At 40.0% G+C, this 72,089-nt stretch overlaps 1 protein-coding gene across 1 annotated transcript; it reads right to left on the bottom strand.

Moving 5' to 3' along the window:
* Positions 1 to 27,354: 27,354 nt before the first annotated feature.
* gata5 (GATA binding protein 5) lies at positions 27,355 to 42,443 on the bottom strand. The gene is made up of 7 exons (XM_085393834.1): positions 42,087 to 42,443; positions 40,950 to 41,610; positions 38,008 to 38,177; positions 35,672 to 35,800; positions 35,372 to 35,456; positions 34,978 to 35,105; positions 27,355 to 28,991 (listed from the first exon to the last, which is right to left on the bottom strand). The coding sequence occupies exons 2-7, from the start codon at positions 41,467 to 41,469 to the stop codon at positions 28,872 to 28,874; spliced, it is 1,152 nt and encodes a 383-aa protein (XP_085249960.1). The 5' UTR covers positions 41,470 to 41,610; positions 42,087 to 42,443; the 3' UTR covers positions 27,355 to 28,871.
* Between the last annotated feature and the right edge of the window lie 29,646 nt (positions 42,444 to 72,089).

Genomic DNA, 72,089 nt, shown 5'->3' with positions numbered 1-72,089 from the left:
CCACACATGCAGGGCCTCGGAGTAGGGGTATGTCACCAGGGTGCAGAGGAGGCTACCCCCCCCTCTGTCCCCTTCTGGCTGCCTCTGCCTCAATTTTATCCCACAACTTAGACATTCACATTACTCACACTCTCATTACACATACATATAGGATCTTGGGGGTGGGCACGATACACGGAGTCCAAAGTACCATCAGGGTGTACACCCCACCCCTGGCATCGTTGCCCACCTCTCAATTTTAAATACACGTAGACATTGAGGGCTAGCAGGAGGGACCATGCGCTTACCTGCTGCTCTCTGGCAGGTAGCTCCAAGCCCTCCTGGGTTTTAAATGCACCTTAGAAGACACATGCATCAACACTACAATGAGCGGGTGGAGGGAGGTTCGGAGTCTTCTCTCACCCCCGTTCTCTGCGACCTGCTGGAGCGGGGGGGCTAGGAGGAGTTGGCCGTCCGACTGCGGTCTGGAGTGTGGAGCCTTCCTGCTGCTGCGGAGTCGGGGCGGTCTGCCTCCCCCCACCGCAGGGAAAAGGGAAACACCACCTGGGTCTGGGTGCAGTTCCCCCCTCCAGGGGCGGGGGCACCTAGACCCGGTTTGTAGAGTACGCTTGGGGAGTGTGATCGTGTGTACAACGTCTCTTTATGTCTGTCTCCACGTTGGTTGAGTGTGGAGTAAGTGCATATGAGAGCATGAGGGTGGGAATGGATGTTTGTATCTGTGTGTGCCTGTATGTCTGTGTCTATATGTCAGGTTGGGTGTCAGGCGCCACCTCTCTGGGGACATCTCAGGCCCTCCAAGGTTTGGAGGCCTATCTCCCCCTACCACCACTTCCCCTGCCAGTGGCGGACCCCCTCAGACATCGGTGCGTTGGTGGTTCTTTGTGTCCGGGGGTGGGCGTCCAGGTACACACCGGCTCACTCCTTGGCGGCCGCTTATCGGGGCCTGGAGCCTGGGGCTCGCTCGGGCCACTTCGGAGGTGGGGTGCCCCCGGCCTCTCGGCCTGGGGCTCGGTCACTCAGGCGCAGCTGGCTGCCGGCGGAGCTCACGGGCGCGTCACTGCAACTCCCCCTGGCTTCTGCTCCGCGGCTGCTGAGTGAGCCCTCATCTGGGACTCTCCTCAGCTCTTTCCGGGACAGTGGCGCAGCTGCCCCCCTGTTGGTCTTCCTTGGTCTCTTGTGTTCTGGGGGCCTCTGGATGTCTGGAGTTTTGATCTCCTCCACACCTGCTTCACGCCCTGGAGGACGGGGCTGTGGCACCCCCACACCCTCTAGCAGATTATTACATGAAGGAACCTTTTAAAAAAATAAAAAACAAGCGCGTCCATGCTCACAGGTGTACACACGGGTGATCACACCCACAAACTACACCCTTTTTGGCTCCTACCTCAAAGCACACTGTTCTGTTGATCTTATGTGCTGCACAATAATGTTTAACATTTAGTATTTACTGTCATATTCCCATATATCATTGTGATGTTGTTTATTCTATTACTCTTGTTCTCTTCTGCTTGCTTTCTTTTTTCTTTCTCAGCAGGTGATCCAGGTGATTGATATATGCATTTTTTTTTCTCTGCCCGTTCTGTTGGTTTTTGTCTTTTGCCCTTCTCCCCCGTCCCTCTTCTCAGCTGTTTCTCTTTCCCTCTTTCTTTCTCCCCTTCTTTCCCCCAGTCAAGTCTGTCCCGTATTCAGTAAGTGAAAATAAAATAAACAATAAAAGGTGAATCAAATGGACCATTACGGCAAGGCTGGGATGGTCAGTTTGGTAAAGTAAATCCGTTGGGCATCTTTCTTTGCCTTTAGACAACAATTCTGATGGCAAAAGAGCCAAATGGGACAGGCCAAAAAAAAAAAAAAAAAAAAAAAAAAAAAAAGGTATTAGGATGAAATTCTTCGGCCCACTGTCAGAGCCTACACTTGTGCAGTGGGTCCTGGGTTCCTCATGGTGTACGACAATACATCAATAATACCATTGACTGAGCTCATGCTCGCCTGACCCAAATCTAGTAGACCACTTCTGGGACATTATGCTTCGGTATATCCTTTGTTGCCAAGTCTGAAGGACCACCTGTCCAGGACTTCAGTGATGCCCTGATCCAGGTCTGGGAGGCGATCCTCCAGGACACCAGCTGTTGTCTCATTTCGATCATTCCCTTATGTTGTCAAGAAGGCATACAAGCTCACAAACTCCTGAGTATCATTTTGAATTGGTGCATTACATTGCTGCAGTCCAGTTTTGGCAAAATGCACTAAGCTGCTGTATAATTTTTTTTCACTTTGATTTTCAGGGTGTCTTAAATTGAGCCCTCTGTATGTTGATAATTTACTTGTCCATCAAATGATGTGGCACCTTTTTTTTTTTTTCTTTTTCTTTTTTGTGTCCCGTTTGGATCTTTAGCCATCAGAATTGTTGTCTTAAAGCCAAGAAAGATGCCAAGCGGATTTATTTTACCAAGTGGATCATCATGGCCTTGCCATATTGGTCCATTTGATTTACCTTTATTATAATTATGAATTTATTTTATTTTCAGTTGCTACAAACGGGACAGATGGCACCTTTTTGTTCCAAACACGCCCAGTCTATATCAGTATAGATTTTCAGCATGATTTTTTACCCAGTGAGATCTGATGTGTTTTCAAAGTGCTCCTCTAATGTTTTTGAGCAGTATTTATACATATGAAACATTTTAATATAAATGTTTGTTTTAATATAAAGAATAAAGAGTTGAGGGATGGCTCAAGACTTTTGCACACATATCCTATAGTGTAGGACATTTTCCTCCATTATACTTACAACGCAGATTTAAGTCATCACTAAAAATCAGCTGAAGTCCTTCTTTAAATGTTCAGTGGGTAATTGTTAAGGAAAGGCCCTGAAAGTCAGAAGAGATTAGTCAAAGCTTTAATGTTTTGACTGGTACTGGATATTAGGACTCCTTATCCTGCCTTGGCATTAATGCTGCTTCAGAAAGATGCACAGAGAATGTCCCTGAAATAGGGAGTGCTTCTTCTTCTTGGGAGGAACCATTTTGGTGCAGCAGCGAAACACTCCAGGACTAAAAGATTCCCACCACACAATGTTTTGCTGCCATAAACATGAACATGTCATGAACCATTAGCAGAAAGGATGAGCAGCTCAGTTATAAAGCTGAAAATTAAATTGTGTTGCTATAAGATGGCATGCTCAGTAATTCAAATGAATATTTTCAGACCCTGAGTTAAACAAAAGTCAGAGACTGTTGGGCAGTAAATCGTCCTCCATATCACACTGACATGAAAAATGTTTCAGTGTTTTTAGAATAAAGGGAATGAAATGCCAGAAGGATAGTCGGCTTTAAGCTCTATTTTCTTAAAAAAACAAAAAAGAGTGAATGGGTAGATGTCAATAGCCTTTCTGTTTGAGGCGATCCTATACTCAAAAACTAACTGGTTCAAGACATCAAAGTTCCAGAATTGATGATCTTCCTCTTCTCTGTAAGCCCACAGCACCATTGCAGACATTATCAGATAGCTGTGACATAAGGCTCTCTCTGCCAACGCTAAAACCCTCACAGTGGGACAAGTGAAGTAGGAATTAGCATTTTGTGTTTGCCAGACATGCAGCACTTTCACCAAGTTCAAAAGTGGAGGTGCTGGCTTATACGGTGCTGCACGTCAAACGTCAAACACTCACTGGCTGATTTAGTGGCTGAAAGGAAAATAGTAATTCCACGAGTCCAATATAAATGTGTGCGTGTTAAAGACAGAAAACGAGGGATGGATAATTGTAACAGAATGTGTGAAAGCGCATACAGAGAGCAAGTCTGTACAAATGTGTTTGTGTGATGTATTTGGGTCTGGATCCCTCTGGGCAGCGGGGCCTGCTGCCTGTCAGGGTGAGTGGCCTTATCTTCCCCAAACATTTACTTAACCCTTTGTCTTACAGGGCTCAGGACAATAAGCCAGGCATGAGGAATCCCAGCATGAACACACACACAAACACACCCACACACACACACGTCGAGTTGTCTCCATCCTGTCGTGTTGTGGTTATATAATATTTTAATCAATTGTCAAACACTAAATCTTATAGTATATATTTATCTTTAACAAGGTTCATGGTTACAATTTCTTTTCACAGACAGTTGACAGAACAAACCATTGAATAATCTAGAGGAAGGTCATACTGAAGTGGAACTGAAGCGCACATCTTTAACTAAATTTGATTTGAACATGATTCTTTCAATGGAACTCCTTCCTCAAAGTTTTCCTCTGCTCCAAAATAAATTCATGCACTATAAACAATGTCTCTCTGTGTAGCAAAACACTGGCACTGAATTTATTTGCTTGTTCAGTGAAATACTCCTTGCTGTCTGTGTTCGCTCAAGAGAGATCAATAAACAGCTGGTTAGTACACAACAAGTGATAAGTGAACATCCAAAAGCAGAAAATAAATAAATCTTGGAACTTAGTTACTTATTTTGATAGCATCACAAGAAGATTTGTGGCTAACTGTGATGGGTTTGGTTTAAAGAGTGAGAGGGACACATTCGGTAGAAGGTCTTGGTGGTCCTCACCAGGAAATCTTGTGCATCACACTTCATCTGCTGCATCCTGTTCATTAAAAAAAAAAAAATCATCCATGCTGAGTCAACATACACACACTTTCTTTTATGTTTCCCCAGCTCCAGGAGTCCAAGTACCAGCTGACAGTTCTGTCTGATATCAGGCTACTTCAATGTCTTTCGTTTGGGAAGTAACTTGTCTAAATGTGCACTCACTCACTTTGATGATAAATGTAATTTAATTTACAAACTCCTGGACATTATTAGCTCAGCAACAAAATTTCTGTTATGTTCAAATGTGTATGTACTTACATTGGTCCTCTAGAATATCCATTAAAAATCATGCACATTTAACTAATTTATTAGTTAGAAAAATAGCAAATCAGTCAAGAAACTCCCCCAAAAGACTGGCTCCCAACTTTTTTGAGAATTCCTGCTAGAAAAATATCACGCGTTCTTCTTCCCTTTCTTTCCATTCCATTGCTTCAAAGGAGAGGAATAGACAATCTGCTGCAGCTGACTGCGATAACTGCTGTGTGTAAATGTGTACGACAGGAATGCTTTCCACAAACCAGGGACTGGACTCTACCTCTGACTGCACAAAGCACTACATTGCTGCAGGTCTTCATGTGGATGATGAACCAACTCTCATAGGCTAAGGACTGGCTAGTAGGTGCCTACCTTCAAACCTCTCACCCCGGCCATGGTCCAGAGTGAGGCCTTTGTAATGGGCTCTACATGGTTGCCTATTGGCAGTGCAGTGGCAGATTATAAAAACAATGTCCACTGCACTCACATGCTGTTTTTTCTTCTTCTTAATCTCTGATGCCTTTTTCAGACTTCTCTCAGTAGTGGTGACTTCTGCTGCTGCTAACTTTCCAGTTCCAGCACAATCGTCATCCAGTCAGCATTCGCCTATACATAAACAAGCTATGTGCTGTTGGGCTTATGAGGGGCTGCACAAGACCACGTTGAAAAGGTTGGAACCCCCACTCTGTAGAGTGGCAAATACTGTCCAGTGTCAAATACCAATGCAAACAGATGACACCATCATAGCATAACAGAACCATAACTGTCTTCCAGAAAAAAGTGTAACTTCCCTCTGTGATTTTTCTTCTTGATAGGGATCTGTTAAATCACATTTATACACTTACTCATTGATAGTTTTAGGAGGAAATTCAGGAGAGGCTCTGATTAAACAGTAAAAGTCCTCTGCATTAAAAAGAGCTTTCAGAGGGGGTTGAGGCATCTCTCTGCCTCTGTTACCCGTTGCCCAGTTGAGTGGCAGAAAATGGTACCTGTCAATAGCAGATTTAGAAAATTCAGAAAAATATATGAAATATAAACACCTGACTCACTCCAGTCAAACATATGAACCAATACTGGTCATGTGTTACACAATTTGTCCAAAATAGCTATTTTAGTTCCATCTGTAAGTGTACAATATTACTTCACTTAATTGACTAAAATGTTACCTACATGTAGTTTTAAATTTTAATTTGGCTTTAGTTTATCATTGTAATAACCCATGTTTTCACTTAATATTTAATCTGGATGACTTGTGCCCATATATGCATAATGGACTGACTTGCATTTGAATTTATCCTTATAGTTAGAAATGTGACACCACTGTTATTGTTTACTGTTGATTCATGTTTCTGCTTAAGTCTTAAGGATTAGAAGACACCATCTGACACAACTGTTGCACAGAACTCTTGTTCTGGTCCATTTGACCAGAACTATTTATTTCTTCTTTGAGCCTCTTCTCCGGGCTGCTGTAAAGTTGGCCTGTTATCTGTATGTTTAGCTGATGAATGAAAAGAATGGTGCAATAAGCCTTTGTTTGTGTGTCAGCTGAGAGGAAGAGGAAGAGGAGGAGGTGGTGGTGATTATCTTTCTGCATGTGGTATAAAGAAGATGTATAAAAAATGTTCTGTGTATATCTATGAATGGGTCACATTTCTTTGTTGGTGGATGTGTTTAGTAGATTCTGTCCAAGGTGTATTTGAAGCAGAAGAAGAACTGACTGCAAACCTCTGCTGGTTTCTTTGTTTTTGTTTTATTCCCCTTCACCTCAGCAAGCTCACCGAGTGGATCATTATCATTGTTTCTTTTTCTGGCTGGCCTCAGGTACTGCAGCACAGCTGAGTAAAGAACCTGGAGTTTTGTGAGTGAAGTCCTAGCATTTTATTAGTGTGTTATGTTATCATTCATTAGCAGGCACATGTGTTGTTGTACAGTCTAAGTATGTGTTTGCTAACCACATTCATTAGCCTTATGCGATAGCTTATCAAGCCACCTTCTCTGGCTCCCATAAATTGAAGTTTCATAATACAGAGTCCAGAAAGCAATTGGTGACATCATGTTGTGCTCAACCATTTTTTATATATAGCCTGTGGCTTAAACACAAACAGAAGCTGGAAATCTTAAAAATAAGAAGGCACCAACAACTCAACTCTTTTGGGGTCAACCTGAAAGAAAGGCAGAAATGTGATAGGTAGAATCCCAATGTAGCTGTATTATTTCTCAAATATTGCCAATACAAACAAAGGAAGCAAATTGTAACCATAGTTTAAAAGATAAAAGATCTTTTTATGAAAGTTTGACCTTATTTGACCTGAAGAGGAGGTCAAAGGTCCAAATATGTATGACATTCCCCATATTCCTAAACAAACAATGTCAGTAAGAAACATAGTTTTAATAAATACCTCTGTATAGCATTATTATCACTTTGGCCTTCAGTTCCATCTATCTACCTTAAAGGAGAGGTCAGAGACCAAATGTGATACAATATTTCAAATCTTTATATGCTGAAAGCACACACCACTCTTATAAGAATCACAATTGTAAGGCCTTTTGTCAGTTTAGTTTTTTTTCACCAATAAATCGCGAAGCTGACTTTTAAAACCTTGATGGATATAAGCCAAATTTTAATGGACTGTTAACATGACCCTACTATACACTCCTGCAAAGTTTTTTAGAACTCATCCAAAACTTTTCCAGCTATCATCTTTGCAGGCAGAAAGAGTGACACGCAAACGCACAACCACTAACAAAAATATAACCTTCTCAGCAGAGGTAATAACTGTTACCCAGAGTTGCAAAAATCTGACCTGGGTCTGACAAGCCCTGAGATTTACTCATCATTACCAGAAACAACTCACTACAAGGACTGATCACCCATTAAACCATTTCTGTGAACTTTTGATCCCAAATGAAGGATGAGCAAACCGAGAAAAGCAGTAGGATCAAAAAAACAAAAGCAGGAACTACCACGTCATCTAATCAAACAAATCACGACAAAAACAAGTTAAAAAAAACACAGTATGTCACAAAAGAGAAGATTCTGGGTCAAATCTCTTGTTCATTTTCTTTCATATTAAACAGATATGACCCAAAACATTTAGAAATGATTGCACAACAAATCTGCAGAGCTAGTTTTTAGCATCTCCCTCTCTCTCCCTCCCTGAGTAACCCATCGGCTACACTTGGCTAAACCCACTGCAGACAGTCAGTCGTTGGTCTGTGCATTCTTTCCCTCCTGAAAATCAATGAAATAAATAGCGTGCATCTCGGTGCAGGAAACGGAGGGGAGGCTGCTCTGCGGGTTATCCAGAGTGCACATTCAGAAGCTCAGACAGAAACAGATGAGCCAGAAAGACTGATGAAGGTAGAGACTGAGAAGTTAGAGAGAGAGAGAGAGGAGAGAGACGGAGGAAACAAGGCAGCTGTCAAAAGGCGGGGGAGAGAGAAACAGATGAAGGTAAAAGGAATGGAGAAAGAGTGTCCAGGGGATCAAGTTAAAATGACAACAGGGACTTACTTAGTCCAAAATGTGCAGTGAGGAATTGGGGAAAATGAAGATTAAAACAAAAGGAAATCAACAAACACTGGAACAAGACAGATGTGAATTGAATGAGATGCACAGCAAGCAAATCGGAAGATGAAAACATCAACATGAGTGATCTACAAGGAGTCTCATACTCTGAGGTGAACAGAATTTGATTCTGGCAGCTGGCAGAACACAGAGCTGAGGGGAAGGGAGAGATAATAGAGAAGGATGAGAGAGAACCCGACATGCAGCAGTTTACGACAGTCATAATGATCATTATTTAGTGCAGCGCTTAGGTGCAGCGCAGTGGCAGAGGGGATGACTTCACCAAGTGGAGCTTCGTCAGAAGATCAAACACAGTGCATGTCGAAGCTGCTGGCAGCACACAGTGCTCAGCTTAACTCCACTGATGTATCTTCAAAGCACGAGAGGAGCAGAGAATACACATAAGGTAATACCTCAACCTTGTGTAGCCTGGAGCAGACAAAGGAAAGAGAAAAAAGTGATGAAGCAAGACAAGAGTTTGCAGCCATGTTTGCAACTCTGACAATGTGTCTGACTTCCACTTCTTCTGTTTGCACACGTTCATGTAGATTTACACAGTGTTCTTACTGGTGTACTAGGACACGTTCCCTTAAAGGTGCCTTTTTCCAAACAATAAATAGATGTTAACTATGTGGTGCACAACAGAAAACACGAGTGTGTAGGACACAGCAGGTTGAGATGAATGCTATCTGATGGTCACTGCTTGAAAATTCTCTATTGCTGCATGTTTGAAATAGAAATGCTGGCATCATAAAGTGGCTTTTGGTGCTGTGATCACCTTGATACTTATAAAAGGTATTTTACTCCAATTGAAACCTATAAAAATGCCAATTTTTTCAGTTGTTTTAAAACCATCTATCAAAAACACAATGAAAATTTCATTCTGGACGGACTTGGTAGCCCCTCTTATAAAACAAGGTCCAATATACATTTCATTCTGCAATGCTCCTATCAGTTTCCATCCCAGGCTTAAATTAAGTCCGAACCTCTTTTCTTGTTACCAACCTAGCTCTACTCAGTTTGTTGTATGTTAACCATGGATATGATGCTCTGTGTCTGTTACAAATACTTGGGACATAGTGAGACACTTCTTAGAGAGGCTGTGCTAGCTTGTTATTTGTCAAATAGCTCAACTGAAAACACTCCACAAAGGACCAACAACACATGAAACATTAGAGAGGTCCAGTGTGGTGATTCAAATTTGCTACAGTTTCCTGTGTGGTGTTTTTTAAAATCATAACATCAGCTGCCTCAACGTGCTTTATATTGTAAGGTAAAGACCCTACAATAATACAGAGAAAACAGAGAAAACCCCATACGACATATGACACCTATGAGCAAGTGCTTTGTCGCCAGTGGGAAGGAAAAACTCCCTTTTAAACAGGAAGAAACTTTCAGCAGAACCAGGCTCAGGGAGCAGCAGATGGTCAGGGAGTGACCATCTGCTGCGACCAATTGGGGGTGAGGGGAGGAAGACAGGACAAAGACACGCTTACAGAAATTACATTACAGAAATTATATTACAGACAGAAACAACTGCAGTAATAATAATACTGCCAACAACCAGTGTTGGGCAAGTTACTTTGAAAAAGTAATTAATTATAGTTACTAGTTACTTCTTCAAAAAAAGTAACTGTGTAAGTAACTAAGTTAAAAGATTCTAAAAGTAATTAATTACTTGAAAAGTAACTATTGCGTTACTTTGAAAAAGATGTTTAACCCTCTGTGGTCCAGGGTATAATTGGCAATTTTTAACTACGTTTGATATTTCCTCTACATTTCACTTTTAAAAACTATTTACTTTGCCTTGTTTGGTGTAATCCTTTTCAGCACAACCTCACGTGTCTGAATTTCCAGTTATGTTTCCATTTTAGCATACTGTATTAACATAATTGCTCTAAAATCAGACAAACAATATCAATAGAAAAACAACCACAAACATGTTTAATGAATTATATATTTCATAACTTTAAATGCAAATATAAATTGTCAATTTTAAAAGCATATGCATAAGTTTTGCAAACAACAAAGTTATTTGGAGCCATTTACCTTTTACCCTTTTTTGTAACCATTTCAAACTATTTGCATAACAATCAGGTTTTCTGCATTCAGTAAGATGTCACACAAATTATTTGTGCCACTTCAAAAATTTCTGTCCTCTATAAAGGAGAATATCACAAGCCTGATACCTGCAGGTCTGACAGCAGGTGCATGATTCCTGTTTTCTACCTGGAGACAACAGTCACCTCATTGTTCTGACACACAACACAAAACTATCCACAACACTGAATTAGTGAATTAGAATTCAACTTTATTGTCATTGCACATGCACAGGTACAGGGCAACGAAATGCAGTTTGCATCCATCCAGAAGTGCTTTACTGCATGCTAACTACACAAGACAACACATTAACTACACACTCCAAACACGCTAAACATCACAAACCTCTCAAATCTCAAAACTCGCTCTTTCTCTTTTTCTGCTGTCTCTCTCTCTCTCTCTCTCTCTCGGTCACTCCTAAAACTTTCACCTCTTCCTAAACAACCAAATGTCATGTTGCCATCTTATTTTTGATTGGTTGACATGGTGTATTTTCCCACCAACACGAAAGGGCTGTTTTTATTTATTTATTTATTTATTTTTTGGTCATATGCAGAGAGTGCTGCTAGCGCTGTCCTTAGATACTAAACGTGGCGAAAGTATTCAGGAAAAAACACGCGTATATACAGTGGGGCAAAAAAGTATTTAGTCAGCCACCGATTGTGCAAGTTCCCCCACCTAAAATGATGACAGAGGTCAGTAATTTGCACCAGAGGTACACTTCAACTGTGAGAGACAGAATGTGAAAAAAAAAATCCATGAATCCACATGGTAGGATTTGTAAAGAATTTATTCGTAAATCAGGGTGGAAAATAAGTATTTGGTCAATAACAAAAATACAACTCAATACTTCGTAACATAACCTTTGTTGGCAATAACAGAGGTCAAACGTTTACACGCGTATATACTGTATTGTTTATCATGACTCTGGTTTTACGTGGCCTATCAACACAAATTAAAAACTGGTATATGTCACCTTGTTGCTTTATCACCTTGAAGTGGTCATGTGATTGGCTTACCACGACTACTTTATTCTTCCTCAGTCAAACAGCAGCACTCGTGCGATTGTTTTGCCCCCCTGAGCTCCAGGTGTTGTGCCAGACAGTGATTACTGCCCGCGGGAGTGCGCCGAGCTGCTGAAAGCTGTAACGCCCAGACTACTTACAGCTACTTCCGTGCAACTGATATAAGATGCGATAAGTTGAAGACAGCTTCAACCATCTGCTTGTTGAAAAATAGTAACGCGACCGCACCGCATTTTCTTGTTCGTAATGTTAACGTAATGTTAATGTTTCTTGTGTCATTCTTAAAAAAAACTATTGCACTGTCACATAATTACCATTAACATAAAGTTTTAAGAAAAGGCTTAAAGTAAGTAAGTAATGCAAAAGTATGCAACAAGTAGTGTAAAAAATTTTTCAAGACATAATTAAATAATGTGCTGCATTACTTTCATGAAAATGTGCAATACATTGCTTTTTTTCTCCTCCCCGTCTTTAACTGGGGATCTTTCACATGTATGGTGAACAACTTAACCACTATTCATTTCGTGAATCACTTTTTCTCCTGTAAGTATTATATTTGTATAAGTCTCAAAGCCAGGCATTCTACATACAGCTTTAGAATAACCTTATCTTTTTTTTTTAAGTTCCATTAGAATCTTTTTGTTTTCAATTTTTTTCCTTTTATAAAGGTGTGGAAAATTAAAGTAGTTATGTTAGCTTCCAAGGCCGAAAACAGCCACAGTGGAGCGTGCTATCAGGAGAAAACCCCCCACAAAACCAGTCCTGGAGATCAGGCAGAACTCCATCTCTGATGAGTCAGTGACCTGCAGGCCAAACAAGAGGTGATAGAATGTGTGTGAGACTGCATCCATGAGTGTCAGCATGTGTGTGTGTGTGTGTGAGAGAGAGTATTTGTTAAAAATTCCAGCAGACCCTTGGAGCCTCTTTGCTGGCCATCTGTGACGCCACCCTGCCATCGACTTCGAGGTGGTGCTCTGAGAACGCTTGTTATGCCCACTCTACAGGTTTGTACCTGGCACCCATCACTCTGCACCTCTCTCTCTGTCTCCCACTCTCTCTCTTTACACTTTACCCTTTCTTTTAAGCTCATCATTGTTGTACCCGTATCTATTTTAAATACCCATTTTTCTATCTTTCAATCCTCTGGTTCAACCCCCAGATTTTACTGTCAATATCTAATATTAACAGTATAATTCTATAAATAAATAAATAAATAAATGAAATAAGCTGAGATCAAAGATACATGAAGAAAAGGACATGAAAGAATTGAAGAAAGTCTAAAGTAGGATAGTCATAGCATTTTTTTTAATGTGATAAATAAAATAAAATAAATCTTTAAAGAGACATGACATAAATGTATGGTCTAAATTTTACTTTTTGGCATAGTGGTGGGTGTAATCCCATCATTAAATTGTCATCAATTTAAACTTGAATTGTCTAGATTCTAAAAAAAAATTATTTATCTTTTACAGTAAGTTTTTCACTTAAAAGGCAGTTAGCCACATCATAAACCACTTACCTAATATTATTCATTATTCTTTCATATGACCAAAAGATCTTTGACCTTTTTGCTCATGGACACAGGACCTTTGGGATCATTCTTTGGTATCTAGGGTGGGACGTTTGCAGTGAATACCATGTCCTGTTGCATACAGTAGACAATCAGTATAATTGGGATCTGGGGTGTTTGGAGGTTGGGCCAACACCTTAGGCTGTGTTGTATTCCTTGAGCCATTCCCGTGACTTTGTGAAGACACAGCTGTCATAGACAGCAACTGCCCGAAAAGTGGAATGCTCAGTCTGAAGCAATGTTTAGGTGGGTAATATAAATATAAATGTGTGTGTGTCTACTCAGTGGATAAAATGCGATTTTTATGTTGGCCCTGAGAGCTCAAGACACCGCAACTTACAACAAAGTAAAGCTACATGATAGAAACACACTAAAAACTGATGGTCAGTTGTGAAACTCATCAGTGAACTTCACAGTAACTCTAACCTACATGGATTTTATTATTACATACACAAATGCTATCGTTTATTTTGACTCACTTTTGGAAGCTGACAAATCTTACCTTATCTTTTAGGAATATTTGATTGAAAACAAAAGAAATTGGTTTGTTTTTAGAAATGTAAATCTCCATTACTATGAGCAGTGAAATAACTAGATGAGTTTATCTTTACTATCTCAGATGAATTTGAGGTCAAAAGTAAGAATGGATGATATAGTCTCAAAATTATAAGATGATATTCCAAGAATATTTGTGACAATGTTTTTTTTGACGACATAGAAGAAAAATACTGAGCAGAATTTTATCAATGCTTGCAGCTGGGAGGCAGCAGCATTTGTAAGTATAAGTAAATTCCATCCATCATTGATGACACATTACTTCATTAGAAGTGTGACTGTTATGAAACAAGGTGCCAGCAGAGGCAGCATTATAGAGCAGTAGCAGTGACACAGCATAATGAAGTAGAAGTAGAAAATAGCCTGCACTGTGTTTTCCCTGCCCAAGGCTATTAAAAGTTTAAAACATAACAATTTAGCTTAACAATAAGTAAAGGAGCTGCACAATAGCATCACAAACTAAAACTGAAATATATTTTCTACCTGGGATGTTCTATTTTTGCTCCACCTTATCAGACAGTTGTGTAAAGTGGTTATATGGTTCTTTACCACCAAGTAACCGCATCAGTAACTTCCATCCTTTAGCATCATGTGGAGCACACCTAGCAAGTTCCCCAGTGACACTCAGAATCATTTAACTGCTCCAGCTGCTAGCTTCTCCTCCTTTGTAACCTGTTGCATGGTCTGAATCTGAGCACTTGGTGTATCTATATGATACAGCACCTCCCTTGGTGAAAGCATAGAAATGACCTCAGTATTTTCTCATTTCCTTTCTTCTTTTTCTTCCTTTAATAAATGAAAGACATTTGTGGTCCTTTTTCATATTGCTTTTCCTTTCTGAATTTTCCTCATCAGTTCTCCAGTCTCCACATCTATCTCCCCACTTCTCTGACTTCATACATCTGTTCCTTTCACCAAGAGTAATCTTCAAACCTATTTCTCAAGACTCCCCTCTCGCTCCTTTTTTATTGCTCCCTCTGTTCATAGATCTCCTCCTGCTTTCAGCTCTTCTCTTCCATTCCATCCCACCTCCCTTGACTCCCCTGTTAACTCAGCCCCCCACCCCCACGTGTTTGTCCCTCATCTGAGAGGTGATGGAGAGAGGAGAGAGGAAAGTGGGAGGAGGGCAGCAGGGATTGTGTAAGCCTGGACTTGACCTCTGCTTTCTGGGCTCCAAGTAGTCTCCTCTCCACCATGGGCTTATGACAGATGGAGAGCCAGCTAGGCACACACACACATACACAAACAGGGAAAGTGATTTCTCTTTACCCTACTGCACTCCCAAGGGTAAAATACCGATAGCAACCATCCTCATCAAGTTTTAAAAACATATAACTTCAGTCTTGCAGGGGTAAAAAAAAAAAAAAGCATAATCATGCCTGCGCTTACATGTCTGTAAATGCAGACATGTAAGCACATGCATATTTTCTGTACAACTTCTATACAACTATATATCTTGAATTTTGTGTATATGGGATATTTATAAATACAGTTACTTGTATTTATTAGAACTATTTTGTTATATTTTGCAACTTTGTAATATAGTGTATTATTTAGTTTAGTTTAGTTAGTTACTGTTCTTACTGTCTTGGAGCAGCTGTTACTATGTAATTTCCCCTGGGATTAATAAAGTACTCTGATTGTGTATGTATTATTGTAGGGCCTACCTTACAATATAAAGCCCCTTGAGGCGACTGTTGTTGTTATTTGGTGCTGTATAAATAAAATTGAATTGATTCTGATTTATTATTCCTCCTCAGCACATGTCTAAACCATTTCAACCTTGTCTTTCTATCTTTGAAGATCTTAACATCTTCAGCACTTCCATTTCCAATTTGGCCTCCTGCCTTTTTCTTACTGACACCATCTCCAAACAATCATATCAGATCACATGACTTTGTAAATATTCCCTTTCACTATAGCCACAAATTACCCTGGCATTTGGCTCCACCCATTTTACCCTGCCTCCACTCTCTCTCCGCTTTCCAATACCCCCGGGTATTTAAACTCATCTACCCTTACCATCTCATCACTGTTACACCTGTATCCCTCTCATACTCACATATTCTGTATTCCTTTACTGACTCTCTTAGCTTTTTTCTCCAGAACATACTTCCACCTCTCCAGGCTCTCTTTCATCTACCCCTTACTCTCACTAGAGATCACAATGCCATTGGCAAATATCATAATCCATGAAGACTCCTGCCTGACCCCATCTGTCAACATGTCCATTACCATTGCAAATAAGAGGAGGCTCAGAGCTGATCCCTAAAGCATTCACAGTCTCACCTTAAACCCATCTGTACTCCTATCATACACCTAATCACTGTGCTGCTGTCTCCATACATGTCCTGAACTACCCTCAAATAATTCTCTGCCACTCCTGACTTCCTTGTGCAGTACCAAAGTTCCTTTCTTGGCACCCTATTAGATGCTTTCTCTAGATCCACAAAGATATTCCTTTCACCTTCTCAGCAAACTTTTTTCATTCATTTCCATTTCCATACTTACTCTATACACTATACTGTCTGAGGCAGAAAGGCAGATACGTGGAAGTGAACCCAAAAGCAGAGTGGTCCAGAGATCCAGAATGAAGTGGCGGACAGGAGGGCAGGCAGGTGAGTCGGATGGGCCAAAGCATGTAGCCTGAGTGGATAAGTGATGATTATGCAGCCTAAACAGGTGGCATTGTAGCACTCTGTGTGAACATGCATCTGGTGTTCATGTAGGGATTTTTGACACAAAGACAAAAATGTTCAAGAAGTATCTCAACACATTGTTCACAAGTGCTTGGAGGACCTCCCGGGCATTGGTAAGTCCAAAAGGAATCATGGATATTCAAAATGACCCAACGGGATATTAAACACCATCTTCTATTCATCCTCCTCCCTGATGTGTTGCAGAGGTCAAGCTTGGTGAAAATGTTTGCCCTATGGAGAGATTTCAATAGTTGAATTGATGAGAAGTAGGGGGTATTTTAACTGTGATGTTGTTTAATCCTCTGCATGCTTGGTCATCTATGCATGGCCATAGTGTCTTATCTTTCTTTATCACAAAAAAGAAACCTGCACCTACACAGAGGCAAATAATGCCAGCTGCCAGTGGCTCTTGAATGTACATCTTCATTGCCTCCCTCTCAGGCCATGACAAGTTGTAGTGGCGGCCCTAGGGTAGTAGGGCTCCGGGAAGGAGGTCAATGGCACAATGGGCCTGTGGGGAAGAAGTAACATAGCTTAATCTTTTCTGAAAACTTCTATCAGGTTATGGTCCTCTGGAAAGGAGGATAGGTCCGAGGGTTGGTTGACCAGTGGCAATGAGTCAGAGGAGCAGTGATTGTAAGCAATTTGCCAAACAGAAGAGACTCCAACTTGCTTTTTTATTGCAAGTTTATTAATCAATATGTGGATCGTGCTTTTCCAACCATGAATAGCAGAGGATCAGAGGAGTGTCAGGTGAAGCAAATGTGAAAAATGAAATGGATTCCCAGTGAGACTAGTTTGGAGATCACATTCTGCATTGGGTCTGCTGGGTCCCATTCTTTTAGGCCAGTCTGTACTGTTAGAGGCCTAAAGGCCAACACATAGAAGTAGACCCAAAAGCAGAATCAAGGGACAACTGACTAGCAGTTAACAATGCTTTATTGAACACAGGAAAATAAAACTGGAAATGTGGAAAATGTAGTCTCTGATGTGGGAATCACTGAAACAGAGGGAGAGGGAGATTAACTTCTGAATGAAAGGCAGTTTGGCTCAAAATTTGAGCAGTGAGTTAATATAATGGCTTACTTTCCAACCTAAGGGAAATAAGCCCCAGGAAAGGTGACCAAGTCAGTGTCCAGCTGAAAAGCAGGATGAGAGAGATGGTTGATCAAATTCTTCATTTCCAGAGATCCAGAGTGAAGGGGCGGGCAGGCAGGTGAGGCTAATGCGGCCGAAACTTGTAGCCAGAGTGAATGTGTGGTGGCAGATACTGTATGATGCTGCCTGAGTAGATTTTTCCCTGACAGCACCTCGAGGTGTCGTGTTTCTTTCAGACTGCATCTTTTGTACAAGTTATTGATTTTTGTAGAATATAAAATATAGATATAGGTAAATATATAGGTCCCTTGCCTGATAAAGGATTGTGTAAAGGGTTTAGTTCACACCCTTGCAAAACAGCCATGCTCTACTATATTTATTTTTGATTAAATATTGTAATTTTTCTGGGCCTTAATATTGTCACATAGGCACAAACAAATCTTACACCAGCAGACGAAACTTTCAACATCTACCAAGGGAAGAAGCAAAGTTTATGTTCAGAACACCCATTTTATTCATCTGCTTGAACACCTTCGAAAAAGGTGTTGAAAAGCACAATGCTAAAATGTTTGAGACTTTAATGGAGAGCAATATCTTGCAGTTTCTGAGGTTTTATTTTAGCCTTTTCTCTTGTTTTATGTTGCAGTGTATGTATGAAAACAGCCAAGCATTCTTAGCTGTGCAGCTATTTGCTTGAGATCTTTCTAATGCCTGATACATCACAGAGCAGGCAGCTCCAAACCTTTCAACAACCTTAAAGAGACAGCAAGAATGAAAAGGTCAGCACCGAGGCACACTAGTCTTGTCATCTTCATACATAAAATCCCATTCACCTCTGAAATCTACACAAGGAATCAAAGTTTGCAAAATGACTCCAGCTCATAGACAGTTTTACTCAGAGCTGCTGGTGCCAAATAACAATAAATATCACAGCAGTGTATATAGTTTAGACATAGTTTTCAGCTAGGGATAGATGTCTGTGCCAGGTGCTTTAGTTATGGATGTTAGGAGCTGGTTTGTGCAATGAAGTGATATGGAATGATATGGGGTGCTACAGAGCAATGGTGCTAGGTGTCAGGCAGTTGTTTGGGACCAACTTTAGAGTAATTGCATGAGTGGAAAGCATTAATGTATTATATGTAAGTGCACAAATAGAGGAAGTTTTCTCTACAGATTTCCCCTTCAAGGCTAGATTTTTGTGACCCCTCCTCCCCTCTTCCTGTAACCTTTTTTTTTCCTCAAGGAAACAATCAAACCCACAGTCACGGAAGTCATCGTTCTCAGGTGTCTCCGTGTAATCCATCACCCTGTTGTTTTCCTGTCTTATTTTAGGCCCTTCTCGTTCTTGGCTGTTGTCATGTTTTGTGTTTTTCTGCCTAAAAATGGAAGATAATGTCTGTGAATAGGCCCTGTCTGAGTTAAGAGCTAATAATATCAGTAGATTGTGTGATTTATGGTTTTTGCACAGAGAAAATAAATCCATGTGCATGTGTGCCTGCTCAGTAAGGCTTTCTTTCTCACTCAGCTATCCAAGGAACAAGGTCATCAGACACATGATAAAACATTTACCAGTATGTAAGCGCTCTGCTTACAGGTCTGTGCTGTATTCCTGTTGTGCAAGTTGAATGGTGTTGGCTCTAGATAAAAGTGTGAATAAAGCATGTATCACTGAAGTGGGCTCAATTTGACCCTTGAAATAACTGAACAATTTAGTATTGGCTTGTTAGGGTTGGGCTATTGAGTTATACGTAGGTAGGGCTATGTGATTAGTGTTTGCTTTCAGTGCTTTCATCACGTGGGCCTTTTGTAGATGTTAATCCAGTTTAAAAGAGCTCTTTTTAATTCTAGTCAAAGCTCATATTTATTTTTTTCTTTTGAGAAATTTGCTCTTATATAAAGGAAATCCACGACATTGCATCTAGGTTGGTACATATTTCCCAAAATGAGGATTGTTCTAATGTCCACAATGTTATATGAGCAAGGTCCTTCACTTACCATACACTAAATGTTCTTTCTGGGTTATTATTTAAAATGTTATTAATCCCCCGGGATTAATAAAGTATTCTGATTCTGAATCCTATGACCTCATTGTTTTATCTTACCATACCAACCTAACCAACATACAAATGTACAACAATTACACAACAGTGCTGTGCAGCTGGAATTGGAAGGACTCTAACATGCAGCATATGCTTGCCACTGCCATCTCTGCAAATCTGGTGTGCACAACACTTATAATATAATCTTTTGGGGCATGCCACCATTTGCTTTGGCATGTTTGTTGTCATTTTGGCAATTTTTGTAACCTCACACATGCATCCGGTGCAGTTTCTTGCCTTGCTGGTTTGATTTTGGCTGTTCCTATTCCAGTGTCAGTAATGGGTTAAAGCGTGAGTATAAATGGTTATAAATGTGTTGACCATAACTGCGGAATAACAATGCAGAGCTAGAGCTTTGTGATATGGTTTTCAGTATTTCAATAGTAATTCAATAGTATTTGCTCATGGGTTAGTAACTGTTGGTGCAAGTGATTACAGTGTGGAAATTCTGTCATTAGTCTCCATGGTTATGAGTACCTGATTCTGACCTGATTCCTAATGAGGGGGAGGGAGCCACAGAGAGGTGAGGAATGAGGAGCCTTCTGAAAAACAATGCTTCTTTCACCTGCCTCTATAGCAGAGTGGAACAATGGTGACAAATCAGACACATCCATGCTCTCAAAGCACAAGTCACACAGAGCTGAAGTAAATGGTAGTCTCTGCTAAACACCAATTCTTTAAAAGAAGTTGAAATCATAATTTACTAAATTACTTCGCTTTGTCTGCCAGCAAATGAAATATAAATCAAGGAGGTGGGATGATTTATTTTTGCACAAGTACATATTCTTTGAAGTATGAGTAGAGATTACAATGTTACTTTCAATTGTAAGGAGAAAAAAAAACAGTGTGTTTTTCTCCTGTGCACTTCTCCCTAGATAACATGTACTTTGGTTTATGGGGCCCTTGTTGTATTATAACCTTTGCCCTGCTCATTGTGTGACCTTTAACCACTTGAGGACGTGTTCCTCTGTGAACAATAGTAGTCTTTATTCAGCCTTACACATGCACAGTAATTGATATTATGTCAGATAAATACATTTCAATGACTTTGGTTGTAAAAGCGTACCTGTAATTAGTTAATATTCATGAATGCTGATCATTGGTTAGTAGAAACAGATGTGACTCTGCTGGGAGCTCATCAGTGAACAGAACAATAAATCACAAAAGAATGGGGGTTTCTGGGGTGAAACAAATCATGCGATGACATGCAGCTAGCCCCCCTCAAACGTTTTCTACCACACCAGCATGACAGTGTAACCTGCCACTTCAGAGACAGAGCCAGAAAACAGGAGGATTTCTTTCTACAACAGCAATTAACAAATCAGCCGTAGAACCTACCAAAATACTGTATTCTTACAGTCATCGTTTTGTCGTACAGATACACTATCATTTTATCTATATTTTATCTGGTTTCCTCTGGCTTCTGACTATACAATTATGTTTGTCTATTTAAATGCTCCCTGGGTCAAATGAACTCACAGATTCTCTGCAGAACTTGGCCAAGACACAAACAATACCTATAGCTGGCTTTCCTTCAGGGAGAAAGTACTATTAAGTACAAAAAGGATCTCCACTCCATGTGTTGATCCTTGAACTTGATCAGAGCAGTTTTGATTTGCACATGTTTCAGTAATCTTTATTTACACTATGGACAAAAGTACAGGGCCACCGATACATTTGCTGAGAATAACCTTAACCGTATATTAAATGTCATGTGGCAAGTTTCAAAATTACCACAAAATATCACCCTATTTATCTTTGCTTTTAATGTAAGCTAAATATAAATGATTTAATATGAACTATACCATGTTGTGTTAAAATTTTCATCAGATGTAAATAATTTAAGTTTGAATTAGCAACTATCAGTCGACCAACATTTAAAAAAAAAAGAAAAAGAGAAAGAAGAGGTCCACCAAAACATTATCTATAGCCAGTGTTTCCAAAAAGTATTTGTGGCAAGTATTAAGCAACACTGTATTAAAACTTTGTGAAACTGAGTTTGTGGTTTGCTTGTTGTAGATCTGAGACCATTGTGTTTGAGTGACAGGCCTCTTGGCATTACGCTGTCTCACTTTTGTACTGAGGAAACAGTGGAAAGGGCTCCACAGCCAGTAATTACAGTTATGTGAAAAAACACATCCCACAAGGAGAACGTCAGGCTTTGGCAAGGGAAAAGTTGTAGATTACATGAGATATTCAAGTGAAACACAAATACACATACACGTACAGCTTTTTGGTCCTGTCACAGTGAAGAAAAAATAGGACCTCTGGGCAAACCACTGACAAGACAGCTGGCAGAAATTTCGATTTAAAGGCCGGAAATTAGTTCAATAAATGTGTGTGCTATTCTCAGATTCCCTGTCTCGTACACACCCACACACACTCACACACACACAAGTAACACAAATGGACTTTAAAGTAGTGCAGAAGAGAATATCCCGTTAGTTAAAGGCAGCAACTGAACGGTCTGTGGCCATTTCCCCCATGTCTGTCCAGGAACTGAGCTGCAACACACACACACACACACACACACACACACACACACACACACACACACACACACACACACACACACACACACTCTTAGCTGTCACAGAGCTGATGAAGGAAGAGGAAACGTAGAACTCTTAAAAGCATCCAAAGAGTTAAAAAGGAAACCGCTGTTTTGAATAATGAGTCAGGTTACGGGGAGCTCCGACACACGAAACTTAAAAATTGTTACAGAAACTGAGCAGTCATCATTGCCTTGACATCACTATGACCCCAGCCTTGATGCTTGCAGTTTCAAATCAAACCCAAGGTTTCTTTGTCAGCACTGGCTGTCAGGTGAAATGAACACATTAGATTATTTAACCTAAAAGCATTAAATTAGACTACATCTGAGGAAAAAAAAGCAGAAGGAAACACTATATATTTAGAGACTTTACAAAAATGAATAGTGTGTGGAAGATATGAGGAATTAGAAGCAAGCTTCTAGCTTTAGTAGAATTCTCTTGATATCATAAAAGAAGCCTCTCCATTTTTATTCAAGACTAAAAACTGGATTGCAAAAAAATAACACAAAATTCAAAATTTTCTGGATCAAACTTGCCGTTGCATTTTTGGGGAAGATTCATCCATTTAGGCAGCAGCAGGGAGAATTTCATGGTTTGAATGTAATTCTTGTACAATTAGTTTTAGGAGCATTTGTTCAGAAATATAAGATTTCCACATGACCTGATGATTGTGCAAAAAGAAACTTCAGGTAGTACCACCAGATGTACCACAACCACGAAGATTCTTCATGGCAGTCTGAAAAGTATTTGAGAGATGTAAGTATTTTTAGAAGCTTTAAAAAAATTTTTTTTTTAATGTATTCGGATGGAAACACGTGATATTGTTGTTCACTGTGTGAGATATTCTGAAAAACACATTTCCTTCTACAGGCATTTGTAATTTACAACTCCTCCTTACAGGGAATAAAACAAAAACTTACTAAAACCAAGAGGCACTGCAGTGGAATGTCGATGTCACAGATGAGGGGTTCCTCAAACATCTTTACCCCTCATCCTCCAGTCACACTCCTGTGGTTTTACTCTGATACTGTTGTAATGAAGCCCCTCAATTCACAGACAATTGAGTGTAAACGGGGATTGTTTTTATGTGGTGAAGCTGTCTCTTTAGTACTTAGGTGTCAGTGGAAGAAAGGAGGTGGTGCTGGTAGCACTGTGTGTGTGTTTGTTTTGGGATTATGTGGGTATGAGGGGAGTCCAAGTATTGACTTTGAGATTATATCTATTTCACTCACACTGCAGTTCGGGAAAAATGAGGTCTTTCAATATAAACCCTCAAATATCCATCCTAAAGATGGAATACCAAGTGTACTGTGTTGTACTAGACAGCTTTTAAAAAAGGTTACGTCTTTAGCGTATAATTTCTGATATTATCCTAATATTAATTTAAGATGACCCTATAGTGCTCCAAAACTTATTTTACCATCTTGAACAGAACAGAAGGGTTGCGTATCTTATGGCTGAGTAAATATACTTGAATTTACAAAATGCTGATGACTGCATTCCAGTAGTGCTATAAGAAAGCCTTTGTTTTACTCCCTAGCAAAGTAGAGGCATTCATTACTTGCAATAAAGTGCAATGCCTGTTGTGCTTCAAAAGCACAATATTATTTAGAGAGTTGTAAATAGACAGCAGTGGTAGTACAGGGTAGAGCTGGGCGATATATCGAGTTTTAAAAAAATATCGATATATTTTTATACGAGATATAAGATGTGACCATATCCTTTATATCGATATAGTCTATGTTATGTTATAATTATACTTGCGGAGCCGCAAGTTTGCCTCTCTTTCGTCCACTTTCGTCTTTACGCAACGTTACTCGGCCTCGCCTCTCCTTCACTGAACACAACTCCCCCTCCTCCCCCATCGCTTCACCTGCAGGAAGCGACAAGATGGACACGGCAAATCTCCGTTAACGAGTTACTGCGCATCGCCCTGTGCGTGGGGCTGGACGGCGTCAACGTGTTAGCTAGCTAACCACGCTAACGAGCTAACCACGCTAACGCCATGCAGCCCAGAGGTGCTGCACGGACTAAAACCCTTTCATTTTCTCAAAAGTTGACAGCGCGCCTTATGTATGAATTCTGGTTGTGCTTGATGGCCGCGAACCGATTTTATGTGGTACACGGCGCTCAGCAATCTGTCAAAAAATGTTTTAGTACGACTTTGGTAAGCTACGGAGCTGCACCGCTTGATGGATTGTCGGAGCATTACGGCTGAGCCTCGCGGAGTGATAAGTACTGTGCTTCAACGTAATATTACCCTACTGTGTATAAGGACCATAAATGTCATCTGTTAAGAGACGTGGTTGCGAAGCGGATTACAAACTCCAGGCTGTCAAGTCAAGCAGTACAAGTTGGGAACAGAGCAGCTGTGAAATCTGTCTTTGTTATTGTGCTCAGCGTCTTTTAGTTTACATTTTGACTGCACATTTGTGAGCTTTTTTTTATGCACAAAAACAACATTGTTTTCTTTTATTTATGGAGCATTATTATTTAATAAATGCTCATAATTTATTTTTGAGTAAATTTTATGTACATCTGCTCTATGTTAATAAAAGTGCCTGTGTGACATCTGGGACACAGCTTTGACTAAGAACTCTCTTTTTGTTCTTACTTTATTGCTTTAAAAAAATATATCGAGATATATATCTTATATCGCCATCCAGCTAAAAAATATCGAGATATGAATTTTGGGTCATATCGCCCAGCCCTAGTACAGGGTATGAGTTTACAGTTTTACTGCCATGTCATGACAGTCCTGACTTTCCCAGGTTCCAGTTGAAAATTATAATGAATTCCAACTTCAAGAGGAACTCGGCATAATAATGGCAAGTAACCCTCTATCGTTCACACAATATCTGAAGCTTTAAATGTGAGGCTTGAGGTAATATTCCTGTGCTGGTACTTTCATCAAACAACAGACCATTGTGACTTTATACTCTAATGCATTAAATTATACACCAACTTTGACTGAGATGCAAAAAGACTCAGTTTAACAAATTAGTCATCTTGCACAACTCATATTTATTTGCTATCCAGTTCTGTTCATCTGCTGTTAGAAGAGCACCTAGATTTTTTAAAAAAAAATCTATAAAAATTCTTAAACCTATTAATATCCTCTTTTAGTACAGAAGCTCGACTGTGCTAAACTAACTCTAGAAATCAATTAGTTTACAGTTTCAGAATGTATTTGGACAACATGAAGTTAAAATGTTATTCAACACTCCTTTAAGGTGAAATTACACAATAATAAATTACATTTTTATATATAAGAGAATAAAGTAACAACACTTCAAAACAAGCAAAATTGCCACTTTCTGTGGGTAGAATGCCCTCCTGTTCTCAAAATCTCCTGGAATTCATTTTAAGCACCCAATTTATTCTTCTTCCTCCCACACTTAGAATTCATGTGTCTGCATCTTCGCATCACACTGTAACAGGCCTCTCCCGGCAACAGATAAGACAGCAAAATCTTGGCCAACAGTCATAAAGCTGGGCATTGCTGGTGGTGCCTGGATGTCGCCACGACAGCAGTAAAGCAGCAGCCTTGTTGCTGACATGTCTGTAATTTCCGAGACTGTGCAGCTAATTCTGACCCAGCTATCATAAAGTGGAGTTGGAATGCAACCTTTGGTCGACAGTGCTGGCTTAAGCAACTAACAGGGGAACACACCCTGCTTATATACACAAAATTAAGTATTAATGCAAGCATATACATGAAAGTATACAGTAAAGCCTAATCACCAAGGCAAGCAGTATTATTAGAAATGCACAATGACAGTGGACCAGGGATCTGAATCAAGAGAAAGTTACCTGATAGTTTTAAAGTCCATGTATTTAGAAGTTAGCATGGGGCATGAAATGTCAAAAAAAATTGAATTGAAAAAGTTAAATAAAAAAATAAATAAAAAGTAATCATAAAACATATGATATGGTTAACAATTATCACCTTTGCCCTTTGGAAGAAAGACTGTTGTGATCCCAGTATGGGAAAAATTTAAAATAAACATTAACCTGACTTTCTGTTGCAAGTCCGTATGAATGAAGTTCACATGAGCTGGCAGAAATAAATAAAGTTATAGATTATTAAAACTAGAGCAATCCACATTTGTGTGTGCATTTATAAAGATCATAAGAAATAATCAAAGCAATATAGCTGTAAACCAACTCTCAGTTTTCTGACACCTTTTATAATGAGCAATTCACTGCACTGGTGATCCAGCTTATGTGTTGAATATGGTTCTCTGTTGGCACTGCATTGGCAGACAGTAGGGAGCTATGGACAGGCTCTTTTACCTGCAGAGAACATCTCTTGCCAGATGGAGGCAGTGTCTAAAGTATGTGGTACAATTAGTCTTTGGGATGCTGTTCCTCAGGTTGCCGTTGGCCCTTCAGGCAGGCCTGGAGAAGAGCTGAAGGGAAACAGTGTTTAAAACACAATGAAGTGTCCACTGAAGCCACTGTCTGTGCTTTTCATGCTGTATTTTTGTGTTTGTTTGTTTGTTTTTCTTTTTTTCTTTCTTCCATTGTTGGTTGGTTTCCGTCTCTGTTCCAGTCTACTTTCAGCCAATCAGCTTACACACAGTTTCACGATGTTGGGTTTTTAGAGGACTGCACAGGAGCATGTGTGTGTCTGCATAGGCCCACTGTAGACTAATACCTGCACAAATACACACAACTGCCTACAACAAGTATTGCAAGGCAGTAAAAAAATTGACATGTATACCTAAAGTGTGGAGTGCTCTTTGCTAAAAGTAAATCTTGCAATGTGGTATAAAATCCCTGGCCATAAAATACCTCTTGGCAGTTCAGTGGATGGTTAATGGGCAAAATGTTTCAAAATAACTTTTCTTTTGATGGTCATTGTAACAATAAAAGGAAAAAAATAAAGTCAAATCAGATTAAAACAGCTTAAACTTCCCAATTTCTGCTTCAGTTTTACTAACACTTACTTTACACACATTACTTTATTAATATGGACCACAGCCTGAAATACTGACCCAAAAATTGATGTTTATAAAAAAGTAAAAATATCTACAAGTATTGAGATTGACTGTTGAAATAGCTGGAAATAATAATGGTAAGAAATAAAAGTAATGGCTAACAGGCTGAACTGCGACTAAAAATAATACATCTGTAAGTAGTAACACTTTCATTAAGTAGGTAAAATAGAGTAGGTTCAATTATTTTAATTAAATGTTTTAGTTGGTGAACAGTTTCGCCAATATGATTGATAGTTAAAAGTGTTGAAAACATTTTCAGAATATTCACCTACATGAATAAAACTGGAGTGATGCTGAGCAGGCAGTTCGCTTGTACAATAAAGATTCATTCAAAAATCATTCCATTCATCAGATTTTCAAAATTTGAATCAGTTTTATTAAATTTAACAGATTCAAAGACCCAAAACAACTCCTAACAAAATAATAGTTCCTTACGTATTAACAAAACACAGATAATAAATTTAGATAATAATGTTTACAACAATTTCACACTTTGTTTTGTCTTCGATTTTTGAAGAAAAAAAAAATTGCACTTTCATTAAGATCAAATTTTAGAGCAGTAAAATGGTAAAAATTCTGATATGTCATCATGTCAGAATTAAAATGACTGCTCCTGGTTTTCAAATAACTCTTGCAGGATGCATTTTATCTCTTCTGTTTCTTGTAAAAATAAATCTACCATAATCTAAGCATCACCACTTAGAGACATAGAGCACAAAAGCCATTCTACATGGAGAACAGTGGGTCATAACTGGCTGGTTTTAGTGTCTACAATGACTTTTAACAGTCCTTATCTCAACACAAATAATGTGCCTATAAAAGTTAATTATCTACAAGGGAATGAGACATGTTCAACAGCCATAAAGGCATTTTCTGGATTTCTTTCTTGCAGTGACAACAACATGAAAACATGTTCTTGAAAACCTTATAGAAAACCATGACATTTTATCACATTAGTGACAGTAAGGAACATGAATGAAACTGTTATGAGTAGTCTTTGCAAGTTGCTATGACCCTTAGGTTTTAAACTTTAGTAGCATTAATAGCTATATGAATAACTGCATATAAAATGTGCCAGGTGTTTCTTACCTATAGAAGAGGTGGAACTTGGCACCCGAGAAACAAAGTCTGGAGCATTTTTTAAGCAATAAAAAATATGATCTTGACCAAAACTAACCAAGTTGTTTTGTGCATAACCATTAACAACAAACTTTGCTTTCCCCTCTGACAATTTCAGACTGAAGCAACGAATGACCCACACGAAGTTGGATGGAAGTCATAAAAAAGGGGGCTAAAGGAGTTAAAGCTCATAAAATCAAACTCAATCATCCTTGCATTGGTTTGCTGTGTAGATTATTACCAAAAACAGCAATATCTTTTAGCAATAGGTAGTAGTTGTTGTCCCTCTGAGGAAATGAAGTTGCTAGATATGAGCTTAGAAAAGCCAGGGCCAGTCCAGAGTCTTTGGAAAGCTCACATGCATCCTTCAAAAATGCAGTCCAGGAGAGCCGTTTATGCTTCCATTACATAGCCAGTGTGTTACAATATATAATATAGAAAATACATTAGATGTCCTTAGAATGAAATTGTACAGTCCCTCTTGATAACAGTGGGTCATAACTGTCTGGTTATGACCCACTATGTTGGCCCTCCACAGCTTCAGAGTTGTTAAGGAGAAGTTTCAGGATGGTGGGATAACCTTACTGATCAGTCAAGTCGGGTCAGTATTGCCCTTGTGGCAGAGCTTGTTCATGCTTGAGACAGCGCACACCAGGAATTCTGTGGAGCCAAGGAGGTCGGAGTAAATGGAAAATCCTCATATTTAATGTCCACGTGTCCTGAGGCTGTGCTGTCCAACTGAGAAGCAGTCTACAGGAATAAAAGACATTCAAAAAATTACTAAACCTTTTTTTTGTTTTTTACAAAATGAGCATCATATTTTGCTCAAAATTACCGGAAACTAGTCATTTCACACACAAACCTATCAACAAAGTGTTTGGTGAGGTCTAATAAGGGCAGTCAGTTTTCCCATAGATTTCTATACAACCAGATGTGTATTTGCAACCAGAGAAGTCGCTCTCTGCTGACCATTGGAATGGTCAGCAGAGAGCTTGAAGGCCTGTGGCTATGTACCACAGGCCTTCAAGCTGGCTCTAGTTAAACCTTTACTCAAAAAGCCATCTCTAGACCCAGCAGTCTTAGCTAATTATAGGCCAATCTCCAACCTTCCTTTCATATCAAAAATCCTTGAAAGAATAGTTGTCAAACAGCTAACAGATCATCTGCAGAGGAATGGCTTATTTGAAGAGTTTCAGTCAGGTTTCAGTTCATCACAGCACAGAAACAGCTTTAGTGAAGGTTACAAATGATCTTCTTATGGCCTCTGACAGTGGACTCATCTCTGTGCTTGTCCTGCTAGACCTTAGTGCAGCGTTCGATACTGTTGACCATAATATCCTATTAGAGCGATTAGAACATGCTTGTAGGTATTACAGGTACTGTGCTGCAGTGGTTTGTATCATATCTATCTAATAGACTCCACTTTGTGCATGTAAATGGAGAGTCCTCTTCACACATTGAGGTTAATTATGGAGTTCCACAGGGTTCAGTGCTAGGACCAATTCTGTTTACATTATACATGCTTCCCTTAGGCAGCATCATTAGAAGACATAGCATACATTTTCACTGCTATGCAGATGACACCCAGCTCTATCTGTCCATGAAGCCAGATAACACACACCAATTAGTTAAACTGCAGGAATGTCTTAAAGACATAAAGACCTGGATGGCCGCTAACTTTTTGCTTCTTAATTCAGATAAAACTGAGGTTATTGTACTCGGCCCTGAAAAGCTTAGAAATATGGTATCTAACCAGATTCTTACTCTGGATGGCATTACCTTGGCCTCCAGTAACGCTGTGAGGAACCTTGGAGTCATTTTTGACCAGGATATGTCCTTCAATGCACATATTAAACAAATATGTAAGACTACGTTCTTCCATTTGCGCAACATCTCTAAAATTAGAAATATCCTGTCTCAGAGTGACGCTGAAAAACTAGTTCATGCATTTATTACTTCCAGGCTGGACTACTGTAATTCATTATTATCAGGGTGTCCAAAAAACTCACTGAAAAGCCTTCAGCTAATCCAAAATGCTGCAGCAAGAGTCCTGACAGGGACTAGAAAGAGAGAGCATATTTCTCCTGTTTTGGCTTCCCTTCATTGGCTTCCTGTTAAATCCAGAATTGAATTCAAAATCCTGCTCCTCACATACAAGGTCTTAAATAATCAGGCCCCATCTTATCTTAATGACCTTGTAGTACCATATCACCCTATTAGAGCACTTCGCTCTCGCTCTGCAGGCCTACTTGTTTTTTCCTAGAGTACCGGTATTTAAAAGTAGAATGGGAGGGAGAGCCTTCAGTTTTCAGGCCCCTCTTCTGTGGAACCAGCTTCCAGTTTGGATTCGGGAGACAGACACTATCTCTACTTTTAAGATTAGGCTTAAAACTTTCCTTTTTGCTAAAGCATATAGTTAGGGCTGGACCAGGTGACCCTGAATCCTCCCTTAGTTATGCTGCAATAGACGTAGGCTGCCGGGGATTCCCATGATGCATTGAGTTTTTCCTTTCCAGTCACCTTTCTCACTCACTATGTATTAATAGACCTCTCTGCATTGAATCATACTTGTTATTAATCTCTGGTTCTCTTCCACAGCATGTCTTTTATCCTGTCTTCCTTCTCTCACCCCAACAGGTCACAGCAGATGACCGCCCCTCCCTGAGCCTGGTTCTGCCGGAGGTTTCTTCCTGTTAAAAGGGAGTTTTTCCTTCCCACTGTCGTCAAAGTGCTTGCTCATAGGGGGTCATATGATTGTTGGGTTTTTCTCTGTATCTATGAAGCGCCTTGAGGCGACTTTTGTTGTGATTTGGCGCTATATAAATAAAATTGAATTGAATTGAATTGTAGGTTGAAGGCATTGTGTTCACTTTTCATACCCAGAAATTTCACCTATCTTTATATGCTACTGCATGTCAAAAAATGTCAACATTGTCAAAGTTTCTGTATTTAGAACTTCATTAAAAAAGGCAAAGTTTCATATATTTATATATTTCAGCCTTTTGTTTTGAATTTTGATGATTAAAACTATTCAAAAATCAGAAACACAGTATCTCAAATTACCAGAATATTTCAGAAGATGAATCAAAAAAAGGATTTACACCAAAAATTACAGAAATATTCAACCTCTGTTGAAGGCTCCTTTCCTATGCTTTCTATCAGAGCAATGTGGAAAAGAGGCAATCAACTTGTGGAATTGCTTGGATATTAATTAAGCCCAGACTGCCTTGGGAGCAGCCATCTTTACTTTTGAATTTTACTTTTGGTATTCATCTTCCTCTTGACAATACCAGTGATTTGTGGTTAAGGTCAGGGGAGTTGGTTGGCCAATTGAGCATAGGCAAACAAACCATTGGGAAATAGTTTTGGCACTGTGGGCAGGTGCTGATTCCTTGTGGAAAAGAAAGTTGGGATAAAGCTTCTACAGTGTCTGCAGATGGGACATGTTCTAAAGCAAGTGTCTAAAATATTGTGGCTGTGTCCAATTTCAACTAACAACCACCAACATCAACCAACAAATCAAGAAAGACTGAAAACGTCACACTGCACTTTAAACACCATCAGTTCTTCGGCATGTCACTCTTTTTATGAGTTGTAAGCGATATTCATCAAAACAAAAAGGATTCATTTATTATACTTCATATAAAATGAATGTGGAATATATAATAAACCTTACATGTTTAAATTACTACTAAACAAACCACCATAATCAACACAACATTATTTTATTAAAGAAAAATACTAGTAAATTCTATGGATGTAACTGGCTAGCTGACTGATTGGACTGGGTAGTGCTAGTATCCCCAGAAGTAACGATGTTAGTCAATTGCAGACATGCTCTTTCCACCCCTTTAAATTTATTGATTGAAATCTAATGTTTCTTTAAGCCAGTGGTTCCCAAACTTTTTTCGTTAGGCCCCCCTTTGTTTTACAAGAAAAATCTTCGTGACCCCACAACACCTAATCCCACCCACCTGCCCCCCCAGCACAAACACATCCTCCAGCCACACACACCCATATTTTGTTTTCAAACTCCATTGCGGGTTATTTCACACCACAAAAATTTAGTAAACAATTACATGAATAAAAGTAAACTGCAATAAATTACAGGTAGCAATGAAATAAATTAGCCTACTAACTCTTTTACACTATGCCCACACCTACACGGGTATTTTTGAAAATGCTGTTTTTCTATGCGTTTGGGCCTTTCGTCCACACATAAACGGCTTTTGAAATCACCGAAAAATGCAAATTTTTTTTAACTCCGTATTTGCGTTTACGTGTGGACGAGGAATACAGAGTTCGTCACGCAAGGTATGTGCCTTTTTTCACGTTACGCTGTGCGTCACGTTATTGTTTACATGAGATGAATTTCTACAATGGCAGATAGAGACAAAATACTGTTAATCTACCTGCAGTTTTTACACGCTTACATATACACACGCAGTTACTGTCCCTCCATTTAGAAAGGCAGGGGCGTCATGGTGTGATTATTTTACATGTAGTTGTTTTTTTCCTGTGTAATAATGTTCAACATTGCTATCAATACATTTTTCAAAAAAATGCCTCTCTGTGCAAAATGGGTTTAAAAACATAAACAGCTGTGGGATACTGTTTGTCCTGATTTAGACAGGGGGAACAAACTGTGGCAGGATCAGCCTGATGTTATTTGTATCCCACTGTAACGTTACTGTATAAAGAGCAAACATCTCCAAAATGTCAGGAGTAGTTAGTCATTACAAGAAGTGTTTGTGAACTAAAAATCAAGAATCTGGGATACTGTCTGTCCGTGGTTTGGAGAGCCCAGCGCGTGCTCCCCGCGCAGGCGGAAGTAATTCTGTCGCAGGGACCAACCTTGGCACTTGTGCAGGTGAAGCCAATGGGAAGATATGCTTTACCATATTTTCTAGTCTTTGGCTTGGAAGGAAGTTGGTTTGGAAACATTTTAGGCGATGCTTCATCTCCTGCTTTGCGTTTGTGTGGAAGCCCGTCAAAAACCTGTCCATTATGGTAGCAGTGTCCAAGCGTTCTTTTTTTTCCTTTTCATATGCGCCCCTCCTGCAATGGCGGGCCCCACACTTTGGGAACCTCTGCTTTAAGCAATCTAGGCAGAACATTTCCTTAAAGTAACTGAATGAATGGAGTCATGTCGATGAATGCATGTGATTATAGCACATTAGGCTCTATATCATCACCTTCATTGACAAGTTAATTCGGATCCAGTGGATTAAACTCCAAAAAGAAACCCGTGAAGGTTTGGGAGTAGAAGAGCAAGCAAAATCCTTCAGACTTAAAACATTTATATGCTCACGACCTGGAATTTTTAGTCACCTCTTCTTTCACATCTCTTTTTGTGAGTATGACAGAGCTTAACGTCTTAAACATGGTTACTTCCTACAATCACTTTTGCACCATTGCTCTTATTGATGTGGTTTTAGCATGTTAGAATCAAGCTGAAAAGAGCATTTTCATAAAGGTCAGACATTTCTGAAGGACCTTTAACAGCTTGAGAAATTCCAAATATTGACAAGCCATTGGCAGAGGGATATGGGAGAGACATCTAGACAGATATTTTTCACAGATGCTTCAGCAAATTTCATGTGCCACTTACTAGCCGACAAGGAGTACAGAGGTCTAACCCAAGACTTTGTGGACTGGTGCCAGCTGAACTACCTCCAGATCAACGCCAGTAAAACCAAGGAACTGGTGGTAGACTTCCGCAGGCACAAGCATTCTCCACTGCAACCACTGAACATCCAAGGTATGGACATTGAGGCTGTGGACATCTACAGGTACCTTGGTGTTCATCTGAACAATAGACTGGACTGGACTCATAACTCAGACGCCCTCTACAGGAAAGGGCAGAGCAGGCTGTACCTGCTGCGGAGACTCAGGTCGTTTGGAGTGGAGGGCCCACTCCTGAAGACCTTCTATGACTCTGTTGTGGCTTCTGCTATCTTTTATGGCGTGGTCTGCTGGGGCGGCAGCATCTCTGCTGGGGACAGGAAGAGACTGAACAGGGTGATCCGAAGGGCCAGCTCTGTTCTAGGATGCCCTCTGGACCCAGTGGAGGTGGTGAGTGACAGGAGAACGGCGGCTAAGCTGTCATCCCTGATGGACAACATCTCCCACCCCATGCAGCAGACTGTGACAGCACTGAGCAGCTCCTTCAGTGGGAGACTGCGGCACCCACGGTGTGGGACGGAGAGATTTCGCAGGTCTTTCCTCCCCACTGCTGTCAGACTCCATAATAAAGACTAACTGATCAAGCACACACATCCATACATATGCAATAATACTAAGTGCAATAATCCTTTCTGTCATCGTTGTATTTTTACTCAGTTGTATATAGTATTTGTATTTGTATTCTATTTTTATCTTATTGTATATTTATTTTATTTTATTCTACTGTATATAGTATTTTATTTTATTCTATTCTGTACAGTTGTGTACTGTATTTATTCTTATTGTATTCTAATTTTTGCCTCATAACTTTTGCACTGTCCACTCCTGCTGTGACAAAACAAATTTCCCACGTGTGGGACTAATAAAGGTTATCTTATCTTATCTTATCTTATCTTATGTGCAAGGAGAGTTTAAAAAGAAAAAATAGATGCATTAAAAAAACACAAAAGAATAGCCAAAACTAAAATCTGTTGAGCAGTTGTTTAAATAATTGCTGCTCAATTTAGTTTCTACACAGTCAAACATAGAATTTGCATGGAAAACCTTTTACCTGAGTGGCAGATGTGACAGTCTGTCCAGCATAGGGTGACGGGGCCATGTTGGGTTCACTCTTAATAGTGGAAGCGTGCTCTGAGACTGACAGGGAGGTTGGGGAGCCGGTGTCAGAGGTGATAGATCCTGAAGAATCAGCAGGATGATAATATGAGCTATTATTATGTTAATACACTGAGATACTTTTCAGAATGGTTTGCAGATTCTGAAAAAGTTTTAAACCAGAAAGGGTTAGAGAAGGCAGATTCTCAAACAATTCTGGCATAATCTTTTTGTTTTTCTTGCTTATTTCATTTCTTGTTAGTAGCTACTCACATGACTGACACTGCTTTCATTAACCAGCTTTTTCTTCTACACAACATCCTACATATTTTAGTGTCTGTTTGACCTACCTGTGGATGTTTTATTCTTGGGCATCTTGGGTTTCCGCTTCCTTGTCTGAATGCTCTCTTTCTTCATTGCGAGAGGTCTGGGCACCTGGAAGGAATACAGCAACACAAATAAGTTCAGTCTACCTCCCAGGCCCTAATACAACAGAGGCTACAGTGTCATGACAACCCACACAACCTCTCCTCCCACACTCTGATAACAGTGACCACAGTGCCCTTGGAGAGGTTTTACGCTGTGCAAATAATGAGCTGCTCCCTGCTGGAGCAAGAAGCTTGCTGAAAGAGCCTTTTAGCATGGCCTACCCCATGTAGCTTCATGTAGAGGCCACAGGCATTACAGACAGGTTCTCCCTCAGCGTTGCGTCTCCACAGTGTGGTGGTGCTGGTATGGCAGTTAGTGCAGCACAAGCCGGCCCGGCGTGATGTGGTCTGCTGCAGGAGGACATATTTGAATGGTAAATTATCAACTGTCTGAAATCACAGATCACATCTTGAAGTAAGGTTTGAGAAATTGGCGTTAAGCTGTTCCCTCAACTTTTCCAATGAATTGCAGGATGCTGGTATGTTTGGTATAACAATGATGAATGCCCCCAGGCCCATGCAAAAGAGAAAATAATAACTCATTAGCTGGGCAACATGTAAAGGCAACATAAATAATTCTTTCATGTGTGAATATCTGTTTGGTTTGGGGCGAAACAAAAGCAGCAGCAGAAAATCCCGTTGCTAAGCAGAAACTTGTCTAAAAACAGCTCGAATCAAGGGCAAGGTCAGCACAGGACAAATAAAAAACAGTAAAAAAAAAGCCTTGTTGTGGAAATAGTTTGTTGAGTAGCTGACAGTCACAGTTGCTTTGGAGCTGGAAGTTCCTGGGAAATACAGAGCCTTTGAAGCCTCCATGCACTAACATTGCCGTTCACATTTTCTGAATTATTACTAATTAATATCTCCTTTAACCTCCCAGGACCTAGCGTCCACATATGTGGACATCACATTTTGGGTTATTTAGACCAAAATACTCAGTTTTGGTCTACATGGGCCTGATATCCACTTACGAGAACATTATACTGCTACTGTTCTGTCAAAATTGTAAACAAATATGTGGCTCTCATTTTTCTTAAAAACAAAAATAAGGTTAAAAAAATCTGGTAATTCTTTGTTTTTACTTTCATCAGGCCCCAATGTGACCAAATATCAAAGAGAAATTAAAAATGCATGCCGTGGAAGAGTTCGGGTCTCAGGAGGTTAAAACAAGAAACAAGATGTATTAGATCTACCAAAGAATCTGGGCATAAAGACCTAAGTCACATGAGAAAAGTAAAGTGTTCAATAAGTGTCTTATTGGAGATTTAATACTTTGACAGTGATGCATTTTTGCTTATCTTGCTGATTACCAGTAATTCATTTCAACATTTAACTTTATACACTAATAACAATATAACTTGGCCATTTAAGGAAAGCATGGGTGTTATCTGAATCCCTGCTTAGCTGCTTCAGTCGTCCCCTGTTTTCTCCTCATTGTTATCAAGTCTTTGCTTATTTTGGATTTCTTTTCATAATTGTGCATTAAGATACTTTCATTTTTATTAATGAAGTGTCACTGGAATAACTGTTTTTTAAAAAATATAATATCAGATTACAAAAACAAACTGAACAATTTTAAAGCAAAAATTTTCTTTTTCTTTATCCCAGCTTCCCCCAGAGTGATGATTTGCTGTATCAGTATAAATAGAACATGGTTGGTTTTAAACTGTAGACTGAAGAAAAACAGTCTTAACATAACTGCAGGTTCAGTTTGTAACCAGCTTGTCAAAAGCTATAAAAGCAATAATGTGCAATGTAATTTCCATTTGATGAGTAAGCCATGAGAGAAAGTTTCACAACAGAGTGTTTATTCTCATTATATTACAGTCAAATATGGTTGCAGGCACTTAAATGATAATTGTTGCATGCAGTTACCCCAGTTTGATGGAGGAGATGTTATGCCTGTTCGAAGATTTTAAGGACAAAATAATTTCAAAAAGATGTCTAGAAATGAGCCTCTGGAGAAAAAAAATGGAACACAACAGCTTACAGTACTAGAAAAATGTATAGTTGTTTAACTTTGTGGTAAAAATATAAGTGTGTCAGAGATGAAATATGAATTTGCATCTTTATGCTTTTTGATTATCTGCTGGTAAATTAAGGTAGTTGAAAAAGTCTATATATTTTTTTTTATTTCTTGTTAGAATGAATAATAGTCTTTTATTTTCAAGACCGTTGCTTTGATTCTTTTGCTGACTCTGCTCTCCTTTTGCAACATTAAAGTGCAACACACAATCCATGTGTGTGTACAATCCATTGAAAAAAAAAATCGGAAAGGCCCCCTCATAGTAATAGTTTATGTATTTTTTAAATTATTGAATATTTGAATATTAATGAGGATTACATTTACTGATGATTTCCAAATGATTTTATAGTTTAAATTACACCAGACGATAAATTCAGCTAAAAGGAATCGATAAATAAACTATTTGGAGTCTGTTGAATGGCAGAGTGGTTTGAAAAATGCAAATCATGAGGTAGGCTGACTCGGTATCGCCCAAGTGTAATATAGGCTACATAGTTATACTATGTTTTTTCGATCTATCGGCGAGTCTTACCAGCCGTTTCTGCGGCTTGATGAGGGGCCTGTTGATGCCGTTCATCTTGTGATAGAGGCCGCAGGCGTTACACAAGTAGTGCCCGGTCCCGTCTCTGCGCCACAGCGGGGTCGACACGGAGCCACAGTTGACGCACTCCCTGCCCTCCGTGGGCATGTCGTCTATCAGGTCTGAACACAGACAGGGAAAACGCACATTAGACTGAATGCATGTACACATATACCATAACTCTGCACATTACATGATTATTTCATGGCTGTTGGCCAGTTTATTTCATTTGAGTTTAGGAGATTATTTAGGCCTAAACGTTTACATGGTACTCGTGTTCACTTCCAGTTTGTCCAACGTGACCAATCTCTGACAATCTCTAACACTTCTTATCTCCGTGGTTTCACGACGTTTTGGTCTCTCTGGTACCCTTAGATGAATACATTCAAAAGACTACATGCCTTATTACAACACCTTCTTCTGAACTTTTACAGCGTACGCGGGCGTGCGTGGCGCTGTCGTGGCTACGGTCCAGTGCCTGATGAATAGCCAGGGAGGAATGTAACCCGCCACCACGCAACCCCCACCCCCCATCCCAGTCCGTATGATGAAGGGCGCTCAAACGCATGCGAATGAATCAAATAGAGGAATCTGTTTGGGGGGTAGCATTTTCAGCGGCCACCCCCCACCCCGCCACCCCCTCCGCCATCACCTCAACCTCCACATTCATCACTCTCTGACACACTACGGACTCCTGGCATTAATTGCTCAAATACCTAATCCCTCCATCGATAAACCAGAGAAAGAGAGACAGAAAGAGCGAGCCAGACCTGAAGTAGACCACGTCCGTCGGGACAAAGCTGTCCCGGACTCACCCTTTGAACTTGTGATTGTATTTCTCATCGTTTCGGAAGAAAAGAATTCATCACAAAATAAAGGGCGAGTAAAACTGAAAAGGGTCATTGCGTTTTAATTACCAAACACTTTACATGAATAATATTAACCGAAAGATTTTCTGAAATACTAGTTATTCATATTTAAGATGACTGAGAATAATTAATGGGTTTATGTTTCCGTAAACGGTCCAAATTAATCTTCACAGTCAGCCTAAAGATAATCATCATCTCCAATGCTTAGGGTTGGAAATAATGACATGAAAATTTGGATTTGAGATCAAAACACAAAACACTAGATTGCTTTAGAACATGAAAACCCTTAAACTAAACACATATGTTACATAAAAAAATACATGCGCTTAGAAAGTGAGTTAGCAGCGTTTATAGTGATCTATGAGTAGTAAAATGATAAAACTAGCCATGATGAGATAAATGAACTCTGTAAAAAAAGTTAACGTCCCATAAGTTGAATAGCCTCATGGTTAGACTTATCCCCTTGGCTGAAAACGTTTCTTTTTTGTTCAAATTAAAATAATTTATGCGTTCAAGTCCCCAAATGTTGATTCGGTTAATGCACTTATAATAAGTAATCGGCTGTGCGCTTCATTGCTATGGCATTAAACTTTAGCTCTACCCAGTGATTATTTAATCGTTTTTGAAATATTTGAATGCAGAATCACAAAACATCAAAGCTTGTTTCGTCCCCGTCAATCAAATTAAAAGAAAGCAGGAAAGAAGCAAAACTGCACCAATAAATGTTTTTTTATTTCTTTATAGGGGCGATGGAAACTTTATTGTTAACACATTTTAACTATCAAGACTGTTCTGACCATAAACTCTGCCCAAGTATTTAAGGCCATAAAGACCGACTAGTTTTGTTTTCCTTTGTGCACAAATTTAAATGCCTGATATGTAAAATATCCATGTCAATCTTGGGACCTAAAAAAGGGCCCACTAACAAATGTGGGCCAGAGATCCCCCATTCGTTTATAAAGATATTAATACTTTACCACTAAGAATACTGCAAGAGATCCTTGTATGAACATTTATGTTCAATTATCATGTTTACCTAATGAAAAGATAAACCCATTTGAACTCACTGTTGATCCTTTCTATAATAATGGACTCTTTAATTAAACCAACAATACACTAAAGAGTTAAATTGGGTTTCATTTATCTGTTAACATTTTTAAGTGGTGTCAGACCATCAAACTCTTCTAAATCATGAACTTCAAACACTCCTGTCTCCCCGATCCAACACGTGGCCTCCAAATAAATGCTGACGGCTACACTTAGAGACGTTTCGACTGTCTGATCAAGGTGATAACCGCTCTTATTGTCACGGCAGTGGCCCTTTTCACTGGGCTTTTCTCTCCCCGTGTGAAGGTCGTGATTAAACCAGGGAATTAAATTAACATTTTAATTGATCCCTCTTTAGCGTCACTCTCTTCTTGATGAATGTGTATTGTTTAAATCTAATGTGGGATTGTTAGGGGACTTTGATTCAATCACCGACTGCATGACACAAGCATTATGTTTACAGGCCTCTCTGTCAGCCGCTGTAATAAATAACTGCCTGGCCTTTACAACCGGTAAATGAGGTTTAAAAAGAACCTCTGCCATGTTAAAAACAATAACAATGATTGTGGAGCAACAACAACACCGTTTTCACGAACAAAATGTTCAGAATATTCAATTCGTCTTATTGATGCTGACATTTGGACATTAAGCAACCAATAATTAGAAGACATAAAGCAAGCATAGACTGACGTGATTGTTATTATGTTCTTAATATTTGGAAGGAAAATGCAACAATTTAGCTTACGAGTGTTTTCAAGCGGTAATATGATCTTGTGGCTACAAAAAAACAGAAAACATCAACCCCCCCGTTGAAAACATATTAAAAATGATCAAATTATGAAAAATTATTTTATGAATAAAAATATATTTACTGTCAGTCTTTCATACTTCGTTAAAAAAAATAATTTTAAAAATTCCAGTAAATCAGAGGGAACCGGGATTTCGCAATAGTTTTAGAAACTTGATTTATGTGCTTACCCAGACTGGATCTTCTCCCCGACAGACCACCTTGTCGGCCCTGCAGGCTTATCACCCCGCTTTCGAAATGTCCCGGCGTCCAGGAGGATGTCGCCATCTCGGGGCTCATGTAGGCGTACGGGTTGGAGTAGGAACCTCCGACTGAGCGCACCAGAGCGCCTCCGTACTGGTCAGAGCGAGCTCCGTTTCCGAGAACCAGCGGGCTCTGGTAGGTTGCATCTCGCCCGGTGTTGGTGCTCACGGGCGGGCTGTGCGAGTAGGAGAATCCATGTGAGGGATGGGGGCTGCTGGGCGTGAAGGAAGAGCCGTCTGTGCCGGCCTGGGGCCAGCCGTGATGACCACTGAGGCCGTGAGACTGATGGGGCGAGTCGCAGGTTTGCAGGTAGGGCAGGGTGGGCAGCATGGCAGGAACTCTGGTGGAAGGGACGTAGACGGGAGAGCTGGCCGAGGGATGGATGTAATTCCCGGTGTCATGCGTGTAATGGGACTGATTGGAAGAAAAGGCCAGGCTTTGATACATTTTTCTCTCTTTAAAATCTACTTCCTGGCGGAAAACTGGAAAAACACGGGGAGGGCTTCCTCAGCCAGTCGCAGGACTGCTGAGATGTCCACAAATCTCATCCACACTCTCCTGAGGAACTTTTGTGCCTTGATGTGAATCCTGCATTGTTATAAATGTACAGAGAAAGAAGATAGCTGAAAAAAACACTGGAAAGGTTTCATGGGCAACTGATCCACCCACCCAGCCTTAAGCTTTATTGCGCAAAAATACTATTTTTCCCCAATCAATGAGCCATGCCAAAAGGAAAGTTCGACAATCCGCGTCAGACATATTTCACCTATATCACCTTGAGACATGGAATGGATTAGAATGACATTAATGATCAAGGATATCTGCACACTCGGAGGCGACTATCAGCAACCCCACACATCCTGTGCCTCCGCAGTTGGCTCATTAAATCAGAAACGGAAACTCAATCAAACACCACAAAAGATAGCGAGCTCCCCTTCCATATCTGTGATGCATATACTTTCTATCAATAGTAAATCAAAACACATAAAACGTTGATAATAGTTCTGCGCCGTGTACAAGAGGAACGCAGTTTCTTTCCAAGGGCTCTCAGTGCATTATCTCACCAGATAAGGACGGTCGGGTGATAAAGCAGTCTGGTCTTTTACCAGTCAAAATTTTCAGCAGACAAGCGCAGTAGGCAAACTTTCTCCCTCCGTACCCACGCAGACAGACGATGGAGCTCAGCCGAGCCTCTCCAAATAGCTCGGTTTTAGTGCGTTAAAGTTGCTCACAAGTGGTGGAAGATAAATGTAAGCAAAAGTAAAATGATTTTTTTCCAGGGGGAGGGGGAGTCCGGGATCACTGGAGCGCTCTTCTTCCTCTGCGTATATCTGGAGATAGGTACTGTCGCTGATAATTGCTGTTATGAGTGTGCGTCTATTCGCTCTCCTACTGGAAAATTTGTACGGGAGTAAAACACGTGACACAGATCGGCGATCTGATGTAGACCTGGGTGGGAACGGCGGAGGGGAGGGAAGGAAGGCGCTAAGGAGGGAGGACCCCTGGGTAGGACAGGGCAGGAGAGCTCAAACCTGAGAATTGAGGACTTCTAAAGTGTAAACTAATAAAACCCTGTTCTGTTTGATAGGACGAAGGATATGGAGGCTCCATTGGCGCTTTATACACAGCAGTATTCACGATCATTGCCTTTACGCTTCATTCTACAGGGGAATTTAATGCACGACTTTTTTTTTAAATTCACCTGGAAAATCATGTTTTAAGGTTTTCCACATTTGAAACAAATAAAAAAAATACCCGTCTTACTGCTCCCAAGGTTTCCATTTTCATAACAATTAAATCAGCTCCTCAAGGTATAAAAGTGCAGAATGAAACTGAAAGATACTTTTTTAGATTAAAACTATTACGTTTACCTGTCCATTGGAAAAAGAGAAAGAAATAGAACTAGAACAATAACCTACTGTATATAAAACAATCACTTTAGGCGTAGCTGGTAGCTCACAGAAACCAATGGGAATTATTGGTGATTTAAGCGTCAATTAACCTTTGACTAAAAAAAAAAATAGCAGGTTAAAAATACAAAATATACAGAGAAATATACGGAAGTTAATTCCGTTATTTGTATAATTTACATGTCACTGCAATAATAATAATAATAATAATAATAATAATAATAATAATAATAATAATAATAATAATAATAGTAATAATAATAATAATAATAATAATAATAATAAAAACATCCATGAACGTTTCATTTTTAGAACAGGTAGGCGGGGTAAACTGGTAAATAATATATATCAAATTAAAACAAAACAATGCAAAATCAACAACAGGTTGGGAATAACACGGGGCTAATTCAGTTAAACTCATAATGAAAATGTAACATACAGCAAATAAAGAGAAAAATATATTGTATTTGACAGCTTGTAATTAACAACTATGTTTTCAATTTAGAAACCAAAGTTTGTTACATCAAAATCAAAAGTAAATATTTTCAAAGGGCGTCTTTTCTCCGTCTCCTGTATGGATATGCTTTAATTTGATCAGCATCTTTTCGGCCGTCTAAAAACATTAAGGGCTGAGACCGTAACAGACTTCTGTCTGGTGTCTATTAATTAATCCTTCCTCTGGTCTTCTACATCCGTCGATCTGCGCAGAGCAGCAGTGGAGTGGAGTGGTCTCCTTCCTTTCGTCTTCTAATGACAGAGCATTTGGTGTCGACATCTCATCCTCAAACTTAATGTCTGTCGCCTGCTGAGAGCATATTTTCTCATTTTAAATATTCAACGAAATAAAGGATAATGGGACCATTTTAGAAGCGCAGGACAAAGAAAGATCATTCATTCAGTGTTTTATATTGAATGAATAATGCAGGACTAAGATAATGTTTTCACTTTATCGGTAGTTTCAAAAGCTAATTTCCTTTATGAAGAAAACAGAAGAAAAAGAAAAGAATGGGTTCCTTGAGCAGCAGCCAAACAGCGCTCGCTTTAAATAGAGTGAGTTCTGCACAAGTCTAAGCTCGGCCTCAGATCACATTTATAAGCTGGTCACGTCTTATCAAATATAACCCATCACCATTACATCATTATTCGGTTCATGTTTGCTGTTTAAGAAGAGGGTGATATAGACACTGTGATCAACACTGTGGGAGAGTCCTCTTCAGCTGTGGTAGGATAGAGTTGATGCTGCTTTTTTTTCGCTAAACGACTTCTTATATCACAGCATACATTCACTTTAATGATTGTAAAATAACATAAACAACCCAAGTGAAGTGAAGTGAAATTTATTAAGTACCGTGAGATTATCAAATAAATGCGCTAAAAGCTAAGGAACTCACACTTTCAGTCAAACAGCATTCAGGTAATTGCAGGTAATACCTCAATCCAGCAAAATATGTCTGATCAAGACAGGGCCCTCCTCTCTCCTGCTTCTTCTTAGAACAGCTCCTCCTCCAAATGTATTCTCCACCACTTTTAGGTAAATTTGTTGTATATGTAATTTTCATTTACCTCATCTAAGATATTATTTCATTAGTGATAAAAGTTATCTGTTATCATCTTTATCCAATTTAGTAATTATTTCACAACTTTCAAAAACGTCTTGGCAAATAAATTGCATTCATGTAAAGAGTCAGCAATATAATGATGAGTCTTCTTTCTCATAACAGCACCCCTCTAGCATGCAGGTTATCAGCATCTGGTCCCTCTCCTTTTCCTTATCGGTGTTCAAAACATTCTGTGGGCCTTGGCTTATCTGGCTGCTTCTTGATCATACAGATGTTTCCTCAAAGACTAACATCTTCCAGTCATCTAGGGACAATTATGTGAAATTCTCTTCATTTTCCAGCATGATGGTGACTGCATCACAAGGCAAAAGTGAAAAGTGGCTTAAAGATCGTCAGTTTAACATTTTAGGCTGCTTATTCTGATCGAGAATCTATGGTCATGACATTTCAGGGTCAAAAATTCATTCACTTCAGGTTAAAAGAGGAAAACCTTTAACCAACAGATGAAAGTATTATACAGAATATGTCCATAGTTGATTACTTTCACTCAGACATGATTTGTTTATGTTATGTTGCTTCCAGGATTACCCCAACTGCATTTCGCTCACCAATAAGTATTGTAAAATACTATTCTAGTATTTAGTTGTAAACAATTTAGCCAACACGTATCACAACAAAACCTGAACACCTTAAATTAAGAATATTTTTCAATATATTTCAGTATATATAGTTAAAATGCAAATGAGGCATTATCACAGAAATGTCAACCAACTTGCATGAATAGAAAAAGTGAATGTCACTACCAAAGAGAAAAAAAACTAATCAATGTCTTAAATATATCAAGCATGTATGCTGTAAAGAAATGAATGCTGCAGAGATGTAGGCTTCAGGATTTGTAGCATTGTGTAATATAAGTATGTTAATAGAACAAAAATGTGTCGTCCTTCTACATGCAGCACATGCTTTCTTTGAAAGACATCCTTTTTCAAAAGGTCTGTTGGGGCCCTAGGAAAAAACTCACAGGGAACAACTTCAACTGCTATTTGTTAACATTATGTTATAAATAATTTGACATAAAAATAAAAATATGATATCTATCTATCTATCTATCTATCTATCTATCTATCTATCTATCTATCTATATATATATATATATATATATATATATATATATATAAAATCAAAATGAGTATTTTTAAGATTAAAAAAACATAAAAAAAAACCCTTCATTTTAAAAACAAACACGAAGAACAATAAAACCAGCCTATAGGAAAAATACAATAAAATACACAATAACACAATAATTAATAATTTACACCAGTACCCCTTAGTGCTTGACTAAATTTCTTTTAGTCTAAATTTCATAACTTAGCATTCATAACTTGACAGTCATTTTGTCAGACACAGCTTTACTGGTGTACTGCAAAATTCCTCTATATTTATTTTTACAACAAAACCCAGGACCAAGTTGACTGATCATGAAGTGTTATTACTGTAATTACTAGCTTTTGCACACAGTAACAAGTAAACTGCCGATGTCCCAGCTCTGACTTTTGGCTGCACACACTCGAATTAGTCACCACTGGCAGCAGACGTGGACCGACCAGGCTGCTTTGTTAGCTAAGCTGCTAGTGGAGGTGACAGGTTCATTTCCCCCACAGCTAAGATAAAAATAGCATGATTTAGTTATTGAAGCATTCATTTTTGTTCCTTAGTTATTTGTTTTAATTCATCATGAACACTTCTTTCCACTAACTCAGTGGTAGATAGTGGAGTCAGGTGGCTCCCTGTTGGGTGGGTTAAGTGTCTTCTACTGTCATTACAACTTTGCAGGATACCACTGCTGCTCCTCCTGCACCTCCCCTGAAGTAGTATAAATTATATAGGCATTATAAATATGTGGGGCTGTGCTGCATGGATTTCACCACCAGGTAGTGCATATGAGTAGAAATAATTTTAAAGCAGGATTTGTAGAGGAAAAATGTTATATTTAACAATAAGAGAGAAACAAGCAGCAAGACTGGTGTCATAGAGAAGAGACTTGTATTGGTTTGCTCTATTATAATAACAGCAGCATTTATGTTAACACAACTATACGTTTAACATGATCGTACTTCAGAAGTTATGTTAGAAAATATATGAGATGTTTAAATAGTTGCAGAAGCTGAGAATTTCTCTAGATAAGTATTAATGCCAGTTTAACACTGTCATACTAAACGCTTTAATGGTAATGTTAATAGATTAACAAGCTAGATGGCATTTATTACATAATGTCAAATATAAAATAAAATAAAATATATGGCCATTTCATGGTACTGATAACAACTAATTGTCACTGTGATTTTTTTTTTTGAATAAGCAAAGGTTTAACCATTAATCTCCAGTTAATTTGTTTTAAAATATTATTTCAGTTGAAATTCTGTGCAATGTGGCAAAAGGCTAGGAAAGTAAATGTGGCAAACACATTAAAAAAACAAGACTGGAAACAAAATGATAAAATTAAAACATTAATTGCATATCAGTGTATTACTCTAAATGCTTTTGGGCTCCGACATTCGAGTTAAGCTTTCTTTAATTTTGAGGCCAGTGATTGGAATGACTATCAATGGCAGTAAAAGATATGGTTGATTGAGAAATAACAGGGTGGTAAATCCATTACAGTGTTACCCCATCAACTGGAGCCTTGAATATCCACTAGCTACCAACTGCCAGAGAGTGATGCATGACAAGTGAATCGCTTCCTGTGTGGACAACCTGTTGGTTAAATTAGAAGGCTATACCTCAATAGAGGGGCATGTTTGTCAGCTTTCATTCATTCTACCTGGTATCTCTCACTTACTCACTTACTAAGGCTCCTTCCCCACCAGGGAGGTGGCATTCAGTGTTCCTGCAGCTAGCCTCAGTAGCTGGGGATCAGACTTCTAGGACCTCCACCGTATGGAGTGATCACATTTATCATTAAGTAAATCAGAGCTAAATAGATCATGTGAAATCACTGGAAAATTAGAACTTGAATATGTAATTTTATAATTAATAAAAGAATCTCCCAGCCTCTGTGGGAGCTTTAAAAACACGATTGATGTTCCTGGAAATCTTTCCTCTGGCTCCATCTTCAACTAATAGAAAAGATTTTTGTGAAGTTTTATTTTATTGTGTGGAAATGATTATGATTATGATTATTACCACTACAACTAGTAATAGCAATGATAAAAATCATTAATGAATAAATTATTAATTATTCAAATAGGTACACTGGGGTGTGACCACAGAAAGCTAAAAGCTTTCTTATCATCATTTCTAATTTTGAACAGTTTTAAACTCACAATAAAAGCTACAAGTTGTTGGGAACTGGATGAACTAGTGCTATAAAATGAAACTGAATTAAATAACAAATGTAATCTTATAAATTTATGACTTTTACATTTTTGTTTTGTTTTTTGACAGGTAGAATTTTAAAATGTGTAGTTTTTTAAAATTGATCTATTTTTCCACATAAATAATTCAAAATAGAATTATAAATAAAATAAATATTGGACTTCCATCATCTTGAACAAAACTATAGAATTAATTTATCTGATTTCCCCAACAGTAAAAGTATATGTCACTGCCTGCTGTAAGACCACTCTCTCTCCCTTGATGAAAAGAAGGCAATGAGACGGTTTAACACATGGAGTAATTCTCATCTCTCAGTATAGGAGTGAGATAGTGGCCTTATGAATGAGGTGATTGGTGAGGGGCCTGCTCCATCACAGCTTCTTTCTGCTCCCCCCAGTCAGTCCATGGTTATGTCCACAAAAAACAGAATTCACAAATATGCCACATTCCCACCACAGGCTGCATATCTGCTGTCAGTTTTTGGTCATGTTTCTACAGGCTGGCTGATAGGGTGATCCACCGGGGAGGCTTTGTGTGTACATAGAAATGCCTTTTAACTTTGATCACCCTATAATGTGACGCCACTGTCCTTTACAGCTGCATTCCATGGACTGGAATGGAGTTTTAGCCTCTGTCTTCATTTTGCATACACATGGCTGTAAGATAAGTGAAGAATTTTACCAGTGGTATTTATTGTCTATGTAGCAAGCAGGCTACAGTGTGTTTGTGTGAGCTGTCTGTCTGTTTTTAGACAGTAATTTCTTGTCAGTGTTGCAAATTGATGGCATGATCACTTCAGATAAATTCTTCATTCATCATAGACTAAGCATTACCGACTCAGACCTACCCTAAAACTATAATGAACAATTGACAGAGGCATGCTAAAACAGCTCTGATATTGCTGGTAATGGTGTAAAAGAAGGCTGACAGAGGAGCCGGTGCTCAGACAGGATTGAGGCTCAGATAGGTGCTATCGCCACAGCTGACTCCAGCTCAGCAGGAGGTCAGAGATGCATTTCTCCTCTTGATGGCAGATGAAGAGTCCCAAGGTTCACATCTTGTTTGTCTTCTGGAATTGAGATATTTAGATATTTAGCTCTGGTCTGAAGATACAGCAGATTGTGAAGTATAGTTATAATCATTCTGCTCTGTGTGCTTGTGTTGTGGATCTGGAGAATAAATGTACACTCTAGTCAACCACACACATTCACACTTACGGCCAGTTGAGAATCACTAATGAGTAACAAGAATGTGTTAAGGCTGTAGGAGGAAGACCAGTACCCAGCAGGTCTGCACTCTTGTAGTTTCTATATACACATAGTCGCTACACACAGAAACACAGATATAGCCCTTCCTCTTTCTGCTATACCTGGGTTTTCCGAAGATAGCAGCAGAGAGAGTCTGTGGGCACAGGTCCATACTCAAAGCATTAGTAAGATGGTGTAATTATTCTGTCTGTGAGTCCAAGGATCCAGACCTCATGGTTTTCATTGGCTTTGCTTTCTATTGACTCCATATACATATATTTCATATACATATATTTCATATACATATATTTCATTATTGGTACCTTTGACTCTACATACCTCATATTTATTTGTTCTCCTCTTATATATAAATTAATAATCGGCCTCTTCACGTATCTCATCCTCCCTCTTTGACATCTGTGAGCCACGTAAACCTGAATAAATAGGTAGAGAACCACATCTGTATTATGTATAAAAATTCCAGGCAGGCTCTGTTGATTTTATATGAAGATGGCAAGATGAAAAGAGATCTGAGTGGCTTTGAAAAAGAGTTCATTGATGGGGCAAAGAAGTTAGGAGCTTCTGTCACAACTACCACTTAACTAGCTGCTGTTTCCATATCACTGATTAACAGTGTTGGGTAAGTTACTTTAAATTAGTAACTTAGTTAAAAGTAACTCAGTTACTTCAAGTTACTCGTTACTTTCAGAGTAACTAGTTACTAGGGAAAGTAACTTTGGTTTTACTCAGAATTCTCTTGTTAATGTGTTGCTTCCGTAACTCCCCGTAATCCCCAGCAAGATTGTCAGTCTTCTAGCTTGCTTACGTGCCACAAGTGCACTGTGCCACCTACCAAAGGAAAAAATAATGTGCACATTTCCACGAGAGAAATCCCACACCTGATTCTATCCTAGCCTGCTTTTTACATCCAACACAAAAACTGCAGTCGTGGTGCTTTTGATTGTACTCAGAACTCAGAAATTCTGCCTTCTGAACAGGAAGATGTAGGTAACACCAGACTGCAGATGAGCTGCATACAGGGCTGGACTGGGACAAAAAAATCGTCCCGGGCATTTTGACTGACCGGCCCACCATTATAGGAAAAATCATAAAGCCTTTGAATGAAAATAAACGCTGTTGTGACAGTGATGTACACTGTTCTGATGGTATATATGTATCAATCTATCAATTGTTTGTTGTAAGACTCAGATAATTATTTTTTTTTAAAAGTGAGACATTTTAAATGAGAATAAGAAAGTATTTCCTTGTGCCCCCCTTTCCCTTTTAATGCTCTGCATGGACCCCTGGCAACACTTTGCTAGATCTGCCCCTGCACAGTTACCAGCTGTCAGCTACATAGAAAAGGATCCTGGTGTTATTTGTCTCTCAGAAACAGTTCATAACTTCCCTTCAACTCATTCATGTGACCTAAAAGGTAAACCTGTTTCTCCATCACAGCTCTGATGATTCAGTAAGGACATCTCGTGGTTTCATCTTCATGTTTCCCTCTCACCACATAACCAAACCGATATCATGACCAGCAGGTTTACAGCTGTGGCTCCAGCCAACATCAGCTGATACTAGAAAGTAATATTAAATAAATTCTAACAACAGCTGATCAAGCTTAACCCTCCTGCCATCCTTTAAAAAACTCACACCCATCACCCTAGGGACCATTCTCAGCCACGCCATAAAAAGACCATATATCCATATTTTATTCCACTTTAAATTAGCCAACCTTGTAAAACTACTTCTCCCTGAAATATTCATGTAAAGTTTTAATTATATTTTTGTTGTTTTAACCCTTCAAATCCCAGTGTTATTACATGAGCGCCCTGTGTTATAAGCCCCAAAAACCAAAAAACGAAACTAAATATTTCCACAAAAAACCAGTTGAAGTAATATGTGATTGTCATTATAAGTAGGCCTTTAGATGGACCAAAGATTGGCACCAACATACATTTTGACCTGCCATTATTTTTTTTGCATTTTTTTTGCAATTTAAAAATTAAAACTTCAAGGCCCTGAGTCTTCATTGACATCCAAGAAAAGAAGAAAAAATAAAATCATATGATGATAATTTGGGGTTGAAAAATAGCGTTTATAATGGAAGTCAATGGGCAGAAAATGGTCCCCAGGGTGATGGGTGTGGGGATTTCTGCTGCTCAGCCATTTTAGGCTGATTTAAGGAATTCACACTGGAATATTAACATTGACAGGTAAAAACTATCCTGTGGCAAGTTTGGTTATATTCCACTGAACACAGTGGAAATGGCAGCCATTTAACACATAGCAGTGGCACAAAAAGGTCCCAAGAAGGCAGGAAGGTTAAAAGTGCTGCTGTTTTTACCGCGACATCCGTTGGTTTCCTCTTTCTGGCGCAAAGTGGGCGATAAATAAACGAGAGAGAAAAGCCAATCAGCTGATCATTGATCAGTTTCATGATTGAAGTAGAAACAGGAGAGGGAGGGTGAGAGAATGAGAGAAGAAGAGGCAGCTGTGCAGCGTAAAGACGCAGAAAAACTCCAGCTTTGTGTCTTTTTCCATTCTAGCTGAAGTCCGGGACAAACTGTGTTCCTTTTCACCTCAATACGAAACGCGTAATATTTTCTCTGAATACGAGACGATTCTGTTTTTTACAGGACGGTTGGCAACTCTAATAATTAACCTTATGAACAAAATAAAGTTCAACATCAGTAACATAGCACCCACCCAGCTGTATAGAAACTCCGTCATGCTAGCTAGCACGCAGTACGAAAAAGTCAGCATAACAAAAATAAACTCCAGCTAAACTTGGTTCATATCTGACCCAGATGGACTGCAGGTTATAACTTCTTACCTGAAGTTCAGTTCACCTGACACTCTCGGACCAGTGGCCTCCCTTTTCCTTCATCCACCTGCTGGCTTCCACCACTTGCTAATGTTATTGAATCTGTGGAAGCTCCGCGATAGCCACCACACCAAGTAACGAATAACGAGCCTATCTAAATCCCAGTAAGGAGTAACGCGTTCCCGGTTTTGGCATAATAACTAGTTACCGTGCTCGTTATCACAATAATAACGTAGTTACTGTAACGCGTTACTTAATAACGCGTTAGTCCCAACACTGCTGATTAAAGTCTCATCTTTAAGGTAAGGGACAAACTTTAGAAAATAAGGTCAGAAATTATGGCTGACAGCACACCTTTGATGAGTGGAATACTCATGCAATAGTCTGCAACAAAGAACATCCAGGTAACATTCCTTTTGGTGGAGGAGAATGCCAAAACATGATGTGATCAAACTATCAGCAAGAATAATTAAATTAAATTTAGTGCTCTCAACGTTAATCTCGTTAAAATGACATTAATGCCATACAGCACTAACGCGTTAACAGCTAACCGCGCTAATGTGTTGACGCTGTGCAGCCCCATGCTCGGGGCGATCCGCGCTAACTCGCTAACAGAGATTTGCTGTGTTAATGTGGTTATGACGTTAACGTTATTTTAACGAGATTAATGCTGACAGCACTAATTAAATTTGATTCATGTAGTGCCATTTCACAATAACAGTTGCTGCAAGGCATTTATAGTAGTTAGCAATCAAATCCGTATATGCAAGCACTTGAGACCAGTGGGAAGATGAAACCTCCATGAGGTTCCGGGAGGGACAGACAACTGTTGTGACCGGCTGGGGGTGAGGGGAACGAAAAGAGAGCAAAGGTAGAGAGGACAAAAGGCACACTATGGGAGACAGCCAAATTTGAATTATTACTAACGCTTGTTTAAACCTCTGAAAGTGTTGTATGAGGAAAGGAAGTGCATAACATAAAAAGCATTGGTCAAAGGCCTGTGGAACTCAGGTCTACCAGCTTCATATGATTCAAACCATCAGAGTTCCTTTAATATCTACTGTATGTTCCGATTTCTGTAGTACAATATTGTGTAATATTGTAATATTCTGTATAATAATATTGTATTGAATGATGCACTGAGGTCTAATAGGTGTGAGAAGGTCATTTGTAACCTTTACTAATGCTATTACTAATGCTGAAGCTCTTCAAATAAGCCATTGTTCTGCAGATGGTCACTCCGGTGTTTTATAATGACTGGTTAGAAACTGGCTTATAACTAGCTAAGACGCCTGGATCAAGTATTAAGTTAGAATTTTAAAGTAGTGGTTTAATTACCACTATCATAAAAACCTGTGGTGTTTAATCCACAGGCAATAATAAAGATAGATTGATCATACTTAAAAATGAATCATTATTTATTGGTAAGACTTCTTTGAACAGTGTTGTAGAAATAGCCTCTAATCAACATACTGATCATTTGGAGGAAGTAAACATAAACATTAATACAGAAAAAAGTCATTACGAGTTAATGGAATACTTGTTTCAACTGAGATCTGATTCTCTGTCAGTCTGGTTAGAGAGCTGACATGAGACCTGGGGTTGTTTCTGTTTTCCTCTATCAGTGATACATATTAAGTTATCTTTACATAGTGTTTTTTTTTTTTTTTTGTAAATAGAATAACTGGCCAATTAAAGGTCTTCTGAATTAGTGAAATGTCAGTTCCTCTCCAGTTCACAAGGTGTGCATTTGTGAATTATACCTGCAAGTCAAGTGTCTCTGAATTGCAGTGAAGGAGATAAGTGTAGAAGAATTATCTCCTTAAACGTATAGTTTAGAGAAGTACTTCTTGTAGGAATGGAGTCCATCTATCAAGAAGAAATAGTTCTTTGTCAATTTCATATTGATGCATTTTATATTATAGTAGCAACTGCACCGCATAAACCACTCATTACAAATGTGAATGCACATTTGAGAGTTAATGATGCAGCATTGATCATCATGAAGTGATATGTCAGATGAGTCATCACTGACCACATTCTCAGTAAGTGGACAGTTGCGTATGTGTCGTACATCTAGGAGAATTTGAACAGATACAGTATCTTAGACTGTACTCTCCACCACAATCATGAAGACACCAAATGAGGAAATATACTTTAGTAAATCCTTTAATAGATGTAGGTACTCTTCCTCTTTGGTAGAGTTGTAGAAACTTTGATGCTGATGCATAAATGCATGCCGATGTGTATTGAAGTTGCCCAGTTCTGATACTGCATCTACTGTCTATTTATATAAAAACACATATATACTGAATGAAAATCTAAGGTCAGTGAATGCAAATGATCTGCTAAAATCCAATGATTAATTCATATTTAATGATTGAATGTCTAATGTATGCAAGTGGCAACCACATGGGTAATAAAAGGCTGAAACCTCCTAATTACCCCTTCACCATTTCATTAATTAACCATAGCATTAGTTCAGGCAGCCCACACAGAAATAAATTGATCTTAATCCCAGCAACTGATAGCTTTGCTGATACCCTTCTACATAATTGACTAGCTGCAAGCCACTTTGCAACCTTCATCTTGGGATTGTTTCTTCTAATGACAGTAAAAATAATTAAACCAGGCTTAAGGTAACTTTGTTAATATAGTTCTTTCAGTGCTACATCTCTTGACGATGTTGCTTGATAATGAGATTCCTACTCCAAAATGCATAATTTTGAAGTCTTGGCAGGAACGAATGTTGCTGAAAATTCTTATTCAGTCAGCTTTAAAACAGATACTATGATCACAAGCAAGACTTTTCCTGGTGTTATAATGTGATATGTGCATAATGTATGCTCACTGTCAAGAAATTAATTCTCTGATCGCCAGGGTGTCATGGCAGATAAGTCACACAGAAGCTGAATTTGTATGTAATCGTGTATTCCCACCGTGGTTGTTTTCTTTTCAAATTAATCATTGTTTCAAGGCACGAAAATTTGCCAGACCTTCTGCATGACTGCTGGCAGCAGGCCACTTCCTCTCTTTCCATCTGTTCTATGCAGTGGTCAGATCATCACAAATATGTGAGCTCTCTTCTCTTACCAATTCAGATTCAGAACATTTCCACCAGAGCACAGACAGAGTGGGAAGAAAGGATTTAGTGGGCTGGATGGCCCATGTTCCTGGTGCTCTGCTCACTGGGGAATGTAAAGCAGGAGTCAGCCTAATCTCCAGCGCTTATGAGAGACTGGCTTCTATCTGCCTGTCTGCCACTTCTTTATCTGTGTGTTGCATTACAGCCTGTCAGGCCCTATCTGGCTAACCCTAACTCTGCTACTTCTGGGTTCAGGCCCAGGGACAGTGGGGTAGAATAAACAAGCTCAGAAGTAAGACTGGACAGTACTTGTAATGGTATATTATAATCTGTCATTGCAATGCTATTTAATTAAATCATGTTAATGGTTTTAGTTTTACAGTAAATATTTGCTTGGGAATTGTAATGAACAACAAAGAAACATCACTTATATACAAAGCGCCTGCTGATTTTAATGACATGTAAAATGGTTAAGATAAAACTTTGTCACTTTGTTCATTATCTGTGATTAGAATGCTTAGTTTTCTTTCTTTTTATCTTTTAAATATTGATTTTTATTATCATCCTTGCCATCCCATCCCAACAACAGACTGTTCTCTCTGTTGAGGTCAGGAAAGTGATTCCGCTCCCTGAAGACCAACACAGAGAGACTGAGGAGGAGCTTCTTCCCGCAGGCGATACGGTCTCTCAATCACACCACCACACAGTACTGACCCACACATACAGTTCTTACACACACACTGGACATTCTGGACATTGTTTTCACTTCATCACTTAAATCACTTTAAGCATATTTGCACTGCAGAAGACATAATGTGGATTGCACAACACTGGACATTATATTCTTAATTTCCAGTTAATACTTGTACAGCTGCTGTTATTGTGTATATATTTATTTATATTTCTTCATACATTCTTATATAGTTCTATACTGTGTATTGTGTATTTTGTTGTACAGTTATTTTATTTTCAACTTTAATTTATATATTTTATCTTATTCTTTCCCAGTTAAATTTACCCTTCATTCTAATTTGTTGTTGTACAGTTATTTCATTTTTAACCTTAATTTATATTTTATTCCTTCCTAGTTAAATTTACCCTTTTTAATTTTTCATATTTATTTCCTATCTTATTCATAGCCTTTTCCTTTTTTTTTTTTCTTTAGGTCACGAGCAGTTGTCTAAGCATTTCACTGCATATCGTACTGTGTATGACTGTGTACGTGACAAATAAAATTTGAATTTGAATTTGAATTTGAATTTGTCTTACCCTTTTTCAAATGTCTCCTATGTTCTTCGTCTTCCCCTGCTCGTTGTCATGTTGGACCCTCAAAATTGCCTATGTCTTCTGTTTCAAGTTCTGTTCCTAGTCTTACCAGTTAGTTGTCTGTTTTGAGTTGCCAGCAATAAAGCTGAGTTCTTTAAGCTTACTTTTGCCTCCATGAGTCCTGCACTTGGGTCCTTCATCCTGCCTGCCTGCACACAGCCATGACAGAATTTTTGTGCTGTTCTGAATCTTTGCTTGTATAGTTTTCCCTTGCTGGATTATTCCATTTTAAATGGTTTCTGTTTTCTTTTGGATGCTATTATTTCCTTGGATATCCCTTTCTTAGCTTTTGTTTATAGCTTATATATTAGTGTGACCTGTATTGCATGTGTCTGTCATATTGTATTCCTCTTTTTTTTTTCTTCCAACATTGTGGACTTTGACTTTCCCCTTATCTGACATCCAACAATAGTGTTCACTATGTTGTGTGGACTAAAAAGCCTTCTCAGGTAAATGTGCAGTTTTAAGGTTTTCAATAAACTGGAAGAAGAAGATTTATTTATGTTAAGGAAGTTAAATTTCCTTGTACTATTAGAAGGCTTGCTCAACTTCACGCAACTCCAGAGCTGCTTGCCTGCTCTGTGCTGAGTACTGTGGTACCTTGTAATGCTGAACAAATTGCTGTTACTTGCCATTACTCTACTTAATCTCCTGCAGATTGAATCTTTTTTGTCCAAACAATGATGAAGAGTTAAATAGGGTGTGAAACATCTTCCTCTACAGTCCCATAAAAGGCCAATTTACACAGACCATTTACTTGTGGTTCAATCGCATAACACGGAGTCTCCCAGCCAGCTGTCACCCAGGCTGCAGGCAAACATATATCCAATGAAAACATGCTTTTCAGGGCTTGTGTGTGGATATGTGTTGGTGTTTTGCTGCTAATGCAGTTCTGCTCGTGTATTTGTGAGGATTTCTATGCCCACAATTAGCTCTCGTAGTCTCCAGAATGGAGGAATTGATCCACATGGGCTGTCTTTCCCATCTCAAAGGTCAAACAGCACAAACACAGGCCACATGAGATGAGCTAAACAAGCATTGAATGGTGATTATGTGTGCTAGTGCGTATGTTGGAGAACACAGTTATTGATTTATGTCTATGTACAGATGAGCCTGTGAGTACTCAGCAGACAGTGCTCTCATAAAATTTGTTTACTCATAAATAGTGGAGTGAATAAAACTTGCTTTAAAGAAACAACAAAAGTTAAAATGCTGAGAACAGTTAATTAATACTATGGAAGATGACAATGAAATAAACCCTTTTTTTCTAGCTGCTTACATTCCCAGGTAAAAAAATAATATAAGAATTACATTTAGAAATTCTAATAATAGGATGTTTTTTTAATTATGCATTTTGAGACAAACGTGGGAATGTTGAGAATTAAGTGAAATTTTCAAATTATTTCCTCCTGTACAGGAATTAAACCCAATAATCGAGTGATGGTAATGCATCATACAAAGCAAAAGTAACAGATGAATCAAGTGCCTGCCACTCTAAAAAATGATTCATGGGGTTAGTAAGTAAAGCTTAAAATTAATAGCTTTTTCTGCATAAAAAATTAAGTTTGTTGCATGTACACATTGTAATCAGTTGATAACTTAATTTAATGAGTTGGTCGAAATGAAAATAAAGAAAACAGTCTTAGCTCAGTAATATATCGATTTTGAACAGACATTTCTGTGTTAACTTAACATGAAAGTGTATTCAGTTAATACAACTTAAAAATCTCGTAAGCGTCCTTTAAAAGCTGAGTACAAGGCTGACTTGCCCGGACATGTTGTGCTCTCAGACCACTGATCGAAAGAAACGGAGGCAAAGAGAGAAAGCAGAGAAGCGGCATTTTGTACGGAACATTATCAAACGTTAAAGCTTTGTGGTGAGTACAATTTTTTGCCTTGTTTTATTCACAGCAGCTAATAACTCTAACTTTAACTCTATCAACACGCACTGCAAGAAATCCTTTTTACACAACACTAAACTCTTCCTCGGCGAGTGGTGGTGATAAGCTAGTAACGTTACACTTCTGGCTAACTTGTGAAGTAATTCGACCGTAACATTAGTCTTTGTTAAGTTTTGTTTTACGGTGGCAGCCAAATGGTGTTAATTGACACTGAGCTTCTGTAGCAGTAGTTTTAACTCTGCAAAGACAGGGTAATACACGTTTTTCTTCTTTCTACTTTGAAATCGTTGCAGCGTTGATGAAGGTTTGACCAGCAAAAGGCTGGGCCATTTTACATTCATGACTAAACAAATGTAGGTTACTGAGTATACATTCGGTTTAACATCGATGCATTTTGATGTTTAAGTCCTAGAGTTATTTTTATGTGAGATTGAAGTTTGTTAATTGAGCCCTAGCTGAAGAACAGCCTGTGTCAAAGTTCAGTCAAAAAACGCGGGCGAGGAAGCGAACGCCATGTTGTAGAAACGCCACACGAAAGATCTTAAGTAACATTCATAAACTAGTTGTTTTAATGACATTACATTGAGTGTGCATTAGCACATAAAATATAATTTTGCTCTTTTGGGTGTTAACTGCAGATACATAAGCGCAGTTGTATCACTTAAGAAAAAATATCTTTGATTTGGAAACATAACATAACATTCTCCATTCGCAGGCAGGAAGTTGTCAATCAAGCACCAAAAATCAATGACCTGAAAGAAAGATGGCCTGCTCTTTTTGATGCAGTTCAGGTAAATATTTTTCCATAAGATAATTTGCAGTATGTATTCTTTTAGAGTAAATTGTATACATTAACATGTTGTGCCTATTTGTGCCTTTTTTTTTATACAGATAAACCAAGAATTCAGAAGGATCACCACTGTTAACCTGGAGACAACATTCATGGCAAAGCTGGACCAGTACTCTCAGAAAATAATGTCCTTGCTGTCCTCAAGAGGAGGGGCTGCAAAAATGCGCATTCGGCGCATCCAGAACATGCTGCTAGAGGTATGAATGAATGAAATGTAGTTTATTTCAAATAGGATAATCCACTTTTTTTTTTCCAATAGGTGATATTGAGTCTTAAAAGGTAGCTGTTTACAACTCAACTATGTCAAATTATTGTTTAGAGCTTGAGGCACAAATATCAATTAAAACTATAAATACTTAATAATAAAACAAATTATAGGTGATGTGGATCATGATTGGCAGAGTAATTTGCAAGATTTTGCAGTTTTTCTATTTGTTACCTGGATTTTTCAAGTTCATGAATTGATCATTTCAGAGAAATGGCTCTTTGAAATGATCAATTCATTATTTTGATTATCACTGGAAATCTATAATTGGTACAGTTCAGGCCATATAAAGTCAATCCTTTTTTTTTTTTTTTGGATGTAATTATCAAAAACCCATCCTCCTCGAAGAGCAGTTCGACATTCTTTTTCTTATTCACAGGACGATTCTGTGGAGAGAAGGCGAGAGGTCGCTATCCGTGGCTTAGTGGTGTATCTCAGGGAAAAGGAGGAGGATCTCTTCAAAGAGCAGGTAAATCAGACATGACTATACTTTGTATTAGAGCTACGATCTAATCTATTATTAATTGATTTCTAAATTAATCGGCAACTATTTTGATAATTGATTGATCGGTTTAAGTAATTATTTTAGAAAAAGAAGTCCAAATTCTCTGGTTTCAGCTTCATAAATGTGAATCGTTTCTGGTTTCTTTACTCCTCTATGACAGCAAACTGAATATGTTTGACATTTGAGGTCATCATATTGGGCTCTGAGAAACATTGACATTTTTCACCATTTTCTGACATTTTCTGGACCAAACAACTAATCAGATAATCGTCAAAGGAGCTTGCAAAGAGAACCTTCACAGACATAATCAGATAACTAAAATTGTTAGTTGCAGCCCTATTTTGTGTTACTCTCATGTATAAGTATGATTACTTAAAACATTTATATTGATTCTGATCTACCAGGATGGTGGCGGCGATATTACCAATGAAGTGATGAAGATTGTAACCAGAGGTGCCACAACGTCTGATCCAGCCAGCGCAAGGATCATACTTGAAGGAACAGAAGTCCTAGCAGACCTGGATGTACCCAGAGCCTGTGCCTTGCTAATGGGGCTGATATATGCACTCAACCTCAGCTACCCAAAAGAACTGAAAAACACTTTTGAAAAACACTTTTGAAGTGTTTCAAAAGATATTCCTCGAGCTGGATGATCTGAAAGCCAGTCCTAAGGTAATGTCACTAAAAAGTAAACTGTTGTACTAAAAAATGTGAGGAGTGAGGCTATCCTCAAATTAAACGGGAAATGTTCCACTGTTGTTTGCAATGTGTTGTGTTACATACTGTACAGTAGGCAGTAGGTGTAAAGTTGAGCGTTGAGCATTAAGTACACCTAGTTAAAAATAATGCACTTTAAAAGGATAGCTCGGGTCTTTTGAAGTGAGGCTGTATATGAGGTACATATGTATTGTGAGTGTATTACACACAGTAGATGGCAGTCAGTAAGCTCCACTTACGGAGAAGCAGACGGGGCCACCGGCACGCAAGATGAGCCTCCATCCTAATAAAACTGATGTCAGTTTAAATGTACATTATATCAAGAATATGTTTACTGCTTTATTTTGCTATCAGACAGCCTTTTCTGTGAGGAAAGAGAAGTTCTACTGCTTGTTGTTTCAATCGCTCTGGCCCACCAGCGTCCATGGACAAAAACAGCAATTTTACCTGACAGCACACAGGAGTTGCTGGTCTCCTGCTGCCTTGATCAGTAAGTGTAATTGTGTTATTTGGTGACTTTGGTGTTAGTTCGGGTTAGTTCAGATTTACCAAAGTCACACAAACAAACTGAGCCTATCGTGCGTGTTGGTGGCAGGAATGTGCTGACTGCTGTCTACTGTGTGTAATACACTCACAATGTACTTCATACTTAAAAAAACCTAAACTATCACTTTAACACAAACAAACTTGAATCAGAGCATGACTGTCAAAATGTTTAGTCTTTTTGAGACAGATTTACAGGGGTGTTTTATGTCATTTATTTTATGGAGGCAACAATTTTGTCTGCTATTGAAATGTCAATGAGTCTGGAATGGTGGACTGGTGTTCTAATAAACAGTTTGATCATAAAACTGGAATTTCAATGTGTAATTTATTGTATAATTGTAAGTTATAAGTTATTGTAAGTTATTAGTACTCAAAAAAATTAAGGTAACAATTTGCATGGATATTTCTGAGTAGAATAAAAGTAAAAAAATAAGTTTTAATAACTAAATGGAGTAATTTTTTAAACAATTAAAATTAAGTTGGTTCAACTTAATTAAGCTTGTAGAGGACAAAGCAAATCATGTTGTTTGTACGTAAGGAATAGAGTTTGCCTAACTAGAGAACTCTTGTGGCATTTACGCTATAGTGGCTAAGCTGAAGTAACTTAAAAAGATCCATGCAAATTGTTACCTTAATTTTTTTACGTTAAGCCAGCAGATCTTTTTTTAGAGTGTGGGGGCATTGCTAAGATGGCTTCTGAGTGGCATGGCATGATTCTTTAAGAGAATACGCAAAACAGCTCCACAACTTCAGGATCAAACAGTTTGCGTCTTATTATAAAACATACCTTCTAGGACACATCCTTGCATCTGTCCATTAACAGCTACTGCAGTTTGCACAAATGCGAACACCCCTTTCAAGGTTTTGTGGATTTTAGTTCTCAGGTTTATCAAATTTCTAAATCTATTTAAAGACTAAATATTTATTACCATTCTGAGTGTATGTGCTAAAAGAGAATTTCTGTATCATGTACTAATGGAAGTTTAATCTTTAGCTCTTATACAGTCAGTGTGGGCAGAATCTAAAGGTCACTAATGAATATTTCTTTGATGTTGATGTTGTGGTTAACAGGACAGCAACTTACAGGATAGTGAATATGAAAACTTTAGTTGTCTATAGAACGAGTCAGTCACTTTGTAGTAATGTTTGGAATCTCAATTCTAAATCATCCACTATAAACTGGGCTACAAATCTGTAGCACATGAAAAAATTGTACATATGGTAAAAATATATATACAAGTTTTAAGAACAACATATGCTTCATTCAGATGTCTTTTTCTGGCAGTGATACATTTCCATATTTCATATTTCAGAAAGAAAATACTATATCACATATTGCATCTGTTACAACAACATCATAGTAAAAGAGTCCAGCCTACCAGCAATTCCTTCCTTCCACCAATTAAAAACACTGAGTCCACCATAAAATAAAAAACACAGCAGTTAAAGTCCTATATCACACAAGAATGGGACAACATTCCTCTCCAAAAAGTCCAGCAGCTGCTCTCCTTAGTTCCCAGTTGTTTATGAATGGGTGCTAAAAGAGATAACTAAAAAGGGCTCGTCCTAACTTTTACCAGTTTAAAATTTGGATCTGTTTTATACTTTATTGTGAATTCTATTTTTATCTACAATTGGCAAAAAATGGGATGCCAGTTGTATAGAATTGGGTTTGTATTAATGTAATAAATTCATATACCAAAAATCAGTCACAGATTTGTTGTGGCCTAAGACTTGCACAGGTGGGACAATTTACCCAAGTGGGACTGAGTGTCATGGTCCTGGGCCATGTGGGCCCAGTATTCTTAGTTCCTTGTATTTTTATATTTCGTTCCTTATTTAGGCCATATTTTCTGAGTTGCCCTGTTGTGTTGTTCCCTAAGTGTTTTCCCTTCATGGCTTTTACCCCCTGTGTGCCCCTCTGTGTATCTATGAGCCCTCGTCTCCCTTTGTGGTTGTTTCATGTTTCCCCAGCCTGTTATGTCTGTGTTTTCCCCGTGCTCTCTCTCCTCCTGTCTGAACCTCTGTGCCTGTACATGTCATGTTCAGTTCACCCCGCCCTGTCTCGTTATGATTATCAGTGTCACCTGTGTTCCCCGTGTGTGCCCACTTTCCTCGTTTACCCTCTGTGTATTTCTGTCTGAGTCTCCCTCTGTTCGGCGTCGCGTTCTCCCTCATGCCGTGTGTGGTTCTCCCCGTGTCTTCCGGTATATGTTACTTTAGCTTTTCCCAGTTTAGTGTAGTTTTGCATTGCTTTTGTATCATCGTTATTGTTTGTCACCTGTCAGCAATAAAGCTGCATTTTGAGTTTATCCCCCGTGTCTGTGAGTTTGCAATTTGGGTCCTCATCCTGCCTGCCACACGGCCGAAACATGACAGAAGAACGCGACCACGATATGGACCCAGCGACTCCTGGCAGAGACGTAATCCAAGCGGTGGAGTCGTTATGCTACCAGTGGAGCCGAAGCTCTAGTGAGGAGGAGAGGGAGGAGTTACTTTCCTCGTTGGGGACAAGCGTCACGGTTTTTCCCTGGTTATGGGAGGCGCTACCCCCTCTGATCTCGGACTTCCTCCGCACCATCCTCCCAGCCTGCCCTCGGCAGCATCAGCGGTCCGGTGTGCGGACTGCGTCACCACAGCCCCGTGGCCGCGCAGCCTCCCCTCCGCCTGCTGTAAGCATACAAGTCGGCACGCTGAGGTTCGCCACGGCACCACACTCCTCTACGCTGGCGCCGTCCCTCTACTCCACTTCGCTGTCGCAGCTCAGTCGTTCACCCTCACCGCCTCGACCGACCTACCCGTCTTCCGCTTCCTATCTGGCACAGATGTGGTCAGAAGACGAGGAGCCGGTCGCCACAGAAATCGAAGTTTCATCCACGACCACCTCAAAGAGGAAGCGACGTTCGCGTCGCCGTCGCCCAGCGCTACGGCATGTTTCGCCCTCCAACGAGCCACACGAGGATGCGGGGGAGGTCATGGATTTCGACCTGGAGGAGCGGCAGCGTGCAGCATGCGATCAACTGGATGAAGAGCTCCGGTGGAAGCCGTGGCTAGCTCCTGACTATGAGGAGATCTTCCGGGGAACCCGCCTGGCTCTCGGGGGTCCCCTGAGCTTCCAGGAACTCTCATCTACCGCTCCATCAGCACCCAGTTCACCAGCCTCTGCGACGCCGCCCGGCGCGCATGAAGCGCCGTTGTCTGGTTCATCGGGAGCTGCAGTCAAGCAGAAACGGCGTTCGCGTCCCCGTCGCGCTGTGCAACAACCGGAGGTGAGTGAACGCACTCTCCCATCACCAGCCTTCGTTGAAGCCGTAGAAGAGGAACTAGATTCAAGTTTACAGATTCAAGGGTCACCATTAAAGGAGACACATAGTGTGGAGGCGGCGGACTCCAGTACTGTGACTGATGTGGTCAGTTCGTCTGGCTTCCATGAACAGGGAGTAAGACCCACACAGACTGTAAATCCCAGCACTGGAGAACCTCAGCCTGTGTTCTCGTCACCGCCACCGGAACAGGAGTTTGACGGTCCAGCCTCTGAGCCGACCGGGGAATCCCCTGTTCCGTGTTTTTCTTGCAGCGAAAACAATGACATTATTTCAGAGACAGCCAGTGCTAACTGTGAACTGAGTAATACAGCGCTAACCGGGCCGCCGCCCAGAGATTTTGCCCCGAAGACACCCGTAGACAGACCTAGTGATTTGGCAGGGACCTCTGGTATAATACTTAGAGGGAGGGAGACCTCCACAGACCTGAAAGCTAATTGTGTGACAAGAGGGGGGGAGGAATTTCCTCCGTTGTCCGTTGCTTCGCCTGGGGTTCCATCTAAAGCTGAGTTGCCTGTGGCTAACGCCTCCCTTCCTGAGTCTGCTCTGCTCACCTACGAGGTGCTTAAAGTAGACTCTTGTGCTTTCACAGCGAGTGAGGACTTTTTAGAGGAGGGTCATGTCGCAGAGCATATAAGAACGGAGGGTGAGACGAGGTGTGATCATGTTTTGCCTGCTGCTCCTGTGTCCAATGAACTTAAAAATAAGAATGCTGGTCATGACCTCATGTTGGGACTTAAAGGTGACAACAGGGATTCTAATCAGGGTAACACGAACTGCAAAATGTCCCCACCTAAATTCTGTTTTCCCCACAGTCGTGAGCAGGGTGTTTTTGGACTGTTTACCTCCATCCCTGCCGCCTCTACTCAGAGGATTGAGTCTGAGACCAGGGGATACAATTCCACTATTAATGACCATGTAGCGTCCCCTCACGGAGTTACTTTGACACAGTTCTCCGAGGTTTCTGTGAGCACATTATCGGGCAGGGTTTTGAGTCCCAAGGTTAATGTTAACACCAGCACACAGCCGGAAATGTCACCCGTCTCGGCTATGGTTGCTAGCACAGCATTATCCGTACCCATTTCACCATACACTCTACATAACACCCTTGAGTTACAGTCCACCTCTAGCGTGGTCCCAAGTCAATGTACCACTTACCGCTATCAGACTGGTCAATTCTCATCACCCAGATCCATATCTGAATATCTCATGTTCACCCAGGGACTTCCCCCTGGAGGTTTAAGTCATGTTTTTGTGGGTAATATAGTAATCCTTGTTTTCCCTGTGGCTGACCCTGCTTACCTGTGCCATAACGTTATGTCATTGATTGAGTCTGAAGGGCGGAATGTAGACACAGGGCTTTCTGTTTTTGAACCTATTATGTCAACTAACATGAGTCTTGCAGTGACTGGGCTGGTCTCTGCCTCAAGACATCTCACGCCTGTTTGTTTCTGGACCGATACCTATAAGATGTCATGTGAACGCAGCCGGCCTATTGCCACGTCAGCTGGAGGGTCCGAGGGGCCCGTTCAGCCGCCCGTCTCCGCTGGAGGGTCCGAGGGGCCCGTTCAGCCGCCCGTCTCCGCTGGAGGGTCCGAGGGGCCCGTTCAGCCGCCTGTCTCCGCTGGAAGGTCCGAGGGGCCCGTTCAGCCTCCTGTCTCCGCTGGAGGGCCCGAGGAGCCCGTCCAGCCTCATGCCTCGTCAGCTGGAGGGTCCGAGGGGCCCGTTCAGCCTCCTGTCTCCGCTGGAGGGTCCGAGGGGCCCGTTCAGCCTCCTGTCTCCGCTGGAGGGTCCGAGGGGCCTGTCCAGCCTCACGCCTCGTCAGCTGGAGGGTCCGAGGGGCCCGTTCAGCCTCCTGTCTCCGCTGGAGGGTCCGAGGGGCCCGTTCAGCCTCCTGTCTCCGCTGGAGGGTCCGAGGGGCCCGTTCAGCCTCACGCCGCATCAGCTGGAGGGCCCGAGGAGCCTGTCCAGCCGCCACCTGCGACCGCCTCGTCGTCGCCTGGTCCGGCTGCATCTGCCTGTGCTTCTGCTACGCCTGGGCCAGCCTCTGCCTGTGCTTCTGCTACGCCTGGGCCAGCCTCTGCCTGTGCTTCTGCTACGCCTGGTCCAGCCTCCGAGTCTTCGTCCTCGTCTGGTCCAGCCTCCGAGTCTTCGTCCTCGTCTGGTCCAGCCTCAGCCTGTGCTTCGCCTGGTCGAGCTCCAGCTTCTGCTATGCCTGGTCCTGTGCCCACCGGGCCTCGACCAGTGCACCCAACACTGGAGAGCCGCCGCTGCCTTCCGCGCGGCCGGCCCCCTGAACTGCTCCGTCGTCTCCTTCGCCGCCGCCGCTGCCTTCCGCACGGCCGGCCTCCGGACCAGCTCTGTCACCTGTGCCACCCGCCTGGTCGGCCCCCCGACCGTGTGACCCGTGAACTCTTGTGCCTGTGGGCTCTGGGTCGGCCCCCTGAACTTTATTTGGACTATGGTCATGTGCTCCTGTGTTTTCTGTTGTTTGTTTTGTTTCCCGTTCTGGTCCCTCCGTCCTGGTCCCCCGCCTCCCGCCCTGGGTGGGTTGTTTTCCGTTTTTGTTTTGTTTTTCGGGTTTGGGCTGTCGGGAGCCAGCCCTTTAGGGGGGGGTGATGTCATGGTCCTGGGCCATGTGGGCCCAGTATTCTTAGTTCCTTGTATTTTTATATTTCGTTCCTTATTTAGGCCATGTTTTCTGAGTTGCCCTGTTGTGTTGTTCCCTAAGTGTTTTCCCTTCATGGCTTTTACCCCCTGTGTGCCCCTCTGTGTATCTATGAGCCCTCGTCTCCCTTTGTGGTTGTTTCATGTTTCCCCAGCCCGTTATGTCTGTGTTTTCCCCGTGCTCTCTCTCCTCCTGTCTGAACCTCTGTGCCTGTACATGTCATGTTCAGTTCACCCCGCCCTGTCTCGTTATGATTATCAGTGTCACCTGTGTTCCCCGTGTGTGCCCACTTTCCTCGTTTACCCTCTGTGTATTTCTGTCTGAGTCTCCCTCTGTTCGGCGTCGCGTTCTCCCTCATGCCGTGTGTGGTTCTCCCCGTGTCTTCCGGTATATGTTACTTTAGCTTTTCCCAGTTTAGTGTAGTTTTGCATTGCTTTTGTATCATCGTTATTGTTTATCACCTGTCAGCAATAAAGCTGCATTTTGAGTTTATCCCCCGTGTCTGTGAGTTTGCAATTTGGGTCCTCATCCTGCCTGCCACATGGCCGAAACATGACACTGAGATACGATGCCCATTTTCTGTATCCGTCTGCTACCCCTCTAAGCTCCAGTGTGCTTACATAAACATGACAGTAGGGATATTGTACTGTAATACTGTAGAAAGAGATCATAATAAAAGTGTCAAGAATGTGTTTTGCTATCTTTTACAGCTTACACTGATGTACTTAACAACATGTAACCACTGAGGGTGTGAACCAATAGTGATGACTTGCCACCTATAGGAAACAGGAAAGTCCTGTTTGATGGACCTTACATAAAAGTTAAGTGGTACACACTTCAATGTTTAGTTTCTTCCAGCAACAGCAAGACTTGGTAGCTGACTACAGTAGTTATATAAACCATAAACACTCTGTATGTTGCACATTTCCTAAAGACAACCGCTGTGAACATAGATATATTATACTGACATTCACACTCTGACAGATGCATCAGAGAGCAACTTGGGGTTAGTATCCTGCTGAAGGATATTTAGCATGCAGACTGGGGGAGCCAGGGATCAAACCAACAATCTTCCGATCAGCAGCTCTACCTCCTAAGCTACCGCCGTATAGACATGCACAACTAAACAAGCACAATATACTCTCAGACACATAACACAGTGTCATTATTTACTTAATAAACACTACTGTGAATCAAACCACTCACTTCAGAACCTGTGTGTGAAAAACTAATTACACCTCTTGATTCAACAGCCTGTCGAACCACCCACAGCAGCACTAACTTCAAGTAATCATTTTCTGTATGACTTTGACAACCTCGGACATCTTTGTATAGAAATTTTGGCGCACTATTCTTTACAATATTGCTTCAGTTCATTGAGGTTTTCAGGTATTTGTTTATGCACAGCTCTCCAAAGGTCCCACCAAAGCAGATTAGTCAGGTTTTCTGGACTTTGGGCGATTGCAACACTTTTAATCTTTTCTTTTTCAGCCATTCACTTAAAGATTTGGTGTGCTTGTGATCATTGTCCTGTTGCATAATGCAATTTCAGCCAAGATTTACTGCTTTCCTTATGGAAGCAGTAAAGGATTAGTTTGTGTTTTTATACCTGTGGCAACTCCATCTGGGCTCAGACACTAGACTTCTGTTTTCATTGCAGCAGCACTCCTTTTCCTGGCATAGCCATTTTGGCTCTTCTTGCTGGTGATGGCTAGATAGGAGCCCAATGCTTCATCGGTTTTCAGGGCTAGCTGAATTAGTAGGTGGGTTGATCATTTCTCCATAGCAGAACTTCTTTGACCACTGTCATGCTGTCTAAATCAACCAGCAACTGTTTCTGACGACTGTTGTCATCAGGCTCCTTATTTCCAGTATTTAGTTCATACAGCAATGCCAGTTCTGTTTCCCACAAGTAGCCAGCTGGACACATTGACATCCATGCCCAGTTCCAGGCCAGCAAACCTTTTATCCATTTAAAAGTTCACAATAGGCTGAGATCCTTTCACCTGTTACCAGATAAAACTGTAAGAATTGAGTGCCAGCTGCCAGTGAAACTGCTATTAGATGGTTTAATTAGTCTTTTGGCCCTGATCAGGTGGCCTGTTTATATATCAGGAACACAATGGGGCTCCAACAGATTTTACTCTGGCTTCGTGATGGGAATAACGGCGTTACAAGTAACGGGGTTACTAATGGCGTTACTTTTTCAGTAATGAGTAATCTAACTAATTACTATTTCTATTGTTACCATTACTAACAAGAAAATGTGGTGCGGTCGCGTTACTATTTTTCAACAAACAGTCGGTTGAAGCTGTCTTCAACTTACCGCATCTTATATCAGTTGCACGGAAGTAGCTGTCTAATCTGGGCGCTACAGCTTTCAGCAGCTGCGTGCGCTCCCGCGGGTGGCAATCACTGTCTGGTAGACGATCACTTTTTTGCACAACACCTGGAGCTCAGGGGCAAAACAATCACATGAGTGCTGCTGATTGACTGAGGAAGAATAAAGTAGTCGTGGTAAGCCAATCACATGACCCCTTCAAGATGACAAAGCAACAAGGTGATGTATACCAGTTTTTAAATTGTGTTGATAGGCCAAGTAAAACCAGAGTCATGATAAACAATATATTTGCGGCGTTTTTTCCTCAATAGTTTTGTCACGTTTAGTGTCTAAGGACAGCACTACCAAGCACTCTCTGCATTCAGCTTCTGCTCAAACTGCACGATTGACTCGCAGGGGTTATAAGTTCGTAGGTCACGATGCAGGGTCTCACACTATACGGCCCGATGCTCTGATGCGACCTGAGTGCTCACACTGTGCGTCCATAAAATGAAGGTTATAACAGAAATTCTGTCGCTCGTTCTCCCTCTCTGTCTTTCACTCACACAGACACACCACCACCATCAACTTTGCTAAATTTCTAATGAAAAACACTGATCAGGCAGCTGTGATTGAGCAGCAATGTAAATCCAACTATTTTCATGGTTGTTGTGGTCGTGATAATTTTGTGAGGCCACATCGAAAAGGCTCGGATGAGCTTGCCAAAGTTCTACAAGTTGTGCCTCCATCGCTTGTGTCCAGATCACACGCTGCACTGCCGTGCTGCTCAGTCTTTTTCACCGACATTTATGTGTTTGCGCGTGCTCAGTGTGAGAAGCTGCGGTGACACCCTCACAACGGTCGTGAGGATTTCAACCATCCTCAAGACCAAGTGATTGATGATCAGGAGCTGGTTGTGAGGTGTTAATCGCTTCTCGTTACCCCCACGTATACTACACGATGCACGATGAAGGCCAAACTCGTCCGATCACCAAAACAGTCGCACGACTGAAAAATCGTCTCAAAATGGGCCGAAAACCATACAGTGTAAGCCCAGCTTTATGAGTAAAAATAAAAAACAAAAAAACAAAAAAATGCCCTTTTGTGTTGGTGGAAAAATGCACCATGTCGACCAATCAAAAAATAATATGGCAACATAACATTTGGTTGTTTTGGAAGAGGGGGAAGTTTTAGGAGTGACGGGAGAGAGAGAGAGAGAGAGAGAGAGAGAGAGAGAGAGAGAGAGAGAGAGAGAAAGCAAAAAAAGCGAGAGCGAGTTTTGAGATGTGAGAGATTTGTGACGTTTAGCGTGTTTGGAGTGTGTAGTTAATGTGTTGTCTTGTGTAGTTAGTGTGTAATGTTGTGGATAATTTTGTGTTGTTTGTCAGAACAATGAGGCGACTGCTGTCTCCAGGTAGAAACAGGAGCAATGATACAACTGCTGTCAGACCTGCAGGTATCAGGTTGTGATGTTCTCCTTTATAGAGGACAGAAATTAGTTTTTGGGAGTGGCACAAATAATTTAGGTAGCATCCTATTGAATGCAAAACAGCTGATTGTTATGTAAATAGTTTGAAATGGTTATAAAAAAAGGGTAAAAGGAAAATGGCTGCAAATAACTTTGTTTGCAAAACTTATGCATATGATTTTAAAATTGACAATTTATATTTGCATTTAAAGTTATAAAATGTTTATTTTCATGTTTATGGTTGTTAGAGTAAAAAATAGAACTTTTTTCTACTCGAATTTTATGTTTTTTTGTCTTTTTTTTTTTTTTTAGTTTAGATCAATTGTGTTAATACAGTATGTCAAACTGAAAACATTACTTTGAATTCAGACACGTGAGATTGTGCTGAAAACAATGATACCAAACAAGGCAAAGTAAATAGTTTTTAAAGGTGAAATGTAGAGGAAACATTAAAATAAGCCAATTATACCCTGGACCCCAGAGGGTTAAACATATTTTTTTAAAGTAACGCAATAGTTACTTCTCAAGTAATTAATTACTTTTAGAATCTTGTAACACAGTTACTAACTCAGATACTTTTTTGAAGAAGTAATTAGTAACTATAATTAATTACGTTTTCAAAGTAACTTGCCCAACACTGTCTATCTTAGACCAAAACTTCTGGTCTCAGATATGCTTAAAACCTTTAAATTGATTAGAAATCCCAGTCTGTAATTAATACAATACAAAATACTACACAGAGTGCACTGATCAATTGATGTTCAGGATGTGTTTTACGTCTTCTAACAACTGCTCACACTGACAAGGCAACACACCTGACAATTATATCTCTTTGGTCCTGTCCACCTGTTCAGTGGTTTTGGCGCCTGATATGTGAAGACCTTCTGACAAAGTTTCTGAAATGTAACATTCCAGCCTCCCGTTTAGATTGCTTGTTGGGCGACTTGGATGACGTCACTACAGAGATGTATACAATCCACATGGTTCTCACCTCCCTATGCATTGCCAACTGTCTTCATGAACTGGAAAAAAACATCTTTATTCCATCCAATATAGAGACCGTCTGATAGATTAAATTAGTTTTGATACAGCCTCTGTGCCATCTCTCCAATCTCTCTGGGCTCCTTTGATTGGCTCCATCACCCAGTGGGGTTGGGGCGTTTTGTCCCATC

This window comes from Rhamphochromis longiceps, linkage group LG20, assembly GCF_057381845.1.
Source record: "Rhamphochromis longiceps isolate RC_006_pf linkage group LG20, R_longiceps_female_GT1.1, whole genome shotgun sequence".
Classification (NCBI taxonomy): domain Eukaryota; kingdom Metazoa; phylum Chordata; class Actinopteri; order Cichliformes; family Cichlidae; genus Rhamphochromis; species Rhamphochromis longiceps.
Note: the sequence above shows the minus strand (reverse complement) of the source record. Positions and strands in the feature narration are given on the sequence as shown.

Coding starts and splice junctions, on each gene's coding strand:
- gata5 (XM_085393834.1), bottom strand. CDS start 41,469: ATGTATCAAAGCCTGGCCTTTTCTTCCAATCAGTCCCATTACACGCAT. Junction 38,178..40,949: donor GGGGAGAAGATCCAGTCTGG/GTAAGCACATAA, acceptor GTCTGTGTTCAG/ACCTGATAGACGACATGCCC. Junction 35,801..38,007: donor TCAAGCCGCAGAAACGGCTG/GTAAGACTCGCC, acceptor GTCCTCCTGCAG/CAGACCACATCACGCCGGGC.